This window comes from Protopterus annectens, chromosome 8.part0, assembly GCF_019279795.1.
Source record: "Protopterus annectens isolate FY-2018-M chromosome 8.part0, PAN1.0, whole genome shotgun sequence".
Taxonomy (NCBI): domain Eukaryota; kingdom Metazoa; phylum Chordata; order Ceratodontiformes; family Protopteridae; genus Protopterus; species Protopterus annectens.
In genome coordinates, this window is record NC_056741.1 from 169,024,299 (window position 1) to 169,096,387 (window position 72,089).

Here is a 72,089-nt window from a genome sequence, read left to right on the forward strand (position 1 = left end):
TTATTAGATCATGACATCTCTGACTATGCCATGTAGTAATCACCTCATTTTCATCACCTTATTACAACATGACATCTCTGACTATGGCATGTAGTAATCATCTCATTTTCATCACTGTATTAGATCGTGACATCTCAGACTATACCATGTAGTAATCACCTCATTCTCATAACCTTATTAGATTGTGACATCTCTGACTATGCCATGTAGTAATCACCTCATTCTCATCACCTTATTAGATCATGACATCTCTGACTATGCCATGTAGTAATCACCTCATTCTCATCACCTTATTAGATTGTGACATCTCTGACTATGCCATGTAGTAATCACCTCATTCTCATCACCTTATTAGATCATGACATCTCTGACTATGCCATGTAGTAATCACCTCATTCTCATCACCTTATTAGATCATGACATCTCTGACTATGCCATGTAGTAATCACCTCATTCTCATCACCTTATTAGATTGTGACATCTCTGACTATGCCATGTAGTAATCACCTCATTCTCATCACCTTATTAGATTGTGACATCTCTGACTATGCCATGTAGTAATCACCTCATTCTCATCACCTTATTAGATTGTGACATTTCTGACTATGCCATGTAGTAATCACCTCATTCTCATCACCTTATTAGATCATGACATCTCTGACTATGCCATGTAGTAATCACCTCATTCTCATCACCTTATTAGATCATGACATCTCTGACTATGCCATGTAGTAATCACCTCATTCTCATCACCTTATTAGATCATGACATCTCTGACTATGCCATGTAGTAATCACCTCATTCTCATCACCTTATTAGATTGTGACATCTCTGACTATGCCATGTAGTAATCACCTCATTCTCATCACCTTATTAGATCATGACATCTCTGACTATGCCATGTAGTAATCACCTCATTCTCATCACCTTATTAGATTGTGACATCTCTGACTATGCCATGTAGTAATCACCTCATTCTCATCACCTTATTAGATCATGACATCTCTGACTATGCCATGTAGTAATCACCTCATTCTCATCACCTTATTAGATCATGACATCTCTGACTATGCCATGTAGTAATCACCTCATTCTCATCACCTTATTAGATTGTGACATCTCTGACTATGCCATGTAGTAATCACCTCATTCTCATCACCTTATTAGATCATGACATCTCTGACTATGCCATGTAGTAATCACCTCATTCTCATCACCTTATTAGATTGTGACATCTCTGACTATGCCATGTAGTAATCACCTCATTCTCATCACCTTATTAGATCATGACATCTCTGACTATGCCATGTAGTAATCACCTCATTCTCATCACCTTATTAGATTGTGACATCTCTGACTATGCCATGTAGTAATCACCTCATTCTCATCACCTTATTAGATTGTGACATCTCTGACTATGCCATGTAGTAATCACCTCATTCTCATCACCTTATTAGATCATGACATCTCTGACTATGCCATGTAGTAATCACCTCATTCTCATCACCTTATTAGATCATGACATCTCTGACTATGCCATGTAGTAATCACCTCATTCTCATCACCTTATTAGATCGTGACATCTCTGACTATGCCATGTAGTAATCACCTCATTCTCATCACCTTATTAGATCATGACATCTCTGACTATGCCATGTAGTAATCACCTCATTCTCATCACCTTATTAGATTGTGACATCTCTGACTATGCCATGTAGTAATCACCTCATTCTCATCACCTTATTAGATCATGACATCTCTGACTATGCCATGTAGTAATCACCTCATTCTCATCACCTTATTAGATCATGACATCTCTGACTATGCCATGTAGTAATCACCTCATTCTCATCACCTTATTAGATTGTGACATCTCTGACTATGCCATGTAGTAATCACCTCATTCTCATCACCTTATTAGATCATGACATCTCTGACTATGCCATGTAGTAATCACCTCATTCTCATCACCTTATTAGATCATGACATCTCTGACTATGCCATGTAGTAATCACCTCATTCTCATCACCTTATTAGATTGTGACATCTCTGACTATGCCATGTAGTAATCACCTCATTCTCATCACCTTATTAGATCATGACATCTCTGACTATGCCATGTAGTAATCACCTCATTCTCATCACCTTATTAGATTGTGACATCTCTGACTATGCCATGTAGTAATCACCTCATTCTCATCACCTTATTAGATCATGACATCTCTGACTATGCCATGTAGTAATCACCTCATTCTCATCACCTTATTAGATCATGACATCTCTGACTATGCCATGTAGTAATCACCTCATTCTCATCACCTTATTAGATTGTGACATCTCTGACTATGCCATGTAGTAATCACCTCATTCTCATCACCTTATTAGATCATGACATCTCTGACTATGCCATGTAGTAATCACCTCATTCTCATCACCTTATTAGATTGTGACATCTCTGACTATGCCATGTAGTAATCACCTCATTCTCATCACCTTATTAGATTGTGACATCTCTGACTATGCCATGTAGTAATCACCTCATTCTCATCACCTTATTAGATCATGACATCTCTGACTATGCCATGTAGTAATCACCTCATTCTCATCACCTTATTAGATCATGACATCTCTGACTATGCCATGTAGTAATCACCTCATTCTCATCACCTTATTAGATCATGACATCTCTGACTATGCCATGTAGTAATCACCTCATTCTCATCACCTTATTAGATCATGACATCTCTGACTATGCCATGTAGTAATCACCTCATTCTCATCACCTTATTAGATTGTGACATCTCTGACTATGCCATGTAGTAATCACCTCATTCTCATCACCTTATTAGATTGTGACATCTCTGACTATGCCATGTAGTAATCACCTCATTCTCATCACCTTATTAGATCATGACATCTCTGACTATGCCATGTAGTAATCACCTCATTCTCATCACCTTATTAGATCATGACATCTCTGACTATGCCATGTAGTAATCACCTCATTCTCATCACCTTATTAGATTGTGACATCTCTGACTATGCCATGTAGTAATCACCTCATTCTCATCACCTTATTAGATTGTGACATCTCTGACTATGCCATGTAGTAATCACCTCATTCTCATCACCTTATTAGATCATGACATCTCTGACTATGCCATGTAGTAATCACCTCATTCTCATCACCTTATTAGATTGTGACATCTCTGACTATGCCATGTAGTAATCACCTCATTCTCATCACCTTATTAGATCGTGACATCTCTGACTATGCCATGTAGTAATCACCTCATTCTCATCACCTTATTAGATCATGACATCTCTGACTATGCCATGTAGTAATCACCTCATTCTCATCACCTTATTAGATTGTGACATCTCTGACTATGCCATGTAGTAATCACCTCATTCTCATCACCTTATTAGATCATGACATCTCTGACTATGCCATGTAGTAATCACCTCATTCTCATCACCTTATTAGATCATGACATCTCTGACTATGCCATGTAGTAATCACCTCATTCTCATCACCTTATTAGATCGTGACATCTCTGACTATGCCATGTAGTAATCACCTCATTCTCATCACCTTATTAGATCATGACATCTCTGACTATGCCATGTAGTAATCACCTCATTCTCATCACCTTATTAGATTGTGACATCTCTGACTATGCCATGTAGTAATCACCTCATTCTCATCACCTTATTAGATCATGACATCTCTGACTATGCCATGTAGTAATCACCTCATTCTCATCACCTTATTAGATTGTGACATCTCTGACTATGCCATGTAGTAATCACCTCATTCTCATCACCTTATTAGATCATGACATCTCTGACTATGCCATGTAGTAATCACCTCATTCTCATCACCTTATTAGATTGTGACATCTCTGACTATGCCATGTAGTAATCACCTCATTCTCATCACCTTATTAGATTGTGACATCTCTGACTATGCCATGTAGTAATCACCTCATTCTCATCACCTTATTAGATTGTGACATCTCTGACTATGCCATGTAGTAATCACCTCATTCTCATCACCTTATTAGATTGTGACATCTCTGACTATGCCATGTAGTAATCACCTCATTCTCATCACCTTATTAGATTGTGACATCTCTGACTATGCCATGTAGTAATCACCTCATTCTCATCACCTTATTAGATCATGACATCTCTGACTATGCCATGTAGTAATCACCTCATTCTCATCACCTTATTAGATTGTGACATCTCTGACTATGCCATGTAGTAATCACCTCATTCTCATCACCTTATTAGATCATGACATCTCTGACTATGCCATGTAGTAATCACCTCATTCTCATCACCTTATTAGATTGTGACATCTCTGACTATGCCATGTAGTAATCACCTCATTCTCATCACCTTATTAGATCATGACATCTCTGACTATGCCATGTAGTAATCACCTCATTCTCATCACCTTATTAGATTGTGACATCTCTGACTATGCCATGTAGTAATCACCTCATTCTCATCACCTTATTAGATTGTGACATCTCTGACTATGCCATGTAGTAATCACCTCATTCTCATCACCTTATTAGATTGTGACATCTCTGACTATGCCATGTAGTAATCACCTCATTCTCATCACCTTATTAGATCATGACATCTCTGACTATGCCATGTAGTAATCACCTCATTCTCATCACCTTATTAGATCATGACATCTCTGACTATGCCATGTAGTAATCACCTCATTCTCATCACCTTATTAGATTGTGACATCTCTGACTATGCCATGTAGTAATCACCTCATTCTCATCACCTTATTAGATCATGACATCTCTGACTATGCCATGTAGTAATCACCTCATTCTCATCACCTTATTAGATTGTGACATCTCTGACTATGCCATGTAGTAATCACCTCATTCTCATCACCTTATTAGATTGTGACATCTCTGACTATGCCATGTAGTAATCACCTCATTCTCATCACCTTATTAGATCATGACATCTCTGACTATGCCATGTAGTAATCACCTCATTCTCATCACCTTATTAGATTGTGACATCTCTGACTATGCCATGTAGTAATCACCTCATTCTCATCACCTTATTAGATTGTGACATCTCTGACTATGCCATGTAGTAATCACCTCATTCTCATCACCTTATTAGATTGTGACATCTCTGACTATGCCATGTAGTAATCACCTCATTCTCATCACCTTATTAGATTGTGACATCTCTGACTATGCCATGTAGTAATCACCTCATTCTCATCACCTTATTAGATTGTGACATCTCTGACTATGCCATGTAGTAATCACCTCATTCTCATCACCTTATTAGATCATGACATCTCTGACTATGCCATGTAGTAATCACCTCATTCTCATCACCTTATTAGATCATGACATCTCTGACTATGCCATGTAGTAATCACCTCATTCTCATCACCTTATTAGATCATGACATCTCTGACTATGCCATGTAGTAATCACCTCATTCTCATCACCTTATTAGATCATGACATCTCTGACTATGCCATGTAGTAATCACCTCATTCTCATCACCTTATTAGATCGTGACATCTCTGACTATGCCATGTAGTAATCACCTCATTCTCATCACCTTATTAGATTGTGACATCTCTGACTATGCCATGTAGTAATCACCTCATTCTCATCACCTTATTAGATCATGACATCTCTGACTATGCCATGTAGTAATCACCTCATTCTCATCACCTTATTAGATCGTGACATCTCTGACTATGCCATGTAGTAATCACCTCATTCTCATCACCTTATTAGATCATGACATCTCTGACTATGCCATGTAGTAATCACCTCATTCTCATCACCTTATTAGATCATGACATCTCTGACTATGCCATGTAGTAATCACCTCATTCTCATCACCTTATTAGATTGTGACATCTCTGACTATGCCATGTAGTAATCACCTCATTCTCATCACCTTATTAGATCATGACATCTCTGACTATGCCATGTAGTAATCACCTCATTCTCATCACCTTATTAGATTGTGACATCTCTGACTATGCCATGTAGTAATCACCTCATTCTCATCACCTTATTAGATTGTGACATCTCTGACTATGCCATGTAGTAATCACCTCATTCTCATCACCTTATTAGATTGTGACATCTCTGACTATGCCATGTAGTAATCACCTCATTCTCATCACCTTATTAGATTGTGACATCTCTGACTATGCCATGTAGTAATCACCTCATTCTCATCACCTTATTAGATTGTGACATCTCTGACTATGCCATGTAGTAATCACCTCATTCTCATCACCTTATTAGATCGTGACATCTCTGACTATGCCATGGTAGTAATCATCTCATTCTCATCACCTTATTTGATCGTGACTTCTCTGGCTATGCCATGTAGTAATAACCTCATTCTCATCACCTTAGTAGATTGTGACATCTCTGACTATGCCATACAGTAATCACCTCATTTTCATCACATTATTAGATTCTGACATCTCTGACTATGCCATGTAGTAATCACCTCATTCTCATCACCTTATTAGATTGTGACATCTCTGACTATGCCATGTAGTAATCACCTCATTCTCATCACCTTATTAGATTGTGACATCTCTGACTATGCCATGTAGCAATAATCTCATTCTCATCACCTTATTAGATCATGACATCTCTGACTATGCCATGTAGTAATCACCTCTAGCTAATCACCATATTGAATCGTGACATCTCTGACTATGCCATGTAGTAATCACCTCATTCTCATCATCTTATTACATCATGACATCTATGATAATGCCATGTAATAATCACCTCATTCTCATCACCTTATTAGATTGTGACATCTCTAACTATGACATGTAGTAATCACTTCATTCTCATCACCTTATTAGATCGTGACATCTCTGACTATGCCATGTAGCAATCACCTCATTCTCATCACCTTATTAAATCATGACATCTCTGACTATGTCATGTAGTAATAACCTCATTCTCATCACCTTATTAGATTGTGACATCTCTGACTATGCCATGGTAGTAATCATCTCTTTCTCATCACCTTATTAGATTATGACATCTCTGGGTATGGCATGTAGTAATCACCTCATTCTCATCACCTTATTAGATGGTAACATCTCTGACTATGCCATGTAGTAATCACCTCATTTTCATCACCTTATTAAACTGTGACATTTCTGACTATGCCATGTAGTAATAACCTCATTCTCATCACCTTATTAGATTGTGACATCTCTGACTATGCCATGTAGTAATAACCTCATTCTCATCACCTTATTAGATTGTGGCATCTCTGACTATGCCATGTAGTAATCATCTCATTCTCATCACCTTATTAGATCATGACATCTCTGACTATGCCATGTAGTAATCACCTCATTCTCATCACCTTATTAGATCGGGACATCTCTGACTATACCATGTAGTAATCACCTCATTCTCATATTTTTATTAGATTGTGACATCTCTGACTATGCCATGGTAGTAATCATCTCATCCTCATCACCTTATTCGATCGTGACATCTCTGGCTATGCCATGTAGCAATAATGTCATTCTTATCACCTTAGTAGATTGTGACATCTCTGACTATGCCATACAGTAATCACCTCATTTTCATCACCTTACTAGATCCTGACATCTCTGACTATGCCATGTAGTAATCACCTCATTCTCATCACCTTCTTAAATCATGACATTTCTGACTATGGCATGGAGTAATCAACTCATTCTCTTCTCCTTTTTAGATAAAGACATCTCTGACTATGCATTGTAGTAATCACCTCATTCTCATCCCCTTATTAGATTGTGACATCGCTGACTATTCCATGTAGTAATCACCTCATTCTCATCACCTTATTAGATCATGACATCTCTGACTATGCCATGTAGTAATCACCTCATTCTCATCACCTTATTAGATCATGACATCTCTGACTATGCCATGTAGTAATCACCTCATTCTCATCACCTTATTAGATTGTGACATCTCTGACTATGCCATGTAGTAATCACCTCATTCTCATCACCTTATTACATCATGACATCTCTGATAATGCCATGTAGTAATCACCTCATTCTCATCACCTTATTAGATTGTGACATCTCTGACTATGCCATGTAGTAATCACCTCATTCTCATCACCTTATTAGATCGTGACATCTCTGACTATGCCATGTAGTAATCACCTCATTCTCATCACCTTATTAGATCATGACATCTCTGACTATGCCATGTAGTAATCACCTCATTCTCATCACCTTATTAGATTGTGACATCTCTGACTATGCCATGTAGTAATCACCTCATTCTCATCACCTTATTAGATCGTGACATCTCTCACTATGCCATGTAGTAATAACCTCATTCTCATCACCTTTTTAAATCGTGACATCTCTGACTATGCAATGTAGTAATCATCTCATTCTCATCACCTTATTAGATTGTGACATTTCTGACTATACCATGTAGTAATTACCTCATTCTCATAACCTTATTAGGTCGTGACATCTCTGACTATGCCATGTAGTAATCACCTCATTCTCATCACCTTATTAGATCATGACATCTCTGACTATGCCATGTAGTAATCACCTCATTCTCATCACCTTATTAGATTGTGACATCTCTGACTATGCCATGTAGTAATCACCTCATTCTCATCACCTTATTAGATCATGACATCTCTGACTATGCCATGTAGTAATCACCTCATTCTCATCACCTTATTAGATTGTGACATCTCTGGCTATGCCATGCAGTAATCACCTCATTCTCATCACCTTATTAGATTGTGACATCAATGACTATGCCATGTAGTAATCACCTCATGCTACTCACCTTATTAAATCATGACATCTCTCACTATGCCATGTAGTAATCACCTCATTCTCATCACCTTATTAAATTGAGACATCTCTGACTATGCCATGTAGTAATCACCTCATTCTCATCACCTTATTAGATCATGACATCTCTGACTATGCCATGTAGTAATCACCTCATTCTAATCACCTTATTAGATTGTGACATCTCTGGCTATGCCATGCAGTAATCACCTCATTCTCATCACCTTATTAGATTGTGACATTTCTGACTATGCCACGTAGTATCAACCCCTTTGTCATCACCTTTTTAAATCGTGACATCTGTGGCTATGCCAAGTAGTAATCATCTCATTCTCATCACCTTATTACATTGGGAAATCTCTGGCTATGCCATGTATTAATGACCTCATTCTCATCACCTTATTAGATCGTGACATTTCTGACTATGCCATGTAGTAATCACCTCATTCTCATCACCTTCTTAAATCATGACATTTCTGACTATGGCATGGAGTAATCAACTCATTCTCATCTCCTTTTTAGATAAAGACATCTCTGACTATGCCATGTAGTAATCACCTCATTCTCATCACCTTATTAGATCATGACATCTCTGACTATGCCATGTAGTAATCACCTCATTCTCATCACCTTATTAGATTGTGACATCTCTGACTATGCCATGTAGTAATCACCTCATTCTCATCACCTTATTAGATCATGACATCTCTGACTATGCCATGTAGTAATCACCTCATTCTCATCACCTTATTAGATCGTGACATCTCTGACTATGCCATGTAGTAATCACCTCATTCTCATCACCTTATTAGATCATGACATCTCTGACTATGCCATGTAGTAATCACCTCATTCTCATCACCTTATTAGATTGTGACATCTCTGACTATGCCATGTAGTAATCACCTCATTCTCATCACCTTATTAGATCATGACATCTCTGACTATGCCATGTAGTAATCACCTCATTCTCATCACCTTATTACATTGTGACATCTCTGACTATGCCATGTAGCAATCACCTCATTCTCATCACCTTATTAGATCGTGACATCTCTGACTATGCCATGTAGTAATCACCTCATTCTCATCACCTTATTACATTGTGACATCTCTGACTATGCCATGTAGTAATCACCTCATTCTCATCACCTTATTAGATCGTGACATCTCTGACTATGCCATGTAGTAATCACCTCATTCTCATCACCTTATTAGATCGTGACATCTCTGACTATGCCATGTAGTAATCACCTCATTCTCATCACCTTATTAGATCATGACATCTCTGACTATGCCATGTAGTAATCACCTCATTCTCATCACCTTATTAGATCATGACATCTCTGACTATGCCATGTAGTAATCACCTCATTCTCATCACCTTATTAGATTGTGACATCTCTGACTATGCCATGTAGTAATCACCTCATTCTCATCACCTTATTAGATCGTGACCTCTCTGACTATACCATGTAGTAATCACCTCATTCTTGTCACCTTATTAGATTGTGACATCACTGACTATGCCATGTAGTAATCACCTCATTCTCATCACCTTATTAGATCGTGACATCTCTGACTATACCATGTAGTAATCACCTCATTCTCATCACCTTATTAGATTGTGACATCTCTGACTATGCCATGTAGTAATCACCTCATTCTCATCACCTTATTAGATCGTGACATCTCTGACTATGCCATGTAGTAATCACCTCATTCTCATCACCTTATTAGATCATGACATCTCTGACTATGCCATGTAGTAATCAACTCATTCTCATCACCTTATTAGATCATGACATCTCTGACTATGCCATGTAGTAATCACCTCATTCTCATCACCTTATTAGATCGTGACATCTCTGACTATGCCATGTAGTAATCACCTCATTCTCATCACCTTATTAGATTGTGACATCTCTGACTATGCCATGTAGTAATCACCTCATTTTCATCACCTTATTAAATCGTGACATCTCTGACTATGCCATGTAGTAATCACCTCATTCTCATCACCTTATTAGATTGTGACATCTCTGACTATGCCATGTAGTAATCACCTCATTCTCATCACCTTATTAGATTGTGACATCTCTGACTATGCCATGTAGTAATCACCTCATTCTCATCACCTTATTAGATCATGACATCTCTGACTATGCCATGTAGTAATCACCTCATTCTCATCACCTTATTAGATTGTGACATCTCTGACTATGCCATGTAGTAATCACCTCATTCTCATCACCTTATTAGATCATGACATCTCTGACTATGCCATGTAGTAATCACCTCATTCTCATCACCTTATTAGATCATGACATCTCTGACTATGCCATGTAGTAATCACCTCATTCTCATCACCTTATTAGATCATGACATCTCTGACTATGCCATGTAGTAATCACCTCATTCTCATCACCTTATTAGATCATGACATCTCTGACTATGCCATGTAGTAATCACCTCATTCTCATCACCTTATTAGATCATGACATCTCTGACTATGCCATGTAGTAATCATCTCATTCTCATCACCTTATTAGATCATGACATCTCTGACTATGCCATGTAGTAATCACCTCATTCTCATCACCTTATTAGATCATGACATCTCTGACTATGCCATGTAGTAATCACCTCATTCTCATCACCTTATTAGATCGTGACATCTCTGACTATGCCATGTAGTAATCACCTCATTCTCATCACCTTATTAGATCGTGACATCTCTGACTATGCCATGTAGTAATCACCTCATTCTCATCACCTTATTAGATCGTGACATCTCTGACTATGCCATGTAGTAATCACCTCATTCTCATCACCTTATTAGATCGTGACATCTCTGACTATGCCATGTAGTAATCACCTCATTCTCATCACCTTATTAGATCGTGACATCTCTGACTATGCCATGTAGTAATCACCTCATTCTCATCACCTTATTAGATCGTGACATCTCTGACTATGCCATGTAGTAATCACCTCATTCTCATCACCTTATTAGATCGTGACATCTCTGACTATGCCATGTAGTAATCACCTCATTCTCATCACCTTATTAGATCGTGACATCTCTGACTATGCCATGTAGTAATCACCTCATTCTCATCACCTTATTAGATCGTGACATCTCTGACTATGCCATGTAGTAATCACCTCATTCTCATCACCTTATTAGATCGTGACATCTCTGACTATGCCATGTAGTAATCACCTCATTCTCATCACCTTATTAGATCATGACATCTCTGACTATGCCATGTAGTAATCACCTCATTCTCATCACCTTATTAGATTGTGACATCTCTGACTATGCCATGTAGTAATCACCTCATTCTCATCACCTTATTAGATCGTGACATCTCTGACTATGCCATGTAGTAATCACCTCATTCTCATCACCTTATTAGATCATGACATCTCTGACTATGCCATGTAGTAATCACCTCATTCTCATCACCTTATTAGATCATGACATCTCTGACTATGCCATGTAGTAATCACCTCATTCTCATCACCTTATTAAATTGTGACATTTCTGACTATGCCATGTAGTAATCACCTCATTCTCATCACCTTATTAGATCATGACATCTCTGACTATGCCATGTAGTAATCACCTCATTCTCATCACCTTATTAAATCATGACATCTCTGACTATGCCATGTAGTAATCACCTCATTCTCATCACCTTATTAGATCATGACATTTCTGACTATGCCATGTAGTAATCACCTCATTCTCATCACCTTATTAGATCATGACATCTCTGACTATGCCATGTAGTAATCACCTCATTCTCATCACCTTATTAGATCGTGACATCTCTGACTATGCCATGTAGTAATCACCTCATTCTCATCACCTTATTAGATCATGACATCTCTGACTATGCCATGTAGTAATCACCTCATTCTCATCACCTTATTAGATTGTGACATCTCTGACTATGCCATGTAGTAATCACCTCATTCTCATCACCTTATTAGATCATGACATCTCTGACTATGCCATGTAGTAATCACCTCATTCTCATCACCTTATTAGATCATGACATCTCTGACTATGCCATGTAGTAATCACCTCATTCTCATCACCTTATTAGATTGTGACATCTCTGACTATGCCATGTAGTAATCACCTCATTCTCATCACCTTATTAGATCATGACATCTCTGACTATGCCATGTAGTAATCACCTCATTCTCATCACCTTATTAGATCGTGACATCTCTGACTATGCCATGTAGTAATCACCTCATTCTCATCACCTTATTAGATCATGACATCTCTGACTATGCCATGTAGTAATCACCTCATTCTCATCACCTTATTAGATTGTGACATCTCTGACTATGCCATGTAGTAATCACCTCATTCTCATCACCTTATTAGATCGTGACATCTCTGACTATGCCATGTAGTAATCACCTCATTCTCATCACCTTATTAGATCATGACATCTCTGACTATGCCATGTAGTAATCACCTCATTCTCATCACCTTATTAGATCATGACATCTCTGACTATGCCATGTAGTAATCACCTCATTCTCATCACCTTATTAGATCGTGACATCTCTGACTATGCCATGTAGTAATCACCTCATTCTCATCACCTTATTAGATCATGACATCTCTGACTATGCCATGTAGTAATCACCTCATTCTCATCACCTTATTAGATTGTGACATCTCTGACTATGCCATGTAGTAATCACCTCATTCTCATCACCTTATTAGATCATGACATCTCTGACTATGCCATGTAGTAATCACCTCATTCTCATCACCTTATTAGATTGTGACATCTCTGACTATGCCATGTAGTAATCACCTCATTCTCATCACCTTATTAGATCATGACATCTCTGACTATGCCATGTAGTAATCACCTCATTCTCATCACCTTATTAGATTGTGACATCTCTGACTATGCCATGTAGTAATCACCTCATTCTCATCACCTTATTACATCATGACATCTCTGACTATGCCATGTAGTAATCACCTCATTCTCATCACCTTATTAGATTGTGACATCTCTGACTATGCCATGTAGTAATCACCTCATTCTCATCACCTTATTAGATCATGACATCTCTGACTATGCCATGTAGTAATCACCTCATTCTCATCACCATATTAGATTGTGACATCTCTGACTATGCCATGTAGTAATCACCTCATTCTTGTCACCTTATTAGATCATGACATCACTGACTATGCCATGTAGTAATCACCTCATTCTCATCACCTTATTAGATCTTGATGTCTCTGACTAAGCCATGTAGTAATCACCTCATTCTCATCACCTTATTAGATCGTAACATCTCAGACTAGGCCATGTAGTGAGAACCCCATTCTCATCACCTTATTAGATCATGACATCTCTGACTATTCCATGTAGTAATCACCTCATTCTCATCACCTTATTAGATTGTGACATCTCTGACTATGCCATGTAGTAATCACCTCATTCTCATCACCTTATTAGATTGTGACATCTCTGACTATGCCATGTAGTAATCACCTCATTCTCATCACCATATTAGATCGTGATGTCTCTGATTATACTGTGTAGTAATCACCTTATTCTCATCACCTTATTAGATCGTGACATCTCTGACTCTGCCATGTAGCAATCACATCATTCTCATCACCTTATTAGATCATGACATCTCTGACTATGCCATGTAGTAATCAACACATTTTCATCACCTTAATAAATCATGAGATCTCTGACTATGCCATGTAGTAATCACCTCATTCTCATCACCTTATTAAATTGTGACATCTCAGACTATGCCATGTAGTAATCACCTCATTCTCATCACCTTATTAGATCGTTACATCTCTGACCATGCCATGTTGTAATAACCTCATTCTCATCACCTTATTAAATCTGGACATCTCTGACTATGGCATGGAGTAATCACCTTATTCTCATCTCCTTATTAGATCATGACATCTCTGACTATGCCATGTAGTAATCACCTCATTCTCATCACCTTATTAGATCGTGACATCTCTGACTATGCCATGTAGTAATCACCTCATTCTCATCACCTTATTAGATTGTGACATCTCTGACTATGCCATGTAGTAATCACCTCATTCTCATCACCTTATTAGATTGTGACATCTCTGACTATGCCATGTAGTAATCACCTCATTCTCATCACCTTATTAGATCGTGACATCTCTGACTATGCCATGTAGTAATCACCTCATTCTCATCACCTTATTAGATTGTGACATCTCTGACTATGCCATGTAGTAATCACCTCATTCTCATCACCTTATTAGATCGTGACATCTCTGACTATGCCATGTAGTAATCACCTCATTCTCATCACCTTATTAGATCGTGACATCTCTGACTATGCCATGTAGTAATCACCTCATTCTCATCACCTTATTAGATTGTGACATCTCTGACTATGCCATGTAGTAATCACCTCATTCTCATCACCTTATTAGATCATGACATCTCTGACTATGCCATGTAGTAATCACCTCATTCTCATCACCTTATTAGATTGTGACATCTCTGACTATGCCATGTAGTAATCACCTCATTCTCATCACCTTATTAGATCGTGACATCTCTGACTATGCCATGTAGTAATCACCTCATTCTCATCACCTTATTAGATCGTGACATCTCTGACTATGCCATGTAGTAATCACCTCATTCTCATCACCTTATTAGATTGTGACATCTCTGACTATGCCATGTAGTAATCACCTCATTCTCATCACCTTATTAGATTGTGACATCTCTGACTATGCCATGTAGTAATCACCTCATTCTCATCACCTTATTAGATTGTGACATCTCTGACTATGCCATGTAGTAATCACCTCATTCTCATCACCTTATTAGATTGTGACATCTCTGACTATGCCATGTAGTAATCACCTCATTCTCATCACCTTATTAGATGGTAACATCTCTGACTATGACATGAAGTAATCACCTCATTCTCATCACCTTATTAAATCGAGAATTCTCTGACTATGCCATGTAGTAATCACCTCATTCTAATCATGTTATTAGATCATGACATCTCTGACTATGCCATGTAGTAATCACCTCATTCTCATCACCTTATTAGATCATGACATCACTGACTAGGGCATGTAGTAATCACCCCATTCTCATCACCATATTAGATTGTGACATCTCTGGCTAGGCCATGTAGTAATCACCTAGTTCTCATTTTCTCATCACCCTATTAGATCTTGACATCTCTGACTATGCCATGTAGTAATCACCATAGTCTCATCACCATATTAGATTGTGACATCTCTGACTATGCAATGCAGTAATCACCATAATCTCATCACCTTATTAGATCATGACATCTCTGACTATGCCATGTAGTAATCACCTCATTCTCCTCACAATATTAGATCATGACTTCTCTTACTATGACTTGTAGTAATAACCTCATTCTCATCACCTTATTAAATTGTGACACCTCTGACTATGCCATGCAGTAAGAACCCCATTCTCATCACCTTATTATATCATGACATCTCTGACTATGCCATGTGGTATTCACCTCATTCTCATCACCTTATTAGATTGGGACATCTCTGACAATGCCATGTAGTACTCACCTCCTTCTCATCACCTTATTAGATTGTGACATCACTGACTATGCCATGTAGTAATCACCTCATTCTCATCACCTTATTAGATCATGACATCTCTGACTATGCCATGTAGTAATCACCTCATTCTCATCACCTTATTAGATCGTGACATCTCTCACTATGCCATGTAGTAATCACCTCATTCTCTTCACCTTATTAGATCGTGACATCTCTCACTATGCCATGTAGTAATAACTTCATTCTCATCACCTTATTAGATTGTGACCTCTCTGACTATGCCAATGTAGTAATCACCTCATTCTCATCAAGTTATTAAATCGTGACATCTCTAACTATGCCATGTAGTAAACGCCCATTCTCATCAGCATATTAGATCGTGACATCTCTGACTATGCCATGTAGTAATCACCTCCGTCTCATCACCATATTAGATTGTGAAATATCTGACTATGGCATGTAGTAATCACCTCATTCTCTTCACCTTATTGGATCATGACATCTCTGACTGGCATGTAGTAATCACCTCATTCTCATCATCTTATTAGATCTTGATATCTCTGACTAAGCCATGTAGTAATCACCTCATTGTCATCACTATATTAGATCGTAACATCTCTGACTATGCCATGTAGTAATCACCCCATTTTCCTCACCTTAATAAATTGTGACATCTCTGACTATGCCATGTAGTAATCACCCCATTCTCATCACCTTATTAGATTGTGACATCTCTGACTAAGCCATGTAGTAATCTCTTCATTCTAATCACCTTATTAGATTGTGACATCTCTGGCTATGCCATGTAGTAATTACCTCATTCTCATCACCTTATTATCTCGTGACATCTCTGACTTTGCCATAGCTAATCACCTCATTCTCTTCAAATTAATAGATGGTGACATCTCTTAATATGCCATGAAGTAATCACCTCATTCTCATCACCTTATTAAATCTTGATATCTCTGACTAAGCCATGTAGTAATCACCTCATTGTCATCATGTTATTAGATCGTGACATCTCTGACTATGCCATGTAGTAATCACCTCAGTCTCATCACCTTATTAGATCATGACATCTCTGACTATGGCATGTAGTAATCACCTCATTCTCATCACCTTATTAGATCATGACATCACTGACTAGGGCATGTAGTAATCACCCCATTCTCATCACCATATTAGATTGTGACATCTCTGGCTAGGCCATGTAGTAATCACCTAGTTCTCATTTTCTCATCACCCTATTAGATCTTGACATCTCTGACTATGCCATGTATTAATCACCCCATTCTCATCTCCATATTAGATTGTGACATCTCTGACTATGCCATGTAGTAATCACCATAGTCTCATCACCATATTAGATTGTGACATCTCTGACTATGCAATGCAGTAATCACCATAATCTCATCACCTTATTAGATCATGACATCTCTGACTATGCCATGTAGTAATCACCTCATTCTCCTCACAATATTAGATCATGACGTCTCTTACTATGACATGTAGTAATAACCTCATTCTCATCACCTTATTAAATTGCGACATCTCTGACTAGGCCATGCAGTAAGAACCCCATTCTCATCACCTTATTATATCATGACATCTCTGACTATGCCATGTGGTATTCACCTCATTCTCATCACCTTATTAGATTGGGACATCTCTGACAATGCCATGTAGTACTCACCTCCTTCTCATCACCTTATTAGATTGTGACATCTCTGACTATGCCATGTAGTAATCACCTCACTCTGATAACCCTTTTAGATCATGACATTTCTGACTATGCCATGTAGTAATCAACTCTTTCTCATCACCTTATTATATTGTGACATCTCTGACTATGCCATGTAGTAATAACCTCATTCTTATCACCTTATTAGATCTTGACATCTCTGACTATGCCATGTAGTAATCATCTCATTCTCATCACCATATAAGTTCTTGACATCTCTGATTGTGCATGTAGTAATCACCTCATTCTCATCACCTTATTAGATCATGACATCTCTGACTAGGGCATGTAGTAATCACCCCATTCTCATCACCATATTAGATTGTGACATCTCTGGCTAGGCCATGTAGTAATCACCTCTTTCTGATTTTCTCATCACCCTATTAGATCTTGACATCTCTGACTATGCCATGTATTAATCACCCCATTCTCATCTCCATATTAGATTGTGACATCTCTGACTATGCCATGTAGTAATCACCATAATCTCATCACCATATTAGATTGTGACATCTCTGACTATGCCATGTAGTAATCACCATAATCTCATCAGCTTATTAGATCGTGACATCTCTGACTATGCCATGTAGTAATCACCTCATTCTCATCACCTTATTAGATCATGACGTCTCTTACTATGCCATGTAGTAATAACCTCATTCAAATCACCTTGGTAAATTGTGACATCTCTGACTAGGCCATGTAGTAAGAACCCCATTCTCATCACCTTATTATATCATGACATCTCTGACTCTGCCATGTGGTAATCACCTCATTCTCATCACCTTATTAGATTGTGACATCTCTGACAATGCCATGTAGTACTCACCTCCTTCTCATCACCTTACTAGATTGTGACATCTCTGACTATGACAAGTATTAATCACCTCACTCTCATAACCCTTTTAGATCATGACATCTCTGACTATGCCATGTAGTAATCACCTCATTCTTATCACCTTATTAGATCTTGACATCTCTGACTATGCCATGTAGTAATCACCTCATTCTCATCACCTTATTAGATTGTGACATCTCTGACTATGCCATGTAGTAATAACCTCATTCTCATCACCTTATTAGATTGTGACTTCTCTGGCTATGCCATGTATTAATGACCTCATTCTCATCACCTTATTAGATCATGACATCTCTGACTATGCCACGTAATAATCATTTCATTCTCATCACCTTATTAGATCGTGACTTCTCTGGCTATGCCATGTAGTAATGACCTCATTCTCATCACCTTATTAGATCATGACATCTCTAACTATGCCATGTAGTAATCATCATATTCTCATCACCTTATTAGATTGTGACATCTCTGATTATGCCATGTAGTATCATCATATTCTCATCACCTTATTAGATTGTGACATCTCTGACTATGCCATGTAGTAATAACCTCATTCTCATCACCTTATTAGATCGTGACATCTCTGACTATGCCATGTAGTAATCATCATATTCTCATTACCTTATTAGATCGTGACATCTCTGACTATGCCATGTAGTAATCATCATATTCTCATTACCTTATTAGATTGTGACATCTCTGATAATGCCATGTAGTAATCACTTCATTCTCATCACCTTATTACATCATGAAATCTCTGATAATGCCATGTAGTAATCACCTCATTCTCATCACCTTATTAAATCGTGACATCTCTGACTATGCCATGTAGTAATCATCCCATTCTCATCACCTTATTAAATTGTGACATCTCTTACTATGCCATATAGTAATCACCTCATTCTCATCACCTTATTAAATCGTGACATCTCTGACTATGCCATGTAGAAATCACCTCATTCTCATCACCTTATTATAGGCTTATAGGTAGGTACTAGTCTATTGGACCTAGGCCATAATTAAGCCTAGCCAAAATGTTTCAGCTTATGCCTCCCATGTGATGTAGTTACCTGCGCTTCTGTTGAGCAGGGCCTCAGAAGTGATTCCCTGGGTGAATTTTCTGTTACCCATCCACTCATCAATATTTTTCTTCAAGTGTGCTAATGAGGTGCTCTGCCTCACATATATTATTCCAGAGCAAGGGGGGTCTCTGGGACACAAATCTGTCCCTCCAATAAGTCTTGTTTATTGTTGAGGTCAGGTTATGGTCCCTAGAGTGTGTAGCTTGGGTAGATTGTGTTTTCCTTAGGTGGAGCATTTCCAGCAATTTGGGGTTTGACATAGCCTTGTATGTCAGGCAATGATCACCTCTGAGTAGCCGGTATGCAACCGAGTACAGTTGAAGTTTTTTTAGCCTGTTGGCATAGGGCATCTGTTTTAGGCCCGTTATACTCTTGGTGAGGTGTTTTCGAGGCCTCTCCAGTTGTTGCAGGTGTCTAGTAAGGTACATCCCAAATGGGGCATTGTACTCAATAATGGGTCTATTGAGTGATGAGTAGAGGGGGACAATAACTTCCTTTATTCTAGATGCAAACCCTTTTGTGATAAGGTGTGCCATATAGAAGGATTTTCTAACCACTTTAGTGATGTGGTTATCGAAGGAGAGGTTACTATCCACCTGGTTCCCTAGGTCTCTTATCACACTCTCTGTGTTAAGTGAGCTGCCACCTATGTGGTAATTCATAGGTACTTGTTTTTTCCGAAGGGGATGACAATGCACTTTTTGGCATTTAGCTTGAGGTCATGATTTTGGCACCATGTATCTGTTTCAGTGAGACCCTTTTGAAGGATATCTACATCAGTAGGGGTCTCAGTTATGGCACCCAGTTTGCAGTCGTCTGCAAACTTTGTTAGCCATAGTCCCACTGTGTTTGTTTGTGCCTCAGAGAAGTAAATACCGAACAGGAGAGGTCCCAGGACTGAGTCCTCGGTACTCCACTTGTCACAAGTTTGGAGTTGGACCTAGTGTTTCCTATTTTCACTGTATGGATTCTGTCCATGAGCCAGTTAGCAGCCCACCTTGTAATGTAGCAGTTTATATTTAGGTTAGTGAGTTTGTCTATAATTCCTGAGTAGGGAATGGTATCAAAGACTTTCACAACGTCAAGATATGCTGTGTGGACCACCTTTCCCTCATCAATTGCTTTGATGACCATCTCGAAAAAGTCAACCAGGTTTAGAAGACATAACCTGCCATTTATGAAATCAAACTGGGTAGGGTCTAGGGTTTGTAGGTTCCCAATGTTGTTGTTTATGAGTTCCATGATGATGTGCTGTATGGCCTTGCAGATGAGGCTCATCAGGCTGATAGGGCGATAGTTCCCAGGGTCGGTGTTGACTCCTCCCTTGTGAAGCAGGACAACTGTTGCTGTGCGCCATTCAATGGGCACATAGCCTGAGGTGAGGCTGTGGTTGAACATGGTATTTAGAAGTGGGATTAGTTCATTTTGGAGTTCATGTAACAAGCAGCCTGGGATGCTGTCTGGTCCCATGGATGCTGTGTTTTTTGCTTTAGAAAGTGCCATTTTCACCTGAGTGTCTGTGATTACAGGGGCAGCGCATTCTTCTGGTATAGACATGGTCTCTTTAGGGGGTGAGGGTCGGGTAAAGTTTGCACTGAACCTATCTGCCAGTATATTGGCAATATCAGTTGGTTCCATGAATTATGAACCATTATGCTGTAGCTCAGAGCAGATCTGAGAGTTGCCATTTAGGTTCTTGACGTAGCTAAAATGCTTTGAGGTTGTCTTTGGTGTCCATTGCAATTTTTCTCTCAAAGCTCGCCTTTGAGGATTTTATAAGGGATCTTAGCTTTTTGCTAAGGTTGGTCAGGGAGGTCCTCCATTCCTGGGTTTTTACTCTTTTTTGTAATAATTTCTTCCTTCTATTATAGAGATTGTTTATGGCCAGGGTCCACCAGACTAGTTTCCTTTTTTTGAAGGAATAGGTCTTGGTTTTGTTCGGGATAGCACGGTCCATGCAGTCATGTAAGTACTTGTAGAGTGCGTTTGTGTAGGCTACAGCAGATTTAACCAAATTTTCATTCTGCATGGGAGCAATGAAGTTTGCCACCTCTGTCTTAAGTAGTGTAAAGTTTGCTTTTGAGAAGTTTTTCACTGTGGATTCCTTGGTGGGGGGGGGTATGTGGATATCGAAGGTGATGAGTTTATGGTCTGATCTAACCAATGAGGAATTTACCTCGGGTATGGAGTACTTGTCCCCCATGTTGGTGATGACCAGCTCCAGTATATTGTTGCCCCTTGTGGGGGTGTTGATAAGCTGGTCCAGTGCATTTGAGTTAATATATTCCAGGAAGCGTTGAGCCAAGGTATTAGTGCTTGAGTAGTTTTCCAGGTTGATGTTTGGGTAATTGAAATCACCCAGTATTAGGGTGTTTGGTTGGACCCTCATGTTTTCCAGTACCTCAAGGAATGAGGAGTGGGGGTCTTGGGGCATGGATGGTGATCTGTAGCAAACTACAATCTGGATTGCAGTTTTGCCCATTGTCAGTTGCACTTGGATGATCTCTGAGGCATCATACTTTGCAACTAGCCTGGAGGTGTGGTTATCCTTGATGAATATGGATACGCCTCCTTCCTTGGTGTTTCGGTCCAGGTTTTATGGCTGAAATGTGTGGTATGAGTTGTAGCCTGGAATCATTGGCGTGCTCTTTTGAGCCTTGAACCAAGTCACAGTTACTGCCCAAATATCAATGTTCTCCATTTTGAGAAGAGCCTCGAGTGAGTGCATTTTGAGGTTTAAACTCCTGGTGTTGAGCAGCATTACCCTCAATTTTTTGTCACTGGTACTTATTACGGTGGTCGGTTTTTCTTTTGAGCCTTGCCTAAAAAAGGCACTATGAGGTGGCAAGAGCCTTGGCCAGTATCCTGAATCTAAGGGGTGACAGGTGCAAGCCATCTCTGGTGAAGCATTGTGGCTTGTCAAGCATGTCATCCCAGGCAGACAGATGCTGGATCCCCTTTGAATGACACCAGAAGCTTAGCCAATTGTTGAAATTTATCATTTTTTCTTTGTACTGAGGTATCATTCTTGGTGAAGGTAAGATGCTACTCAGGGCTAGGGTCATACCCACTTTTGTTACTTGATCAGAGAGCTCTTCTATGTCTCTTTTCATGCAGTCCAGGGAGGTACGCCTCAGGTCATTCACACCAGCATGGACAATGATAGAGTCATATTTGTACTTGTTATGGAGTGACCTGAGTGCCTGCGTGATGTGATGGATTCTCGTACCAAACAAGCAGTTGAAAGTAACCTTCTCTTTGTCCAGCCTGGTGAGTGGGACATCAGTGTGCCTGACTATGGAGTCTCCTATTACAAGTGTGTTAGGTATGAGGTTATGCCTTATAGGCTGTGGTTGTGTCACTTGTGTGGCACACTGGTTTTGGAGGTTATGTGTTGGTTGCGGTGTGTTTGTGGGTGGAGGTTGCTTGCATGTCTGCTTTGGAGGTCTCTGTTGTTTCCGCAGATTTTTATTTAGAACCTCCGCGTATGTCTTTGTGTATCTATGTGTGGGATTTGCAGTTGCAGGTGTGGTGGGTCTATGTGTAGTAAGTCGGGTGTTGCAGGTTGTTACCTTCTCCTCTTGACTGTCTATTCCAGTCATGGCTGGAGAGAGCTTTGCCTCAAGTTTGGCTGTGTAAGTGCACCTCTCGCAGATTTTGGTGTCGTGTGGTAGGAGGAGAGGGTTGTCTGTGTACATGAAACAGTTGTGACATTGCCTCAAAATGCCCAGATTCATCAGGTGAACAAGAGAAAACATTGGGAACTGGCCTTTGGACATGTCTGAATGGGTTGAGGAACTTTTTCTTGTTAAGATGGTGGGGGAGAGTAATCTGACTGTTCCCTACAAACAAATGTTGGGGATCGAGTACTATAGTTTATTTGTGCTTCTGTCACTTTTTTGAGCAAGTGCTAGTCTGAAAGCACTGATCTGAGTGCTAGAACTGGAAGAACTGGCTAGTACTAAGGGAAAAATTGAAGAGCAGACTCTGTGGAGCCGGGAATAGTTTAACCCTAGCTAACTGCCGCTGCGCTAAGAGCAAAACCACTCAAATGTGTTTTTTATATCAGAAAGATGAAAGAGATAGAAATTAGCCTAAAATGGCCAATAAAACTACAATTTCTGGGCTGAAACCCCTCCTCCAAGGACAGGTAAGCTGTTCAAAGCTCCCCACTCTCACTGATGAACAGAGTAACTTCCTTCTATCCAAGTAAGGTATGGCAACACAGAAACTTAAACACAGTCCAGGTATCAGCAAATATCTGACTAGACTTCTGTAGCTTAGAAAGGTGGGAAATAGGAATTATTATTTTTTTTTAATTAACACAGATATAGCAGAAAAAACACTTTTAAAGTACAGAAATGGCTATCGCACTTGAATGTGAAGCCAATAACAGTTAAATAATGCAATTTAAGATAAAAATGACTTTTTTAAAGTGCAGGCAGTAAATAAGTACAAATGCAGTTAAGACGAGCTTTGTGAGTATTAGTAAATGCCAGAAACCAAGCATTTAGGCAGAATTAACAATAAACAGCAAGAAAAAACAGAAAAATGGCACTTAAACACTCCAAAGTCTTTCTATTCTCTCTCTCTGGTGCTGTAGGACTCTGCAGGACACATGGGCAGGATCCTGCTGAGCTGTTACAAGTGCAAAAAAAAATGCACAGATGTGGTTTTTATATCAGAAAAATGAAAGAGATAGAAATTAGCCCAAACTGGCCAATAAAACTACAATTTCTGGGCTGAAACTACTCCTCCAAGGACAGGTAGGCTGTTCAAAGCTCCCCACTCTCACTGGTGAACAGAGTAACTTCCTTCTATCCAAGTAAGGTATAGGCAATACAGAAGCTTAAATACAGTCTGGGCATCAGCAAATATCTGAAAAACAGACTTTTCTAGCTTAGAAAGGCAGGAAATAGGAAGTTTTTGTTTTCAAAATTAACACAGATACAGCAGAAAAAACACTTTTACAGTACATAAACAGCTATTACACTTAGATTGTGACATCTCTGACTATGCCATGTAGTAATCACCTCATTCTCATAACCTTATTAGATTGTGACATCTGACTACGCCATGTAGTAATCACCTCATTCTCATCACCTTATTAGATTATGACATCTCTGACTATGCCATGTAGTAATCACCTAATTCTCATCACCTTATTAGATTGTGACATCTGACTATGCCATGTAGTAATCACCTCATTCTCATCACCTTATTAGATTGTGACATCTCTGACTATGCCATGTAGTAATCACCTCATTCTCATCACCTTATTAGATTATGACATCTCTGACTATGCCATGTAGTAATCACCTAATTCTCATCACCTTATTAGATTGTGACATCTGACTATGCCATGTAGTAATCACCTCATTCTCATCATAGGTTCATAGGTTCATAGGTTCATACTAAGCTAACTGCCCTTGCGAGCCATTTTAAGCCTAGCCAAGTATCCCTTGTGAGACTCAAACCCTGCACCTTGTGTTTGTAAGGCAAACACCTTAACCATTAGGCCACCCTCCCAACCCCCTTATTAGATTGTGACATCTCTGACTATGCCATGTAGTATCAACCTCATTCTCATCACCTTATTAGATCGTGACATCTCTGACTATGCCATGTAGTAATAACCTCATTCTCATCACCTTATTAGATCATGACATCTCTGACTATGCCATGTAGTAATCACCTCATTCTCATCAAGGATGATAGAAAACAACCCTCTAAGTGTAGAAGAACTAATGGAGGTTGACACTTCACAAATAGCCCACAGTCTGTGTTCTTTGAATAATATGAGCTTTTCATGGGTAGCTAAGCATGTGTTGAGTGATGAGGCCTCAGTAAAGGAAAAATGTATACACCAGTAGATGAGGCTTTGCCATGCCAGGATACTTTCCCCAGATTCCCAGAACACCACTTGAGATTCATGCTTGTAGGATACTGGGTGCCCAAAGACAGTCTAAATTTAGGGTACTCTACATTGCCTGAGGGATTAGCATTTGGTAAGTCTAGAACAGATGTGCACCACCAGGTCTCAGGTGAACTCTCTTCTCAGGAGATAAGAAAAGCCTCCCAGAGTCTGTTGTCATCACAGGGAATACACGGAGGCATTAACCCTCAGTTACTTCTGAGGGAACCAGAAGATGCCCATCTTCCATTTTCCCTTAAGATAAATTTAATGCAGATCTGTATGTTGCATTTAGCAGTGCAGAGAACACATTGTGCACTACTGCATGGAAAACACATCACTAACTACATCACTATCTGATATGTCCTACATTCATATAGAATGGAAAATGTGCATGAAGTTCATAGTGATGGCCCTGAAAGCTGCATGGACAATCTCTATACAGCACATGGGCATAGACCAAGTGTTATTTTTATATGACAAAAGCCAAAATGTTGGATAAGCCATGAACACACAGTGAATTCACTTTAGGTAAGAGAAAGTGAAAAAGTAAGCAGAAGAAACAAAAGAATGAGAGAGAGAGAGAGAGAGAGAGAGAGTAGCAATAACATGACACAAACAGGGCATAAACAAGGTAATAGAATGGGGAAACAGTCATAAAAGGTCTATATTATCAGGATCTTTTAGTTTGTAATACCATTTTTATATCTGAGTGAGGTTGTAATATTGGTATGAAAGGAAGAAGTCATACAGGACATTAGGATGGGTTTGTGTTGTAGAAGCTAGACTAGGGATGCAAATCATCGCAGTCAGAGTACACAGACAAAATGAGCAGGCAAGAAACAGGTAGACTGCTGTTTTTCATCATACTGTCACAGTGCATGTGTATATTCTGAATGAAGAAACAGATGATATGAGGCACAAGTCCTTACTTGGCATTTCTCACCTTTCAGAGCCTGGTACACAGTGACCTGACATAATGTGACTGGCAGCATCACCATACTGAGGCCCACAAATCTCCATCATGTGTCGAAGCATCAGGCTGTGGTAAATGGGTTGAGCAGCTGTAAGATATAGTCAGGATAGAAGAAACTCGGTAAAATACAAATATAGTACTAAAAATTTTAAGTCAAAATGAAATGAAATGAGACTGAAACAGTGTGGTATGATGCAATAAAGAGAAAGAGAATGAGGGATACAGCAGATTTATATGACACTATCAGTGCCAAAGATAATGTGCAGAGAAGTGAAACCTATAAGGAAAGCAGATATTCAAGGAACAAGTGTAACATAATACTTGAAAGAGGAACAGTAAGGTCTTACTTGTAGCAGAAGTTTGTTTAGTATGAAGTAAATATAGGAACCTTAAATTCAGTAGGGATAGTGAGGAAATGATGAGAACAGGGGGAAGCATTTATAATAGAGCACCAAAGGAAGGTGCAGTAACAGGAAGGAGGATGCACACCCTGACATAACGTCCGAGTGGTTGGATTTTGCTTTCATAGATCAGTACTAGGCTAACTGCCTTTGTGGGTGATTTTAAGCCTAGCCAGTTACCCCAAGTGAAAATCAAACCTTGCACCTTCTGTCTGTAAGGTAAACACCTTGCCCATTATGTCAACCTCCTACCTTTCTAAACCTGTCTGACAGATTAATTCAAATCAACAGTCCATAGCATATGTTTTCTGTGCTTTGTTGCTGCTATACTGTACTGCATTTCTGGGTTTCTTTCATTACTATTTATAACCTATAAAGATATTTTTAACCAACATTATGCATTATTGCCTTTGTGACTACATTGTTTACCTTTCAGCAAAACATTTCATTAGTCACCTGCTTCTTTATTACTATAAAAATCCTGTAGCTTTCCTGACCTTTTCATCACTTAGCCTTACTTAACACTCATTTTAACTGCCTTATCTGTATTTTACTATAGTTCCTAAGACTTGCTTAGCAGATTCTGGGCTGTAAGATGCTGATGAGGTCATTATAAAGGCTGAAACACACAAGTCCACAGCTAGTGGGGTTTGGCTTTATTGGCCTGAATGTAACTATAACAACTTTAAAAAGTAAAAAAAAAGTCATGGACATTCAAAGGCCATGTTGTTGAAACACTTCATGCCCATAAGGGGTCATTTGTATACATCCCATGGGCCTCCATTAAAGGAGGTTTAAGCTATCACACAGTGAAAACTCTAGCTTGGTTGGCTTTTTCTTGCATTTTTCTTCTCTGTCCAATTCTAGTAGTATAGACATTTTATTACTTACTGCTCATCTGATCATATATTACTGTGCAGATACATGTTGTGCATTTCATATTCTGCAGTGTGTTACTTATCCATCACTACTTATTTGTTTATTTAGAAATGGCACAATAGAGTGCTACTTGATGCAGACCAATTTCAGACTCAACCTAGGTATTAAACACAGTATAATGATGTAAGAAAATGTAATGTATTTGACATGATGAAGATTTACAATGTGTTTGCACAGTACACTAAAATTACAAGAAAAAGCACATGGTGACAAGGAGTTCTATGTACTGCACAGCTGCATATATATCTAACAAGAATACATTTATGTATGAGACTATATATACAGATCATGGGAGAGGGAATGAAGCAGTGGAGGAGGTTAAGAGGGAGAAAAAAAAGTAAGTATGGTTAGGAGAAGACAGGAAAAGGTGGTGGAGATAGTTTAAGACTCTCAAATGATTACTGAGAATTGCAGTGTAAATGATGATGCACTGGAAGCTGGGATGTAAGGTGGGAAGAAGGAAAAGTGGAAGTGGGGGCAGTATGGAAGGAACTGGGGCAGTTTATGAGCAGGCAATAATTGTCACAATTGTTGAGGATTACATATTCTTGCAATTGTGGGAATATTAAATTTCATGAAGGACTACGATCATTTTCTACCTGTTTCTGCTAAAATATTGCAATTAGTTGCTTATTTCTAATTTTGTTAGCTTGGAGACATTCAGTCATTTGACCTTGTCTGTACGTATAATGCACAAAAAGAATAGTAAAAAGTAAAAGTAAGAACTGCCTTTCCTGCTTCTGTTGGCGTCATCAGAGGAAACGTTTACTCTCTCTTTTCTGAGAAAAAAGAAAATAGGGTGGCTAAAATAACACACAATTTCTTCAAAGAATAAAATGGCTTGCGGGCAATAACAAACTAACACTTTTGCAAATTTCTGATATATGAAAATGTTATTATCAAATACAATAATATATGATAATAATATGATTACCACACATCTGTTTAATCAGATGTTATACAATGAGTAATATTAACAGTTGCAGAATGAGGACATTGAGATTATTAAGTAATAAAACCTGATAGCTGAAGTGGTACTGTGTAATGCTTTACTACACAGTGGTGCTATATGGCCTATACTTTAGGCATAGGGGCCCAGACCCCATTACATCTGGAATGTTCATTACCACCCAATTATGACCACTTTGGGGGTTACTGTTACCCTTAGAAAGAGGGTTACTGGTTTGTACGGTTTCTAAATGATATTTACACATATATGTTGTGACATTTTGATTTTAAACAGCTTCCCCACCACAAGTATTGAACATCACCAAAGCTGCAAATAAGTGTGTGTGCATGTGTGCGTGTGCGTGCATGTGCATGCGTGTGTGTGTGTGTGTGTGTGTGTGTGTGTGTGTGTGTGTGTGTGTGTGTTTGTGTTGTGAACTAACATAACGCTTTACAGATTTACTGTAACCTCAATGTACACTAAGAGAGAAGCAAACATATATGCTTGTTTTATTAAATGCAGAACTACACAAAAATTAATATGATTTCCAAAGAAAGCCTTAAAGCACAGTAACAGCCTTACAGGTAAAAACATTTGTTAATATTTTCTCTCTTTTCAGTTTACACTGACATAACAGAGTTGTTAAGACATAGACTGTGATGTTATTTGTGGATTTGCAGTGAAAGACGTACCTCTGTCTCAGGTCAGTAAGGACCAGCAGGAGGTGCAAAGGTCTTAAGCAAGTCTTGAGCTTTACAACTACATATTGAAATGCACTTATGTGCTGTAGCAGGTAATTTTGAAAATCAGGATCTGCCTTGAAGGGTAGCTTCTGCTAATCCTTGTTGAAGAGCGCAGGGTGCATTGTTAGGATCTGAGGAGAATTACTTGTCAGGAAAAAGTATGGTGATTTAAAAAAAAAAGTGGTTGTAGAAGGCAACAGGCTGTAATAGTATCAGTAGGCTGTCTTGTTTATTTCAGCGGGTTGCTTCTGTAAATTAATGTATCCCAATGTAACTCACACTGGCAAATGTTTTTCTCACATATTTGTTCATATTCTAAATTGTTTCACTAGTATGTCCAAGTTCTCACTTTTAAGAAAAGCTGAAAAACCTAAATATACATGCAGTTCAATATTGTTGTGCTCCTGTTGCAAACTAAGCAATGCAACATTTATAAGACAATATGTTCATGCATGACTTGTGTCATGCTAAACCATGATATATGAAGAGTAAGACTCAAAATCCCTCTGTCACTATGCCCTTGTGGTGTCTCACAAGAACGTTTGCTCCCTTTACTGAGTCTGTGTGCTTTAATGATATGTTTTTGCATTTGAAGTTTGTTTTCTGGAATGATTATGAGGGGACATATGCAGTGTTGTTGCAATGTTTTCAGAGATGAGCAGAGTAAAAAGAGGTACAGAGATTTTTCTTTGATATTGAACCTCCAATCAGTGAGAATAGTAATCTGTGGGAAGTTATGCAGTTGTATAAGTTAAGAGATTGAAGGGGCCAGGAAGACAGTGAAGCAAAAAGTTATAATTGCATTAGGGTTCCTGTATTACTATATCTAGCAACCTGAGTCTGTAGGAGGTGATGCCAGTGAATTTGTGAAGGAATATTATGAAGTCATTTTACAACTGGAGCGCCATGGGGAAGTTCACAATTAGTCACTGGAACTGAATGGCCAAATTATTTATATTTAATGGAAACATTACTTTGGAAGGCAAGTTTTGAGATGTGATTTGCGGCTAAGTGGATTTTTGGAAAGAGAGGATGGCTTAGACTGTTTGGGGAGTCTGAAAATTAAAATAGTCCAAAGGGCATTTTGTTTTTCAAAAAGATCATTGGGAATAGAAAAAGGCCTAAAGACTGCCATCAGCAGAGGCTGATAGGGTGAATTGAAAATGAATGACTGCAGCAGTTTGTGGCTTGACACAAAAAGGCTAAGGATTTTTCACAGTTGTGGTAGTCATTCAAAAAAAGATTACAGCTGAAATAAGATTAGTAACGTCAGATCACAATTCTTCAGAAACTACTCTGCAACAAAGGTACAGTTTTCAGAGGCTGTAAAAAATGTTGACAGTCCAGATTGTGGCATTGGTTGTTATTTGCAATGGTTCTTAAAGAGCTTTTGCCTTTGGAAGTACCTTTTCATCTCAGTCAACAATGAATGTTTCAAAAAATGAATAAATTGCAGGAATATGTGCATGAAGGATAATTCATAGGTTTATAGGTAGATACTAGTCTATCTGCCCTAGGGCATTTATAAGCCTAGCCAGAGTGTATTTGGCTTCTGCCTCCCTATTAGATTAGCCTAATGTGCCTCTGTAAAGTAGGTCACAGAAGGTACCCTTTTAAGATTAGTTTACTGTGCCTCTGTCTAGCAGGGACACACTAGAGATCCCAGGGATGAATTTGCGATTTCCCATCCACGCATCCAAATTTCGCTTGAAAAGGGTCAGCGAGGGGCTATGTCTAACATGAATTGGGATACTATTCCAGAGTGAGGGGAACCTCTGGGAAATGAATCTGTACCTCCACCTTGTTCTATTTATTTTTGTGCTGAGGTTTAGGTCCCTGGAGTGTGTAGCTCTAAGGGACTTGGATTTTTTGAGGTGGAGCATGTCCATTAAATCTGGGTTTGACATGGCTTTGTACGTCAGGCATAGATCGCCTCTGAGTAGGTGGTAAGCAACTGAGTAGAGCTGGAGTTTCTTTAGTCGAGCTGCATAGGACAACTGTTTGTAGCCCATGATCCTCTTGGTGAGGTACTTTTGGGGTCTCTCCAGTTGCTGCAGGTGTCGGGTAAGGTACATCCCAAAAGGGGCATTGTATTCAATTATGGGCCTGATGAGTGATGAGTAGAGGGGCACAATGACCTCACTTGATCTAGATGCGAACCCTTTCGTGATAAGGTGGGCTATATAGAAGGTTTTTTTAACCACTTAGGCAACGTGATTATCAAAGGAGAGATTACTATCTACGTTGGTCCCCAAATCTCTAATTACTTCTTCCATACTTAATGGATTACCACCTATGTGGTAATTTGTGGGCACCTTGTTTTTCCCAAAGGGGATGACTATGCACTTTTTATCATTTAGCTTGAGGCCGTGGCTCTGGCACCAAGCATCCATCTCTGTGAGACCCTTTTGGAGGATGCTTGTGTCAGCTGGAGATTCGATTATGGCCCCCAGTTTGCAGTCATCTGCGAACTTTGTCAGCCATAATCCCCCCGTGTTAGCCTGAACCTCAGAGAAGTATATACCGAACAAGAGAGGTCCCAGAACTGAGCCCTGTGGGACACCACTTGTAACTGGTTTGGATTCGGACATGGCACCTGTGATTCTGACCATGTGGGTTCTATCTCTGAGCCAGTTTGCAACCCATCTTGTGATATAGGGGTTGATATTTAAGCTGGTAAGCTTATTTATGATGCCCGAGTGGGGTATTGTGTCAAAGGCTTTTGCGAGATCCAGGTAGGCTGTGTGGACTACCTTGCCCTCATCTATGGCTTTGGTAACTGTTTCAAAGAAATCAACTAGGTTTAAGAGGCAAGATCTGCCCTTAACAAAGCCAAATTGGGTAGGGTCCAGTGTCTGGAGGCTCCCAATGTCTTTGTTTATGAGTTCCATGATAATATGCTCCATAGCTTTACAGACCAGACTAGTCAGGCTTATGGGGCAATAGTTTCCGGGGTCCGTTGTGGCACCACCTTTGTGGAGTGGGACCACTGTAGCTGTATGCCATTCTTTGGGTACATATCCTGTAGTAAGGCTAAGTTTGAACAGTGACTTAATGTGAGGGTTCAGTTCTTCTTGGAGCTCGTGTAAGACACAGCCTGGGACACCGTTTTAGCTGATAAATCACTGGAACCACCACGATATAAAATCAAGCAAGTATAATTTAATTATATAGAAGAACAAGCGCTTTCACGCACTTTAATAGTGCGCTTCATCAGGTTACAATATAGAGGGCTAGTCCCTATCCTTATATACATTAAGAACCCAATTAACACGACAATTAAGCAATAAAATAAACAATTAAGTAAGTTAATAAGCTTAGCAGGAAGCATCCCCATATAAGGCAAAGCAAAGGTAAAACGTTGGCACCATTTACATCCATAATAAATCCAACATAGTATAACTTATATAAATGGTGCATAGGATTTCAGCATTTTAAAACTTCATCTCAAAACAAAACAAAACAAAAATTAATCCTATAAAAACTTTGGCTCTAAACATTTTTCACAATCAAATGTGATAAAACATTAACCTAAACCAAATTAAACAGAACCTAACAATCCATAAAATACAATAAATGGATAAGTGAATACATTCACAAACCCTTATGGTATACCAAAAGACAAAAGAAGGAAGAGAAAAAAGAGAAAAAAGCAAAGGGATGGGAAAACGAGGAAATGGGGGGGGGAGGAAGGGGCAGGATGAAAGGAAAGAGAAAGTGGGGGAATAAAAGTAAAAAGTGAGAGGACAGGAAAGGGTAGGAAAGGGGAGAGGGTAAAGGAGGGAAAGGAGGGGGAGGGGGAGAGGGAAGGAAAGGGAAGAAATGGAAGGAAGGGGAGGGGAAAGGGTAGGGAAGGGGGGGAGAAGGGGGGGAGGGGAGGAAGGGCAAGGGAGGACAGTCAAAGAAGGAAGGAAAGGGAAAAAAGGAAAAAGGCAGGGAAAGGGAAAAAGGAATAGGAAAGGAACAAAGGGGAAAAAGTAGGGAGGGAAAAGGAAAGGACAAACAGATACAAAGGTATCAAGCAGGGGAAAGGAACAGAAAATAGACCAAAGAGAGAAAAGGCATACCAAACCATTAAGCCAACTCACTTGATTCGAAAGGCTTAGGAAACATGTTCTATAACCACCAAACTAATTTATGTATAAAACAGACAGGTGGGTAATCAGGATGAATTCCTGAAAACATAGACCCAAAATTAACCAAACATTACAAAGTTATAAAAGCGCAGGCCTAATACTAAGGGCTGAGTTCAACCCAGGCTCTATATGAGCCCTAAGATTTAAAATCCACTTCAATTCATTCAGTTCAAGAGCCCCTATTGAATCACCTTCCCTTCTATTCGGATATAGGATCTGCAGGACCCTAAATTTAAAAACATGGGCCGGATGTATTTGACAGTGTTTAGCCAAGGCATTGCTGATATTTGCTTTTCTTATGTCATAGATATGATTGTAGACTCGGTCTTTGAGCCTACGTGTGGTCATTCCCACATAGTAGGCCTCACAATTTTCACAAGTGGCCAAATAAATGACATTCGCTGTGTCACAGGTTGCATAAACATTCGGTTCAAATGTCATCCCCAAATCTACACGTTCAAATCTCTGTACAGTTGAAATAAACTTACAAGTACAGCATTTCCTACAAGGGAAAGTTCCCTGCCTAAACCTAGTCCTAATATCCAGAGGCTCAATCTTTACCTTTTCCCTGCACAATAATCTTTTTAAATTATAACAGTTATTATACCTAAAACTTGGCCTCTCTCCTACTAATTTCAATAGGTCACTATCCATGATAAGTAGTTGCCAATTTCTAAAAATAATATCTTTAATATATCTTATATCATTGGTATATTTAATATCATAGTGGACCCTAGTTCTGGTGTTGGTTAAATGTCTACTGACGAACCCCCTCTTAAAGGAGGCTTCATAATTCGAGGTAGTATTATTGCCATATTCCAAAACTAATTGAGGCGGATATCCCTTATCTAAAAAACATTTGGCCTGAAAATCCAAAAGCCAACTCTCATTTTCATCATTATTACAGAGTCTCGCTATTCTCGACATTTGATTTTTTACCACGTTAGGAAAGACATATCTTGGGTGCATACTTCCATAATGGAGTATGCCATTCCTCCAACAAGGTTTCCTGTATAAAGAGGTTGTAATCTCATTCTGAGCATTCTTATTGATAGTAACATCAAGATAGTTCACCTCAACAGAAGAATGCTCACATGTGAATTCCAAGAATGTGGTAGTCGAACTCATGTAATCCACAAACTCATTTAGAGACTCGACACTTCCATTCCAAAAAAGGAGGATATCATCAACAAAACGCCTATATAAGATGACATTAGCTCTATATCTAACATCATTAAAAACGTGCATTTTCTCCCATATATATATAGCTAAATTAGCATAGGCATTAGCACAGGGGGTGCCCATAGCCACCCCCCATGTTTGCCTAAAGATCTTATCCTGAAATAAGAAAACATTATTACTCAAGATTAGGTCCAAAAGAGTACAGATCATCAGCTGATCTGTATTATCTAAGTCACTCAATTCAACTAGGCAATCCCTAACTGCATCCACACCAAACTCGTTTGGAATACTAGTAAATAAACTTTTTATGTCTAGTGTGACCATCAAGGTATCAGGTCTTAAGCTTTCGAGTAAGGTGGCATTTTTCAGATCCTCCAATAAATCAAAGGAGTTCTTTAAAATAGTGGGTATGGTGCCTATCAAAGGACCTAATTTCGACTGTACAAAATGTGAGGCATGTTCAGTAACCCAAAGTTTCCCAGATACTATGGGTCGTAGGGGTGGTGGAAATACCCCTTTATGTATCTTGGGAAGACCTTTAATGAGAGGAATTAAAGGTGCCTCTATCATTAAATAATCATACATACATTTATCAATACATCTAGTCATCAGGAGGTCATACAGTGTATCATGCACATTTCTTATTATGGAGCTCACCTCAGCTTTACTTATTAGCGAATAGGCTACATCATCTCTTAACATCTCACCCATCAAGTCATTATAAAAAGCAACATCCATTGCCACTACCCCCCCCCCCTTTATCAGCAGGTCTAAAGACCAGATTAACATCATTACATAAAGACTCAAGGGCCTGTTTCTGTGCAGTATTCAAATTGACAAAAAGACGCTTATGTTTCCCTTCCTTATAGAAAAGGTAAAAGTCATGTTCACAGGCTCTTTGAAAACAATCAATTTGACTAGGTAAATGTGGCACAAAGGTGCTTTTTCTCTTCAACACTGTTGTATTATAGACTACAGTGTCCCCATCAGACTCTTTGAATAAAAGTTTAAGAGCTACTTTCCTAGTAAACTTACGTAGCATAATTAAAGTATCAGACAAATTACTCCCTCGTGAGGGTATAAATGAAAGGCCTCTATTCAGTACAGAACATTCAACGTCAGTGAATTCTTTAGATGACAAATTAAAAAACAAGGTGCTTAGTTCTTCTTTCTCCTGGACTCTCGGTTCTCGCCCGATAGTTTGCGTTTTCCCCTTCCTCTGCTCGTTGAGCGTTCTTGTGCCCGACTCTTGTAGGGTAGTGGAAAATTTAGAGCAGTTACTACCCCAGGGGTCAAATTCACAGTCTGTCCATTATATTTTGGTCTCGCACCTGTTGTTACCATCCCTTTGAGACCTTGCTGATTGCAAGGAATAGAAGAGGCAGATATAGTAACCTCCCCTTCCGTATTGGTGGAAATGGAATCATTAATATTCGGAGCATCATTCAGCTTCTCAGCAAAATGGTCGTACTAAGTGTACTATGTTGAGCGTCATTAATCCGCTCACTATTTTCTTCGGTAACAACTACTTCATTGAACCTCGGCCACATAAAAATGCGGCCGAGCTGAAAGTCATTACAATCCCGCTTAAGCTTTCTAAGCTTTATTTGTTCTAGTTTATTACTATAAAGCATGAGTTGTCTCAACATGTTATTCAGTCTCGACACACAGAAGTCACTTTTAAACATTAAAGTGATGTTCTTATGCTCACCTTCAACTTTGCTGATGAGTTCATCTTCCAAGGGTTTGAAATAGTCGATTAATAACCGAATATAATTGTTGCCAAGCTCTATGTTCAACAGTTGCCACCTCCGCAACAGTTCTGGGTGAGCATCTCCATAGCTCGGCATGCAGAGGACGCGCATGCCTCGTGGGATGACTTTGAAGTGGAGGCATGCCTCAAGGTGCTTCCTCTGCCAAATCAGCCTGTACAGCTTATAGAGATTGTTCTCTAATGTTCTCAACTGTCCGTAGAATTCTTGCAGATTATCCGTATCGGAAACGGTGGTAGGTGGAAGAATACCTTGAACATCAAAATTCAAAAGTGAATTCCCCTGTTGATAAAAGAGACCATTCCAGTTCTCGGCACCTCCTGTGCCTCCAGGGTTGTAATCTAGCTCTATATTCGGCATCTCCATCGTGTGTTGGCCGACCAGGAATAAAACGAAAAGGAATACAACTATAAGCACAAAACCTAGTACGACCATCCAAAAGTTCCCAGTAAAAGAAAGGCAACAATATTAGCTGATAAATCACTGGAACCACCACGATATAAAATCAAGCAAGTATAATTTAATTATATAGAAGAACAAGCACTTTCACGCACTTTAATAGTGCGCTTCATCAGGTTACAATATAGAGGGCTAGTCCCTATCCTTATATACATTAAAAACCCAATTAACAAGACAATTAAGCAATAAAATAAACAATTAAGTAAGTTAATAAACTTAACAGGAAGCATCCCCATATAAGGCAAAGCAAAAGTAAAACGTTGGCACCATTTACATCCATAATAAATCCAACATAGTATAATTTATATAAGTGGTGCATAGGATTTCAGCATTTAAAACTTCATCTCAAAACAAAACAAAAATTAATCCTATAAAAACTTTGGCTCTAGACATTTTTCACAATCAAATGTGATAAAACATTAACCTTAACCAAGTTAAACTGAACCTAACAATCCATAAAATACAATAAATGGATAAGTGAATACATTCACAAACCCTTATGGTATACCAAAAGACAAAAGAAGGAAGAGAAAAAAGAGAAAAAAGCAAAGGGATGGGAAAACGAGGAAATGGGGAGGGGGCAGGATGAAAGGAAGGAGAAAGTGGGGGGGGGGACAATAATTTGCTTAACAAAGCCAAATTGGGTAGGGTCCAGTGTCTGGAGGCTCCCAATGTCTTTGTTTATGAGTTTCATGATAATATGCTCCATAGCTTTACAGACCAGACTAGTCAGGCTTATGGGGCAATAGTTTCCGGGGTCCGTTGTGGCACCACCTTTGTGGAGTGGGACCACTGTAGCTGTATGCCATTCTTTGGGTACATATCCTGTAGTAAGGCTAAGTTTGAACAGTGACTTAATGTGAGGGTTCAGTTCTTCTTGGAGCTCGTGTAAGACACAGCCTGGGACACCGTCTGGTCCCATAGATGTTGTGTGTTTTGCTTTGGAGAGGGCAGCTTTCACCTGTGCATCTGTGATGTCAGGGAGGTTACATTCAGTTGGGATAGGCGTTTGCTCCTTTGGGGGGGGGGAGAAGTTTGTGCTGAATCTGTCTGCCAGGATGTTGGCTATGTCTGTAGGTTCGGTATATTTTGTACCATTATGCAACAATTCAGAGCATATCTGGGAGTTTCCGCCCATGTTCCTGACATAACTAAAGAAGGCCTTGTGATTATCTTTAGTGTCTAGGGCAATTTTTCTTTCAAAACTGGCCTTTGATGATTTTATGAGGGATCGAAGTTTCTTGCTAATACTGATCAGAGATGCCTTCCCTTTTTGGGATTTTGCTCTGTCATGTAGTAGCTTCCTCCTTCTGTTGTATAGCTTATTTATGGCTGGGGTCCACCAGACTGGTCCCCTGTTTTTGGAGGAGTGAGTCCTGGTTTTATTTGTGATAGCACAATCCATACATTCCTGCAGGTGCTCATAGAATGCATTTGTAAAGGATTCTGTGGATTGGGCTGTATTATCCTCTGGCCCAGGGGCTTTGAAGTATTCCACCTCAGTCTTGAGAAGTGCAAAGTTGGCTTTTGAGAAATTCTTTACAGTGATTTCCTTGGCTGGGGGTGGGGACAGGATATGGATGTCCTGGGAAATTTGTTTGTGGAATACAGAATGGATAAGTCAAAAATGCATAGGTTGGTTGAGTATTGTTTCAGCGAGTGCAATTAATGTGAAGGGCTTGCTGAAACCACTTGGTGCAAAACTGGAGTATTCACTTTTCTTGACTGTTGTACAAACATGGAGTAGATATATTTAAGTCTGGCTCCCCTGCAAAAAAAAAATAAATAGGTTTAATAGGTTTGTTCTGAAGATCACTGAAAATGGTTTCAGCAATTTGTTTTAAATTGCCAACATTCACTGAAAGAGTAGATGATTGATTGCTGTGAACCTAACAGATTTTCCTAGATATTGTTAAATATGTAGAGGACTAACAATAAGGGGAATAAACTAGATGAAGATGGGACAGTAGTTATATATTTCTCTGACAGCACATCTTGGGAAGAAATAGCTTGATGGGATACCTGAGGGAACAAACGAGTTAAATATTTATCATATTTTGCAAAGCCCAGTAAGTTAGTATGGAGTTAATTAGACTCTTGTGTATGTTATATTTTGAGAAATCATTAGAATAAAATTTCAGAGTTCATGGCTGCGTGTTTACATTGATTAAAATGGTTTGCCAGTCATAGCACAAGTGAAATTCTTGTCACTATTGACAATACACAATGTACTCATTCGAGGATCCTCGCAAAGTTCCTGACCTTACACTGATTTTTATTTTTGGCCTGTAAGTTAAGAGAGTTCAACCAGTACCTTCTCTGTTCATACTTAGATAAATATATTATTTAGCAACTTTGACACTAGAGGAACCAGGTGATGGGAGAAGGAAGAGGTAGCTTTGCTGTCACACCCATTCTATGAGGGAGGTGCTTCTGCCTGTCATGTGACATGCTACAAGTGATTGGAATGGTGGCATAGTAGACTGTAAACCAAAAGGTGGTAAAAAGTGCTCCAAAGTGAACAAATAAGCAAAAAATAGGCACCAGAAGCCAAACCATTTTCAACACAAACTTCTTTAATGGCAAAATTCACAAAGACACATAAACGTTGTATAAACACCCCTATAACATTTTCGTCATAAAAACTTCATCAGATGAGTGTATTAATCTACATAGCTTGCTTATAAACCTGTTATTTCTTTTAAATTAACAAATGAAACACTATAATGTATTAAATATGTTAATCAGTCATGAATTATACATTATTAAGATGTTCTATAACAAATAACTCTAAAATACTATACACACATGCATAAAACTTTTAATAACTTTTATGTAAAACTTCATACTTGTAAATTTTTCTAAAACTATAGATTAATGAATAAAATGATGGTATATAAAAATAAATAAAATTCGAATATGAGCGTACAGTTTCTAGCATTGATGAACATATGCTAAAATTACAATCCCATAAAATTAAGAAACTTTTCAGAGACTGTAACGCTTACAAGCAAGGGCTGGCTTACCTCAACCCCCCACCAGATCAAGTATGGAAAAAGGGTATATTTCCTTCTAACCAAAGTGTCCTAGTAAGTGGTGGACAGCATTGTTTTTCTACTCATGCATGCACACCTACTGGTATGGATCAGATACCTCACAGTCCAGACAATAATGACACTAAGTGTTTTTTAAATAAGAATCCAAATGTGTGCCAAACAAGTGGGACTTCTTGGAGCGAGAGGTTAAGGAGTGGTCAACGCAACTACAATTCTACTGACCAACATTCAAATTTTCAGCAGTGCCCCTATATGGGGGCAAGACCGAAAATAAGAAACTTTAAACAGCCACAAACAAAGGCAAAGTGGAGGAACAACAAATAATAGATCAAGAACCATTATTAAATGACTCTTTGGTTGTCCCTACTTCTAATAAGAACATTGAAAATAATATTGGTTTGTGTGACAACGACATTTTAAATCTAACTTTCATAGAAGGTCAGAATGTATGTGATACTGACCACAACTTAACACAACGACAAGTGGAAATTGTTGTAAATAAATCTGGTGATTTTAAACTGTACAATTTCAGTACCACCAAGTTTGGCACTGAAATGGTAGAGTTTCTTTCTAAAGGTCTAACATTTGTCCCCTCTAAACCCTTAAACATTGTTGACACTATTCTAGACATCAAACTTTTTACTAGAAAGTTGAACTTTGCTTTAACAATGAGTCCAACCATGACAGGACAGAACAATTGCGCACTCCGAGTACTTATAATCCCCCATTACATCCAGCCTTGGACTTGTTCGAAAAATGTTGTGAGTTGGACCTTAGACATGCTGGCGCAATTGGTGCCTTACGTAATACAGGCTTTAATATAAACAAGGCAGAACATGAGTATTTACAGTTTTTCAAATCCCAAAGTTTGAGGTTTTGTAAACCAGATAAGGGAGGGGGGTTAGTTGTATTTAGTACAGCTGACTATCAAACTCGTATGGACGAACTACTTCATTCTGACACATATACACCTTGTTCAAGATCAGAAGTCAATAGGGCATACAAAGTAATTAGGGACTGTATCGAAGAGTTATACATTGAAAGTAGAATTGACCACAAGATGTATGGTTATTTGACTACGTCATTTCCAAGATACCCATGTATTTTCAGTATTCCGAAAATACATAAATGTATAGAAAACCCTCTCTTGAGACCATTGGTTGACAGTAGAGGGTCACCTACTTACTCTTGCGCCAAGGTAGTGGACAGCATTTTGCAGAAATACATAATCAAGGAAGCCCAAATATGTAAAGACTCTTGGACATTCCTTGAGAGTATTAAATCTGTTAAATACAACTCTCACTTTAATTTTCTAACTATGGATGTGAAGGATCTGTATACCTGTATACCACACAATATCGCACTAGAATGGATGACCCTCACTTTAAAGAAACATAACACTCCCGACAGAGAAATCCATCTTGTATCTGAACTTAGTGACTTAGTTCTAACAACTTTTTTATGTCCCACAATGACTTCTTCCTACAGAAAGTAGGGGTGGCAATGGGGTCACCCTGTGGTGGGAGTATAGCCAATTTAGTAATGGCATACTGGGAATCTGAGTTTGTTTTTTCTAATACCAATGAATATCTTGATAAATTTATCTATTACACCAGATTTCTGGGCGACATTTTTATTTTGATCAGTGGAAATGTGGACACGAGTAAACTGATCCTACAATACTTTAACAACACCACTAACTTTTTACAGTTTACACACTCGTTTGGGTCGGACAATATTGCCTACCTCGATGTGCTCCTTAATAAGAACTGTGAGCTTAATTGCTATACTGCTAAAAACACTTTCTTACACTTTACTAGTTGCCATCCATTTTCCCAGAAGAAGTCGGTCATTAAGGGCCAACTAGTAAGAGCTGCTAGGATGGTCAGTCTTGACAACGACTTTTTCGAGGAATGTGCAGTGCTTAAAAGTATGTTTTTACTACGGGGTTACCCTGAGGTATTGCTGGACAACCTTATATATGAAATTACAGATAAAAGAAGTCAGAATACTTACAAACCACTTCTTCCAGCTAGAAACATCACTAACTCAGAGTTACCAGAAGGTGTGCCAGAATTTAATTGTGCTAGCTTACATGAACCCGAGTTGACTCCGACTACTAGCACTGTAAACACCACTTACTTTATTACAACATTTAGTAAGGGTAGTAACATCTGTACTGATATTATTGACAAGAATTGGGATTTGTTCAAAATGAACCCTGCAATACTTGAAAAATTAGGTGATAGACCAAAAGTGGTTTTCAAGAAAGGCAGGAATATTAAGTCAGTGTTAGAAGGTAGTACCACCCTTTCAACCCGTAACCCAGGTATGTTCAAGTGCCAGAATTGTAACTATTGTAGGTATGTTGAAGAAGTAAGCTGCTTTAGCCTAAATGGCACATCCTACAAATTAAAACTTAAATTTACTTGTAATTCTAGCTTTGTCATCTATCTAGCAAGATGCACATTCTGTCCAGCCTTCTATGTAGGTAAGACCGAAAGGAGACTGAGAGACAGAATATATGAACATCTATATGCTATTAAAAAGTGCAAACACGAAAATGCTCTAGCAAAACACACTTCAGCTAACAACGACCATACATTTAAATTTATAGTCATCGATCAGGTCAGCTGTAACTCTCGAGGTGGACCGAGACCTTTTAAGTTGGAGGAATCTGAGTTAATCTGGCAAGTAAAACTAAACGCATATAGTCACCCAGGTCTTAACAACACTTGCTCAATTTTGAGCTTGCTTAAATTGCATAGTCTTAAGAGATGACTAAACTAGGTCAGATTTAGTCTAGGCTATTTACATACTTATATCTTGTTCACATTATGTTTGTCTTTTAAAATTTTTTTTGTATTCACACAAAAAACACTAAAATATAAAAACGATTCAATTTTACTTATGAATGGTTGATTCAAGCACAAGTTACATATTCTTTCTTACATATTCTTTATTATTATTGTTTTTTAAAAAATGTCACCTTTAAAATGTCATTTTTTGATGTTTGTCCTGTGTACATAAGTTATTTATTAGACACACTTTTTTGACTTAAATTGAGAATGTTTCTTTAAAATGATTGGAAAGTGATGTTTAGTTAGTTACGTATTTAATTGATTGTTCAATCAACATGGTTTTAAATATGTGGAGTTTGATTTTTTACTGTTTGCCATTTCTGAAGAAGTCAGCTATTAACGGCTGACGAAAAGTGCTTAAAGAATTGTTTAAATTTGGTTATCCGACTGCTACGCTGTACAGTACTCGTTTTTTATTTTTTTAAACATACACACAACACAAGCATACCAAAATACATAATCCACACACATACACGTCACAAAACCCTACACTAAACCATACATACACTACTAGCTATCAACTTACCTTAACCCAACCCTAACCCTAAGGTCCGTAACTACTGCACACTCACCTTACCCACTCCCTAACCCTAAAGTCCCTATCGCACACTCACCTTACCCGCTCCCTAACCCTAAAGTCCCTATCGCACACTCACCTTACCCGCTCCCTAACCCTAAGATCCCTATCGCACACTCACCTTCGTTCGCACACTTACCTTAACTTGGTGCGTAACCTTTGCTCCACAGTCGAGGAAATAGCGAAGCTGTAGAAACGACCCACTGAATACTTTTCCTAGGAAAGTATTCGATATTCTGCAGCTTCGCTATTTTCAGCGTTCGATGCAAAGGGTTCGATATCAGAATATTCGAAGTAGTAATACTTTGATCTTGTAATATAGACCCTTTTTAATCATGTTACTGGCCCTAAGTCTGATAGCCTTGTTCTCATGGCCATGGCTACTCACAGCAATCACATCATTGACCACCTGCTACCAGATACTGTTACAGAAGGGCCTGTCTGCTATACTTTAAGATGTGTGAGCTATGTAGATGGAGGGCCAGGACTATTACCTCATTCTCGGCATCTGAAAATACAGGTATACATGGCATGGCTAGTTTAGGTGCCATATCCCTGTAGTGAAGTAAAAACAATATTATCAGACAAATTAATAGGGGCTATGTGCTTACAAGATGATCTATACTAAGCAGGGAATAAATAATTATGCAGGCATCACAGTTAAAAAATGTTAAAAATGATTATATATGAATACAGATATCTAACAAATCCATGTAAAATCTCCCACACCCCAATGCCAATAACACAACTTCATAAGGTAAAAAAACTGAATGCTAAAAAAGTTAACTATACTCTGTGTGATGTGTGGCAAATATTAACCTAATCATAGTTAATTTAATGTACTCTTTCATATGTATGATTTTACCAGTATTTATTGGGACAAAGTATAACTCATTAGATGTTTAGTGCAATATGGTGTGTAGCGCAATAAGTTCCCTTCCTTAAAATGCGTTATTGAGATTACTCAAAGCAATTCAAAGAAAACTGTTTACAGGACTAAATAAGGCCAATAATATAACAACTTAAAGTCCATCACATAAAGGCTTATCAGAATTAGGTCTATCTCTAGTCATGTTCTAATTGTTATACCTCAGCTTACAACCTGAAAATGTCATTTCACCTGTGGCATTCACAGTTCATGCACAGAATACAGCAGGTCAGTTTCCTTTGTTGTCACATGTTTGATTCCCAGGTGTTATTAGTCATGGTTTGTAAAATGCATTCTCCAACAAGGCAATATGTTCCAATTTACATAAACGTATCTAATAAGAACACTGAATGAAACAATTAAAATAGAAAATGTCATATCATGTCTGTTTGTAACAAAAGTCTATTTATGATTACGATCAACCATACCAGAGAGCTTGGCCAGAGGTGCTAATATATAACTTCAAATGTAACTCAGATCTCATCATTTAAAAGCACCTGGTGAAGTCATTGTGGAATGCGTAAATACAATGAGCATCACGCATGGCCAAGTCTCACTCTATAGGGTACCTTGAAGAAATCTTACCTAAATTTTCCCACAGGTAATTTGTGTGCTTTCTATCATGCAAATGCAGTTATCCAAGTTGTCTGTCATTGCATGTAGGCTGGTAAATTTGAGATCTGATCACCAGTTCCCTGTCATTTTTTCTGATTTCCATCAGAAGATATGGCAGGCATCGATGAGGGTGGTGCTCCATTTAGAGCCCAAAAGATGGTGTCAGGAGAGTCCTTGAACTTCTTATAAAAGACAACAGCCAACAGTTTTGCAGAAGGACTATACTGGCTCTCAGGACAAAGCTGAGCTTGACTAAGGCTAACACCAGTGCAACTAGCATTCCATGCACTGGTGAAAAATGTCACCACCACTACAGTGACATGAAAAGGCACAAGCAAGGCCACCTTCAGCATGTACGGCTCAGGTATGTATGCCAGAAATATCATCATACATCGGAATTGTAATTCACATTATCAATTTAGGAGGCATCACACAACTGAGTAGATATACCTTACATATACATCAAGCATACATGCTTACTTGAATAACTCTTGAGCATTGCATTATGCAGTGTATAAGTCAATGGAGAGTAGAGTGGGTTCAAATTTAAGCAGCAGCAATTAGCTTTTATTAGATAATGTAAAATCAATGTTTGGCAATAGGTAGTTGACAATAACACTGCAATATTTGTAAGTGAACATTTCTTTAATTGGAAGGCATGTGTAATATATTCAATAGTCACAAAACTGCCTAATGTATATAATAACAATGAGACTGATGTGCCTATTAAGATACATGTATGATTTCACACTCACAACTAGATGTGTCAAAGGTTAACATACTATATGTCAATTTAGCTTGAGGGTGAAATATTAAAATTATATGGCACTGATGACATTTTCTGTTTTCTCTCCCCCACCTTATTTCAGCTTGTTTTTTTTTTTTTTTGCACCATAACTCCTGCTGCAACACAAATGATAATATGGCCACTGGGGACTGGACTGCCATACCTTCTCAGGTGGCTGTGGAAGTCCCACCACAGGCAGCACAGATACCCATCACATCTGACTCCTAAACTTTCAGCATTGTCTCTGCATCTTCTGCATTACTTACTTTAACCATGTCGGGTAGCTCTGCCCCAGGGGGCTAGTGCATTGATACCCATTGAGAATTGTGTTAGTGAAGGTGGTGATTACATCACCCATTAGGAGCTGACAGGCCTTGTGATAAAAATTATGGACATGGGCCTCAGTGCCACATCAGCAGAATTGAGAAATTCCTGCCTCAACTACCCAAGTCAGTACCCCATTTGGCACTGCCCCAGGTGTCTGCTATAAGAGACAGTGGTGACATTTCTGAAGGTGATGACTAGACCATCATTGTACTTATGCTGGATGAGGCTATGACTCCAGTGTCCCTTACCTCATTCCATCATGGTGCCAACAACCTTTTGGGCTCATCACCATCCCTGTCTATCTTGTATGTCCTGTATGTGTGCCCCAGCTTCCTAACCAACCCTACTTACATAGCCTCTTAGTCCAAAATACCTTCCTTAACATTCCTCTTTCTTCAATAAAATGGGCTTTTGTCCTACAAAAAAGACATATAGCTCTCTACTTCACCTATATGTGTCTGACATACTTGATTTGATCCAATTGGCCACACAACATTATTAAGTTGTTGTCACACACACTTGATGTGTTGGCTATGCAAATTCCACAGATTATTAGTAGAAATACACTGTTATTTTGTGAAAATGCGGATGCTGTCCCACCACCATCTTGTACATTCCTTCATCTTTCCCTGTTTCCTATCTTCTACTTTCCCCCATTTTCACCACTGTCCTGTCAATCCCTTCTCACATGTTTAAGCTGGTCAAAAATAGAATCACACACAACACACATGGCCAGAAATGGTCCTTAAACAAACCCTAAATTTTTGTCCTCAGAATTTGCACAACACTTGGCACCACACGGAGGGGTAAATGACAGTATATGGTATTACACGTCCTATGACAAAAACTGTAGATATTACCTTCAGCCTCACTGGTACTGTCATTATCACACAACTTGCATAACCCTGCTGCATTATAAAAATAACGACTGATAGCACTATGAGGAGATAGTTACTTTTATATGTTTGTTATGCTGCATAATGTAATGTACACCTTATGGGATGTGGCAGCTCTCATTACTGTGATGAAGACTGCTACCTACATTCTCCCTTGCTTCAGTCTATTGTCATTGTCCCTTCAAATTATAAAACTGTAACTGTATGAAGCATGATTTCCTGTGTGGTCTATTCAGATAAGGCTCAGGTCTGAGAATGCTTTTGCATAGTTCAGATGTTCAAGTCCAGAAGTATCTCAAACATTACTTAAGTTTTTCATACTAATATTAAGTGTAGAAGTGTTAGCTGCACATTATTAACCCACCAGTATACTCATTATGTTTTAATCGTGCTTATACTATCCTACTCCTGCTTGACCCCCATTTCTCTCTGAAATATTTTATTGTACAGAGCATGCCGGAATTATTATGATAACAAACAAAAGATTAACAGACCACAAAGATGGACAAATCCCTCTTTCACTCACACTCTGTTTCAACATATCTCCCCTTCTTTCTCTCTATCTCCCCCTTCTGTATCATCATTCTTTGTCTACAGCATTTGCATGATGCTTGGTATTGAGCAGCAATGGTAACTCATGGTAAGTGACTGTTCACATGTTATGGCAAAAACTGTTCAGCCACATAGTATGCTGCCCCTCACACTACTGTGCTTAGCCTCGCTTGTTGCACTATGGAAAAACAAACCGATAGCAGTATGAAGAAACAGTTACTATCATATGTTGAACAGGAAGTAGGGTTGAATGCTGACCAAAAGTTTTGATTGACACAACTGTTATGTAGTATGCTACCCACATGCTCACATGTTTCATATTGGTTTTCAGTGTCCCTTCAAATGTGTCTGTTTTAACGCCTGACATTTGCCTTGCTTTGTGGTGTGATAGGCTAATGTTCATACCTATAGACTGTTGATTCAGATTGGCAGGTGTTTGAGTCCACTATCAAGTCTAAAATTATGAGCATTTTAATTTCTCATCCATTTTTCCTTGTGAAAATATGGATACATGTGTTATTCAACCAGCAGTACCCTGCCTGGTCCTTTATATAGTTGACAGTTATCCCAATCCTATTCAGACCTTCCCAATCTATAAGTACAGGTTATCTGGTCAAAGCAAGAATTAATGGAGGGACATATTATAAAACACTAGGCACAGGTTAAAAAGTGTTCCAGTTAGGAGGTCATAGAATATTTAACATTAGCATGCATTTGAAGAATATAAAGTCAGACACATAGATGTAGGATAGCATGTAGTGACTTCAGTATTCAGTCGTGTGATAGAAACAAAAACATCTCATAAGGAACACTACAACATGCACACAGTCAGAAACTATGAGGACAGTGTAAGTATGTCCCTATACTATACATAAAATGAATATTTTACTGCAATGACAATAACACATGTAAATGATGACATAAGCAATATTAACGTGATACACATCTGTTGTGAAATGGCTCAAAATCAGAACTGTTTATATATCTGAACTCCTTATTTGTGTGAAACTTAGCATGGAGCACCAGGGATCATTGCCAATACCTGTCTGAACATCAAAAAACTGAAAAAAAATGATTACTAGTGTACTATTACTTTGCCATAATTTGTGCAAATGAGCTTGTCAGTGGTATGCTTTGGTTAATTTTGATTAAATGAAAGTGATGTCAGTGGCTTGTTTTACTTGTGCAAAATTTACTGGCTTGATGTAGTCAGCATATGATGAATTCACTGAGATGCTGTCTAACCACTACATTCTGTAAATTATGTTTGCACTCCAACACAATAGACTTGCAAATGATGTACAGTGGTGAAGGACCTCTGGATAAATACTTGTGTGTGGCATTAAGTAGTATACATTCATATGTTTGACATGTATGTTTTGTATTTACATTGCTCATTGTACAACTGTTAGTTAATATTAATAATGACACATCAGCTAATGAAGATTTGCATACAATCATCCAGATTAGAACAGTTAGAAATGCTTGTGTGTCACTCCACCATTTGAAAACTGTCATTATCATCTATCATATATATGGCTAATACACCATAGTGTGGAGCAGCTAGATATCATTCACACTACAACAATGCCCATAAATGAAATGGTATATCAGCCATTTGTACAGTGTATATTCAGTTGTGATCAACACATTCCTGTTTTATCTTTCTGTCAAGACACATTCCTTTTCACTCAAACATGTGATGTACAATACATGTATATATTTATATGCCATCTCACACACATAGACTTCTGCTGTGATTCTGGTAGTTGGTGCTTGTGTGCTTAGATATGTAAGTGTTTGAATCTAGCAGTGACTGACTACTATGAATGCATGTGGGTGACTCTAGTGCTAGGTAGGACTGGTTTCACCCACAGATATTTTGGGTGCACTTCCACTCAGGAGAAGCATTTCCACCAGGTGATGACTCCCCTATCAATTGCATTCAGTTTTAGACCAAACATCAGGTTTTCATCACACTGATGCAGTCATCCTTTCAAATGTGCTTCATCTCATACTTGTAGTTACAGACATCTTCTGTGACATTAACAATTGATACAGTGTACTCTAAAGTGTATACTTAGATAAGTAGTTGTTCAAATCCAGCAATAATTCACCTGTATCTGTGTCTGTGATTCTAGAGATAGGTGGGAACAGCTTCATCTGCACATCTGATGTTTAGATATACACTGGGAGAGGGCTTTCCCATTAGTTTGATTTCCTTTTAGCACAGACAACTGCTTTGCAAAACACTGATCAAGCTATCCATTCAAATATGCTATATCTCACTCTAGTAGTAAGACTTTTCGTGTGGCATCAGAGATTGATACAATCCTCTTGAGCCTGTGGACTTAGGTAGGCAGGTGCTCCAATGTAGCCATCTATAAATATTGTGAGAGTGTGTTACTACAGTGACAGGGATGACAGGATTATCTAACACATGCAGTGTATACACCTCCACTCAGGTAAGACACTAACACAGGAATACTCCTTACACTTCTCATTCACTTACTTTTAAGCTACACTTGTCTTTTCATACAATGATGATGTCAAGCTTTCAAATCTGATCTCTTTCACACTTCTAGAATGACTGTTCCTGTGGCAAATGTGGTAGATACACACTTCTCAAGACTGTGGATTTAGATAGGCATCTGTTGAAATCCAGCAAGATCAATATAACGTGTTCATAGGCTCATAGCTTAGTACTAGGCTAACTGACTTTGTGGGCCATGTTAAGTCTAGCCAATTACCCCATGTGAGAATAAAACCCTGCTCCTTGTGTCTGTAAAGTAAACACCTTAACCATTATACCAACTTCCCACTTGTGAGTATAGCAACATGAAATATTACCTTATGCAACATTCCTACAAAATCTTTCTATGACTTTAAATATAGGACTTTCAGCAAATTTAATGTACAGGAATTGAAAAAAAACACATTTCAAGACCTAAAGTAAGCAATGTTTTGAATGGCCATGTATTCCCAAAAATGTAGTTTAAGGAATCAAAAGACTACAGCCTTTTTACTGTTCACACAACTGTCAGTAAGCCATATTACCATCTGCTGGGGAAGCCACTCATGTTTCTATATTGTTTTACATATAGACATTACAAGATTTGAACAACTGCCTATCTAAGTCTGCATGCTATAGAAATCAGTATTAATTTCATGTGCTTCAAATGAAGTCTTACTGCAAGTGGTCACAGAACCATTATTTGAATGGGAGGACTTCATCAACATGGCCTCTCGTAGGTGTTGAGGCAGCAAACAGGTGATGCATGATGTGTGAACTTGCTTAGCATCTTGCATATCTGATTAGTAATGTTGTTCATCCCACAATGACAGCCGATCATATAGGCCTTTTGGTGCAAAGTATAAGGTGATCCTTTGATTTATGTATTTCATAATTTATTTTCATGATATTTTACTATGATTGTATGCTTATTGTTGGAAAAAGACTTGCATTTACAGTTTCCAAGATAAAATAAAACACAATGAAAATTGCAATAAATAAATAAATAAATTCTCCACTGCTTGTAAAAACAATACATTAAATCAGCACTCTGATAAAATAAAAACAAAGAAACTCTTGAGGTGACACCATGGTGTGGACTGAAAACAATTTAATTCAACACTTTAGTGCAACAAAAAATAAAAACAGTATACTAAGTGAGCGCTTTCACTTTCAGCTCTGAACCCTTCATCAGACATATGCAGAACTGCTGTGGTTCTTACAGCAGCAATTTCACTTTTAACAGATGTGAGACACCTGCAAGGAGAACTTCAAAGACTGGGCATGTAATATCTTATTGTATACTGTCTCAGTATGATTATATTCATAAGTAGGTGTATTAAAGCTAGTCTTGGAAACATGTAGGTATGCTCAGATGAGATTTCTAAACAACAATCCCTGGTCTTGGGGAAACTTTAATTTCACTTCTGATTAAATGTGCTCTATATTAAGTATGTGTATGAATCTCATTACAGAAATGATAAAGACTTAATAATTCATGTTATAACGCACTCTGGAGTAGATATAATTGGGACAGTTTTCATTAAATTTATCTCATTATTGTATGTGTGGTCTATATGGCACATAAGGGGCAGTCTAAGATGACCACCATGTGCACAATAAAGAAGAAAGAATTGCATTCCCTTCAGTCATTTAACTCTCTAACAACTCTTCATCAGGAGCTACATCAGAATGTCAACAGAAGCTTTTAATGATCTGTGGCTTGTAAAACAGCAGGCAGTATTAAATGAACAAAACCTGTAACCATGGCACATCTGCCACAAACTGAAAAGCTGAAATTATGGAATCAATTTATCAGTTTAAAGAACTGAAAACTGATATCTAAAAATAGATCAAGATGCAACTTGATCAGCCTCTGATAAGTCAAGAAAGGCATGGATCTTGTACATTTCTTCAACAGGCAGATCCCAAAACATAGGTAGACCTACCAGATTCAAAATAAACTTTCCCATTACTACTTAAACTGCTTTCCCAGCTTTGCTGTCTGAGACAAAGTACTGAGATTATTTAAAGAAAGATATTTTTTGCAATATTGCTGACATTGCTGTGAGGTTTTCTCCTGCATACAGTTCTGCATCACATTTTTAATACATACAGAGTTTTGAACCCAAAGCCACTGTAACAAATCCAATTATCAAGTGTGACTCAGATTTCCAGGGGTACTGGTGACACAGAGATGTGTGCAAAGATTCTGGCCAAAATTCATACTCATAGCATGAATACGTTAGGGCTATTTGCACTGTCCATGAGTGAGAGTAGCTAGGCAGTGATTCATAGTGGTTATTTATGGTACTGCATGATGTCCATGAGTTAATGTAAGCAAACTAACTGTAATGAGATGTAAATGGTAAATTATGTGAAGTGGCGTATGCTAATAAAGCTTACCTGTGATTCATAGCCATATTTTTGCTCTGTATGCATATTCTTAAGCCCACGTGTTCTATCCACTTTGCTATGAGTAAAGGGCTTGATGATGCTGTAAAACGTAATTGAAATTGTCCTTCCTCTACCCAAGTCCCACAGACAAACACAAAACACAAAAACAGAATCATCAAACACCACTAGCTATCCTCGGGGAATAAAAAGTTATGTGACACAACCCATATAATGACATTAACATGCAGAGTCCAGCCAAGTAAACTTGTGCTTAAGTGAAGTTTGCACTAACATTAATATATCAATGTAAGTAAATAAAGCAGTTTGTTAACACATCCATTCTTTCACTAGCTCCTAACACATAATACTGTCAGTAACACACAAGAATCTCCCAGTAAAGACACATGAATTTTATAATTCTACCATGTATGCCCAATCATTAAAACATACTGAAATACATTTTCCCAGTGATAACTGTTTCCTGCTACTGCTGTAATGATTTACCATTTACAAATGACAGTGTACAGTATTCCTCAAAGCGACTATAATACACTCATCATGTGAATAAAACAAACATTTCTTGAAGTGAACACAATAATCTTCCCTCACTTTAAATTGTTTAATATTAATTTGCCATACATTCATAATTTCCCCTTCCTTTAAAAAGTCTGTGGTTTCCTAACTAACTCCAGTAATCCCTAGGTAATATGATGATACTGTCACATATGCTCAGGGTCCTTTACATGTTTTGTATGCAAATAAGGTCCTTTTACATTTATCACTATGAATCATACAAATACACCATTATCTAAGGCACCTTATCCATGCGGTATCTTCTCCCTAAATGCTCATCCCTTAAGCACTTTTCTTTTGCCATAAGACAACATGTATACCAAAAGACATCCGTATTTCCGTAGTTTGCATGAAAGATCTCTGCTGACCTTATTTGCATAATGACATAACACCACTCTTCACAGATTAATGCTAAGCAGAAACAGAGACCAGGACTGTGAATATCACCCTTTAACTTTCAGATATCCTTCAGAGGCATAAGCATACCTGGTTGCTCTCATAAGTAAATAAATTCCATAAATGATGATTGGTTGATTGGCGCTAACCCTCCTCTAAGTCTTGTTTTCCAGCCAAAAAACTAAAAGCTGAAAAGGTAGTTCTCATTGCTGTGTACTCTTATTAAAATCCTGAGGGAAACAAAGTTCAAAGTTAACTTGTTCCAGGATCAAGCTCACCTGTTTCATCCCACTCACACTCTATCAAAAAAAAAAATCATCTCTCTCACTCTATCTCTGTCTTCACCCAGAAGTGATTCCTACCATTAGCTGAGCTACTGGAGTTACACAAGGAGTCTGATGAAAAGACATTGAAGATGCTTTTTTTTTAATTCTCTGGAACCATGAGTTACTGAAACAGAGTCACCTGAAAAAGAAGATGAAAAAGAAGGTATGTTAAAGCCTTGCTGATCCAGTAATAAATGGTCCCAGTATTTTTTTTCTCAGACAAATTTCAGAAGAAAACTTTAAATAGTATATTACTAAAATGATTTTATTATGTGTTTCACAGTCAAGCAGTTAACAGATATTTATAGTTTATTACTCTTTACATATTGAATAATGTGATTTATTTTTCTACCTTCTCTACCTTAGATCAGTTTACTTCTGTATAATTATGAATGGTTTTTGTGTACTAGGGACACCTAGTGTATATACTTTTATGAAAGAAAGAATGAATCTTCTCTCTTGGGTATGGAGTATCCTATCAGTGCAGACCTTCCACAAGAAGCAGAGTTGTTCATAACCTTTGACTGAAATGTGTGTAGAATGTGTATATGTGCAGGAATTCATTAAAATTCGGCTCATGCTAAAAGGCTTTCTCCCATGATGTGCTCATTTGTGATTCAGAGACATGTTAGCCACAATGAGGTAAAATTTCATTATTGGCTAATATGCATGTATCTGAATCACATTTAGTATGACAATGTGCCAATTCTTGCTGATCTGGCATGCCATGGTAGTAAACTGCTGCTTGTGTAGGAAGTGCTATTACTCCCCAACTCACTCTCTCACACACACATAAGTACACACATTATGAGTACACATACACATACACACACACACACACACACACACACACACACACACACACACACACACAAACACACAAGAACACATCACAGTCCCCATACCTGTCCCTAACCTGTCTGCCCTCTCATTCCCCCACCCCCATGATAGTTAAAGTGTCATTATGGCATGTATCTATTTTGCCCCGGTGGCTAGGATATTCCCCATGATTGATCCCTATATTGCTATCAGTGCCTTTATCACTTTGGTTCAAGAGTATTCCATGGTGTCTAATGGTTCCTCCACCATCAGTCTCCCTTGGTGTTGTTATGACTCTTTAAGCTAAAAACACAGCATCAATGGGACCGGATGGTGTCCCCGGCTGTGTGCTACATGAGCTAAATGAGGAATTAAACCCGCACATAAGGCAGCTGTTTAATCTCAGCCTTACCACAGGATACGTGCCCAAGGAGTGGCGTACGGCAACTGTGGTCCCACTCCACAAAGGCGGTGCCTCTACGGACCCTGGTAATTACCGCCCCATAAGCTTAACAAGTCTAGTCTGCAAAGCTATGGAGAGGATCATAATGGAGCTCATAAACAAAGATATAGGGGACTTGCAGACATTGGACCCGACCCAGTTTGGCTTCGTCAAGGGAAGATCATGCCTTTTGAACCTGGTCGACTTCTTCGAAACAGTCACCAAGGCCATTGATGAGGGAAAGGCAGTCCATACAGCCTACCTTGACCTTGCAAAGGCTTTGACACAATACCCCACTCGGTATTGTAGAAAAACTTACCAGCTTAAATGTAAACCCATATGTCACAAGATGGGTTGCAAACTGGCTTAAGGACAGAACCCACAGGGTTAGAGTTGCTGGCGCTATGTCAGACTCCAAGCCGGTCACAAGTGGTGTCCCACAGGGCTCGGTCCTTGGCCCCTATTGTTCGGCATCTACTTCTCAGAAGTACAGGCCAACATGGGAGGACTTTGGCTGACAAAGTTTGCAGACGACTGCAAACTGGGCCATAGTGGAAAGGGCATCGGACATGGATATCCTTCAGAAGGGACTCACAGAAACAGATAGCTGGTGCCAGAGCCATGGCCTGAAGTTAAACGCCAAAAATGTATAGTCATACCCTTCGGGAAAAACAAGGTAACCCCAAGCTACCATATAGGTGGCAATCCACTAAGCACAGAAGAGGTTATCAGGGACCTGGGGACCCAGGTTGACAGTGGCCTTTCTTTGACACTCACATTGCTAAAGTGGTTAGAAAGACCTTCTACATTGCCCACCTGATCATGAAGGGATTCACATCCAGATCTAGTGAGGTCATTGTTCCCCTGTACTCTTCACTTATCAGACCAATGATCGAGTACAATGCCCCATTCGGGATGTATCTCACCGACATCTGCAGCAATTGGAGAGACCCCAAAAGTTTCTCACCAAAAGGATAAAGCGACTCCAAAATCTGTCATATGCTGCCAGATTGAAGAAACTCCAGCTCTATTCAGTTGCATACCGTCTGCTCAGAGGTGACATGTGCCTGACATACAAGGCCATGTCCAACCCGGAATTAATGGACATGCTCCACCTCAAAAAATCCAAATCCACCAAAACCACTAGAGCAAGCGACTTAAACCTTAGCACGGATATAAATAGGACGTGCTGGAGGGATAGATTTATCACTCAGAGACTCCCTATGCTGTGGAATAGAGTCCCGGTCCATGTGAGGCAGAGCACCTCTCTGGCTCTGTTCAAGAGAAATCTTGACCTGTGGATGGGAGATCATAGGTTTACCCCGGGAATCATCTCTGTGTCACTGCTGGACAGAGGCACAACAAACTAATGGGTACAGTATTTTTTCATATAAGGGGTGGCATAAGCCACAAAAATTCAGGCTAGGCTTATAAATGCCTTGGGGCAGATAGCCTAGTATAAACCTATGAACCTAAGAGTAATCCATGGTCGTTGACTGGTTCCTAAAATCCTTGTACCATGTTCATGTCAGATAGTTGAACTTGTCCTTTGCGCCATGCTCAGTACAACACTGTAGTGGAGATGGCCATGCTGATGTACCCAACAGAGTGATTTCTTGAATGGGAAGGCCAAGTGGATGTCTTGCTGAAGGCATATTTGGGGAGAAAGCATGTGGCTAATTAGCATATGTCTCTCCCAGAATGCCTCATAAGCATTCAGCATAGCTATGGAGCTATGTCTATGTAGTGCTGCATGTCTTCTCAGTAGATTACTGTATACCATGTTAGGGTGGTTACTGAATTGTGAAAAGGTTCAGGTTTGTGGTTTCATTGACGCAAACAGTGAAATCAAAAACTCAAATAATAGATGTACATCTATCATAAAATCTCAGAATAAAGGCACTCAGAGAATGAAACTGAAGAGTTAAGTGAGTAAGGAAAAACTCTAAGACTGTCAAAGTTATAAGAACAATGAGCAGAGCAGTCAGTGGTGTGAAGGGGGCAGCCACCCCGGGTGAAAAATGTTAGGGGTGCAATCAGCAGATAACAATTGGTCTTAAGTGCAATACCTGCACTATTTGTTGGTATTGCACTTGGTGTCAGAATGGAAGCACTTTATCCCTCTTTCTATAGCATAAACTGTAGCAAGCCTTTGTTATAAATGTAGCAAGTAGTTTACTTCAGTTTAGAAGGTACAGTTTTTTTTAATTGTATTTATTTATTTATTTATTGTTGTTCTTTAAGTTTGAGCGTAGTTGAGGGAAAACAGACCTGGCTTGCTCTTCAGATTAGGAGTACTGGATTCAGAACAGATTTTTTTTTTCTAGAATTTATGGAGCTTATGTATTTGTTTATCAGAGGACAAAATTTAGACTTGGTTATATAACTGTCAAACCTTGATTACTGCTGCTCAGTTATCTGGTATAAATAAATATTTTAAATTAAAGTCTGTTGAAAAGTAGAGCACTGAAATTCTAACACATTTTTATTTGCTCCTAATTATTTTTAACTTCATTTTAAGCGCATAGATGCTGGATCTTTTAGGTATCATCTTCATCCTTGTTTGTTCCTCAGGTTTGAGGAGGGTAAATGGGAAAAATGGACTTGCCTGGCTTGGTGCTTAGATTAAGAGCAGCAGATTGAGAATGGACCTTTGTTTTGTTCCCCAACTTAAAGATGAGGAGGAGCTAGATGAAGGAACAGGGCCAAGTGTCAGAATATCAAGCTATAGGTCTGAGAGCAGTAACAAAAGCATGATGTACATGCACTAGCAAGAATCAATGAACAATGTAATAAACCAGTAAAGAAGACATAACAACAGAAGACATAAAGTCATCATTATGTAAAAAACTCTAGAATTCCAAATTAGAATAATTCTTTCAAATATTCCTTCAGAAGGAAAACAACACCTCTGATGCAGAAACAAATAGTGAAGTGGGTAAGACAGGGACTGGCAGGCAGAGCAGGTTTGATTCAAAAACACACCTAGAGTAGTCCCACAAGACTACAAAATACTGCAGCTGGCAATAATGAGGGTAGTGATGAATGCAAATGATGATAAGCAACATGGCAGGATGATTCATAAATGTAGAAAAAGCATGCCATGACCATCAAGAACCAGTATAAAATACTGCTGAATAGAGACAGAGACTTCATTAAGATGGGGTAACTGTTGGATTAGCAGAAATGTGCATGTTTGTGGCTGCCCATAAAACCAGTAGCTAAGAATGTGCATGTTGTCACCAAGTATGTCAAGAAAAGATCTGACTGCACGAATATTTCATATCGTCCATGACAAATAAATAGTGGACCACAACCCTGAGGAATGATACTTTGTGCAAGATCTGGTACAGATATTCAGATTCATAGTACACATTAAATCCCCATTCCTGTGGGCAACAAGGTATGCTTAGCACTGACATTCCTGACTCAGGAACCTTCCAGTGATCAGCTGGGTACATGGCGGATGTATCCCAGGCATCCTTTTCACAGATAATACACTATTGCCTAAGTGCCATCCTGCATTGCATGGAGGAGCTTATGTGGACCCCACATACTACAGAGGAGAAGAAGAACACTATGTAGACAGTTTATGAAATAGCACACTTCCCTGAGTTATATGATGCTTCTGATCACATTGTCATCAAGGCCCTACCATGGACACTGGGACAATGATATATCGACAAAAAGGGATTCTACTCCATGTGTTGACAGGTGGCATGCAATGCACTGGATATAATGTACCATTTGTCAATACAACACGCTGGAAGTGTCCATGATTCCCACATCTGGTAAATATGTGACTTATATCACCATTTGTGCAAGATTATTTTCTCTAGAGACATACTGGTGATGACAGGTATGCCGCAATGGGGTATATATATTAGAACATCGAATGTTTAATCGTTCAAATCACTAAAGGTCAACCTTTATTGATTGAACTATTAAAATTTCGAATGTTCATAAAAATAAATAAAACAAATAGAAAATCTAAAGGGTGTAGGCAGGGGGCAAGCCCCCGAGGGCCCCCCACACCCCCCACTACATAAATATACCAACTCCAAGACCGCATTACATTGAAATAATCGGAAATGTCCCCTTATGGAGATTTGCGTTTAAATGTTCAATGTTCTGCGATTTTGCTATTCTTGTGTTGACAATATCAGATTCAATATTGTCAGTCTTTGAGAATATAATATAGACCCACCCCAATGCCATGGCTTTTGACACTTATATGAAACCCACAGAATGTGGCATAGGTTGCATAAAACATTGCACTATCATAGATCTGAATCATCACATATATGTTCAACATGTGTTCAGACTGTAGAATGTCCACTTCTGCTATTTGGATGCCTCCAGTTGTGCCCTGCAGTGTGGTCCAGAAACATACAGCAAGATATTTACTGTGTGTGCACTGTTACACAACATGTTGGCATGTCATAGATTCAGCAGGGTATTGACATAAGGGAAGAATATGTGTCTGAGACAGGAGTGGAAACAAATTCCTGGTGAGGAGGTTGTGGAGTGACCAGATATAGGGGATGACTATACAAGGCAGGGAGAGGTGCTGGATGCCATAATACTGGCTAATTGTCTATGACTGGCTCACAACTCTGGGCAAGAGTAAACATACCAGAGAAAAATCAATTATGCAAGAAGTACTATAGCCAGTGCATGGACTCACCATGCTGCGCATCAGGCAGAGGCTACTCTGTAATAGATCAGTGAGGATGGGACACTTTTACTATGTGCATAGGTGGGCAGAGCCACAGTGCCAGATTTTAATAATGGTCACTGTGTGGATTGGGAGCTATGAATGCATGCGTGTGTGTGTGTGTGTGTGTGTGTGTGTGTGTGTGTGTGTGTGTGTGTGTGTGTGTGTGTGTGTTTGTGGTGGCTTGCTGAGTATGGTGCAGTGAGAAGGCTTGCAAGGAGGAAAGGGTGTCTACAGTGCTGTGTACATTGGTGGAGGTGGGTGGCGGTGTTTGATTTGAATATGTGTGTAGACATAGCTGCTGCAGAATATGCTGAACTTTGCATATTTCTCTGTAACCAGTCCAAGGCATCCTTGGAAGGCATGTTTAATGCCAGTGCATGTCCCCATTTATGAGGTCCCCCTCTGCATAATGTCATTGGTATGATCTTCAGCTAGCACTGAGAATTGTGAGCTCCATGAGCATGAACAGCAGGACAAGTCCTTGACACATTCAGCATGTGCAAACCGTTTGCATGGGTGTGTCCATGGTGGGCTGCAGTGCAGTGGGCATGAAGGATGTAGTAATATGGGACCTAGACTCCTCATCATCCCACTGTGGGTTTTCCCATCAGAGGTGGAAGAAGATTGGCCACAGTGACACACGTAGATGCACGTGAGTACACTGAGGATATAGACACCCTACTGTGCCTTTTCAAAATGCTACAGACATGATGAAAGCCCTCTCTACAGTCACCATGATCACATAAATCAGCTGTACAATGGGCAAGGTGACATCAGTCTGTGACTGTATGACTGCCTTGCATATCTATTGTGCAATGGCCATGGAGACATTCAGCTCATATATGGGGTGGGAAACAAGGCATTGATGACCACTGATACTCTGGCCCCTACTTTCCTCCTCATGATTATGGGAGCTAACAGCATCCACTGTTGTATGAAGTGCAGAGGATGAGAGTACACCCTGGACTGCTGTGTCAGCCAACTCCTGTTATACTATGATATCTTTTCACTTAGGACTGGGTTTCCCAGTCGATGGATCAGTGTCTTTGGAAGTGGAGGAGTAATATGCCTGCCTTGTTACCCATGCCTGACAGTGATACTATGTCCACAGACTGTGTGAGGCTGTGTATTTCATCACTGTCAGGCTCAGATATTTCTCCAAAATCAGTCAGACCCAGACACTGAGGCACCTGTGAAAAAAAAGCAGACACACACCTAAATATGTCATTGCTACGTTGTGACAATCCCATATTTCATTGATGTTACAGATGCAAACTAGAATGACATGCAACCTTTTGCAGACCCAGAAATGCCTGAAAGAATGCAATGACCATATTTGATATGCTTCTAGTTCTGACTCTGTCCTGTATGTAAGGGAATACTCACCTGTGGCATCACTGACCAACACCTATGGTGGTGCGTGAAATTCTGTGCCAAAGAGAAGTCCTCCACTTGGCATGAGAGAATGATTGTGCACTCAAGACAGAGATGCTGGGAACTTTGCTGTGTTTCTTAGGGATAACTGTGGAGATGAGCTCCCACAGGTGGACAGACACTACTGTACAAGACAGGCCTTGCTGTGGATGGGCTAGATCATGTCAGTGGCCTTGCAGTTTACTTTGTCTTGTGATCTGTTAGGTCCATCAGCTGCATTTACCTGTCCTACAAGGTCCTGCTAGACACATTTCTGTAAAACTTGATTGATGTTTTCTGCAAGGATGATCTGCCAGCTGTGTTCATGGAGGCTCTGCATCTGTTTGGGAGAATATCCCCATATTATACCTTTTGTTTGGAGCCATCCTGCTTTTTATATGTCAGGACAGACATATAATAAGCTGTTGGCCTGTGATATGCACCACATCCTCATTACAATACCCTACCATACAGTCCACAGGTATGGTGCAACACCTAACCCATATAGAACAAAGGTTATCTATAAAGGTGTCTGCCATGCATCAGCAGAATGTAGCCAGTCGTAGATGTGCCTCTACCACATCACACTATGTAGTATATACCTGTGAAATCTGCCATTGCAGTCTGAATTAATCACTAGTTCCTGACATGTGTTCTGTATATCATAGCACTACAATGTCACAAGTATGGCATATGTCACACATGGATGGCTACTACAGTGTTCTCCTGCACCCTAAATGTCCTATGTGTAGGTGGTTTGCAGCATCTGTTACCTATGGACATCTGTTACCTATGGACCTGTATGTCTTTTGATGTCTCCCACCACCCTTCATGGCAAACAGTATCAAGCAAACAACAGGTATGGTAGCGATATGGCTACTGTCCACTGATGTGTATTCCCTGGTCTTTGTGACTGTGCACTACAACATGAGGTTGACGCTCAGTGCAAGGCATCCATCAATATATCACTGCTACCCAATTATAGTGGTACATATACATGTCAGTACAATACCCATCTTAAGCCAGAACAATATGTTGCATCTTTATTATACCACAGCCCCTATATGTGCCACAGAATTCCTCCAATAACAACAAAGGGACACATTTTGAAAAGGACTTACCCTCAATATGCAGCATCAGTTGGAGATTTAATTTCCTCCTGCCAAATAGCAATGGACAGAAACATTTTCAACAGCAATTCCCCAACCCTCCACACCTACACACATGCAATCAACACCAACACAGACTGGGACATTCAGAAAAGCACTGCTACTCTGCCACACAACAACACACTGGAACACACACTAACTCTGAAAAGCACTCTACCCCACTACCACAACTGCAGAGACATATTTTCAAAAAACGTTTTACCCATGTACCCAACAGCAGGGAGAAACATTTTCACTTTTAGTACCTGCACTTTACACATCACAAGAAAACACTTTGAAAAGTACTTACACCCAGATAATAAATTGGAAGAAAATTGTTAGACAGCAATGTCAACCTTACACTATCCCCAGCCTCTGCAGAAGGCCTCTATACCATAACTTCATCAAACATACCTTATTTTGTCATGAATAAAGAACTCTAGCAGCACACTTCATGCCATACTAACAATTCCCCACTCAGTTGTTGATAACCCTTTTCAATTCCAACAGATGACTAGGAAAGCAGGTTTCCACCAACATGTTCAGTCAGTACCCCCTGGTCACTTACCTCAGCTGTTGTAAAATTGGTTATACAAAAAATTTCTTTCTTCACTCCATTTCCTTAGATCTAAGTCATCAAATTCCAGAATGTGATGAGCACTGCAATGTCTCCAGCTGTATTTATCATGCAGTTTAGTGTCTGAGACAGTGGCAGTTGTGTTAATGAGCCAACTGCTGGCAAATATCTCTGAATCTCACTTTTGATAAAATGTGGTCTGAACCAAGCAAGTGCTATGAGGCTTATATATGATAGTGCACCCACATGAATGGTTGCAAAGTGCATTACTCATGTGTGGGCAAGTCAGTGAACCCAGTGAGCATGTGGCTATATTAAATGGTTATTGTAGCACTAGAAAAGAACAAGGGAAGATATGTAGGCTGCGTGGGATACACACAAGCATATCCTTGTGATGTGCAATCCCAAACACCATAGCTGCACTCCATACATTTATGTACCACCATATGTTGGCATCCTGCACTGTATGCCTCCTTGGTGCATAGTGTTTTGTGTCATGTGGTGATTACAATGTGCTTTGTTGTGAATATGCAATATTCCTCTAGACTGTGACATGTGAAGAGGCTACAGCTTGCAAGGGCACTGCCCACTGTGGGGTTCCAAGGGGATGCTCCAAGGAGTCTAGATTATTTCTGTATTTAATGTACATAGACTACTGGGAACACACATTTGGGAACTTTTATGAGGATTGTCAATATAAAGTGGATACCAGGCACTGCCTTATATGGGCACTGGTAGCTACAACAGGCAACACTCAATCAAGAGAGCAGTGCAGACACCCCTACAGTAACCTAAAGAGGTGCTACTTTGACCAGCTTCACCAATGGGAACAAGAGGTTAGGGAAAGTGCTCCTGAGTTCTATAGTAAGTATGCATGTGCATTAAATTAAAATGTAACAATAAATTCAGGCCAATCGCACAACATATAGTTCATGTACATTTACATTTTCTTTTATGTTTGTCAGCTCATGAACAGATAGAGAAAGATTGGCACACCTTTCAAAAACATAAAGAGTATCTCTCCAGATACAGTGGAATTATGTACCTGTAGTAGTATACCAGCATATAGATATATCAACCAATTTGAGTAATAGTACTCAGCAGGACTCCAACATCTTTTAACTGCAGCATGCAGGCAGGTCACCACACTGTTCCACCCACCCATCCTATGTGAGGTGCCAGCACTATCAGCCTAGGGATCCTCCACCTGCCACATCTTGTCTTTCCAGCATGACCTATGCCATTGTCTCTCACACACTTCCAGATATGACCCCTAAATTTCTATTTCCGCTGCCATAGCCTTGGCATTACTACAGGGTGCAACAGTCAGATTACCCAGCATACTGCTCACACTACCCTATCCAATCCACATGGTAGTACCACTTTTACATGGCACATCCAATTCCCATGGCAGTACCACTTTTACATGGCACACCTAATCCCCATGGCAGTGCCACTTTTACATGACACACCCAATCTCCATGGCAGTACTACTTTTACATAGTACACCCAGTCCCCATGGCAGTACCACTTTCACATGGCACACCCAGCCACCATGCAATACCACTTTTACATGGCACACCCAAACCCCATTGCAGTACTTTTACATGGCACACCCAGTCCCCATAGCAGTACCACTTTTATGTGGCACACCCAATTCACCTGGCAGTACCACTTTTACATGGCACACCCAGTCCCCATGGCAGTACCACTTTTACATAGCACACCCAGTTCCCATGGCAGCACCATTTTTACATGGCACACCCAGTCCCCATGGCAGTAACATGTTTACATGGCACACCCAATCGCATGGCAGTACCACTTTTACATGGCACACCCTGAGTTTAATTCTTTTAAGCATACTTTGTCCTTACTACATATATGACATATATAATACTACTGGACTTCCCACCAGTTATAGGTGCATAAGCTTAGGCCACTGATTTTGCAGATGTTGCTGTTCCTGCTAGCATGGTCCACATGTGGTCCTGCAATATCTTTCTTGGCCAAACAAGATTTTAGCAGGGGAATCCCACAAAATATTCTATGGCCCCTGCACCACATGTGCTGTTCTCCATCATACATACAGGGTGACTGGCTAAAACCCATGTCCTCCAGCTTCTTATGACCTTCTGCCTGCAGTTCTACACTTTTATTTAATGTGAAAGATATAACATATCCTCCACATTGTCATTGCCTACTATAGAATAATAACATTTTAGTTTTCTGGATAATTTTATGAATTATAGTCTTATGCAGGCCTGCTATTTTTCTCCATTGTCTCCCTCTCTCTCTCTTTTTTACAGTATACTTTCTTTATATTTATTTTATTTGTTTTCTTTATTTCTCTCCATTTATGTTAGTATTAAATGCAGTGTTGTGATTATTTTCCATGCATATTCCCTCTCTTCTGGAGCATATTCCCTCACTACTGACCTGCTCTGCCATCCCTTGCTGAGTTTCCTTCCTGCTGCCGCCAGGTCTGCCTTTCCATAGAGTGACAAAGGCCACCCACGGGTTATCTGGCAAGTTCCATTGTGGCCTCCTCTGTGGTCTGTTATGGGGCTTGTTGTCAATCAATCTAGAGATGTCCTGGCAGTTCACAATTTGTTGCCTAACAGGAGTTTGAGGAAGTGATAATGGTGGTTATGGACCAGTGTCTGAAATTTACTCAGGCCACTGGAAGACCATTCTTGTTTGACTGGTGGAGTCACACTGCTACCTTTCTCTGTCCAGTGGATCAACAGTGGCTTAGCTCAGTCAGGAGGGCAGTTGGTGACTGACAACTAGCTGGGTACAGCCCTGGGCAGAGTGAAGGGCAGTCGTCCTCCTACTCTGTCCCCTGTAATGGTACTACCCTTTCTGCTGTTTCACCTCCCTCCTCAGTTTTTTAGTCCAGTCCAGCACATCACCTGTTGAGCTTCCCTCTTCTATTTGTATATCTCACTTGTGTCCCTGTCTTTTGTTTCAGCACCTCCCTGTTGATCTTTGTCTGTGTTCCATGTTTGTATGTCTGTCTCAACTATCATACTTACACCCAATTTTCTGCCCACACCTTCCCCTTACTTCCTCACCCCTCTACCCTTCCTACAAAAAAATAAGCACCTGTCCCAATAAAATTCTGCACTCACTTCAGCACTCCCATTCCAGTCTTTCCTTTTGTATATCTTTCTCTTTGTTATTCAGCTTGACCTTCCCTCTTTCTGACTGTGCTATATACCCATTTACCCATTTCCTCCCCATTAAGATAAATAAATTAGTAAGGAGTTATCTAGAAATCCCTTATTAGGGCTCTTAGTAATTCTTGTATTGGCACATTTACTTCATGAAAATCATTTGAGAAGTTACATCACCAACCATTGTTACTAGGACCAATTGACACTCCCTTGCAGGTAATGATTTGTACATTTTCTAAAGCCAAATGTTTGAACATGCATAGTTACTGGTACTACCCACATACTTTTGGTATTCCACAGGTCATGTGACTGTCATTGTGCTATGCTCCTCTTTACATGATCTGCACAATTCCCATCAGCAGATTCCTTAATAAGTTAATCTTGGTTGCACTAAGTGCCTCCTATTACCTAAGCAATTATCTTAAGGCCATATTGTATGGCATTTTCCTCACTAATTGCCCATTGCCTGGCTGAGTAAGTATTGTTTCTGAATTCAAGGGAACAACTTTCTTGTAACAAATAAAACCTTTTACCATGTATTACATTAGCACTGCGGTGGTGGTGCTGCGGTAGCGTTGTCACCTCACAGTAAGACGTTGTCCTGTTCGATTCTCAGTTAAAAGCGTCTTCTGTGCGGAGACATGCATGAATGGGCGTACCTTCATTGAAGGTTGTGCGTCAGAGCTGGCAACTCGGTACATAAAAATCTACTGCCAATCATTAGCGGACCAGAGTTCCACTGTGGTGACCCCTAACCGGGAAAAGCCGAAAGATACAACAACAACCATGTATTAAACCAAAAAACCAAAAAATTGTAGATAGGATCGTATGATTGATGCGTGTTCATTTTAATATACATATTTTTTTGCATGCTATTTGAACTTTATACTTGATCTGTTGTTACACGCATCCAGATTGTAGGTTTCTTATATATACAAAATAGAAATATGAACACCGAATAACCTATATGGAGCATGTGAGAACAAATGAAGAACAAACTAACCGAAAACCATGCATAATATATTAAAACTATTTTTAAATTGAATGTGGTTTCTGTCAGGACCCCTTACCATGGATTTTTTACTACGGATTTTTTATTATGGATTTTATAATGGATTTTTAAATAACTTAGAAATATTAGTCAGTGTAGGAATTGTAACCAATATATATTTTGTTAGGATATTTTGGTTAGGATTTTGAAATGATTGGTGTTGTACTTGTATTTGTATTTGTATCTGCACAGAAGAAATGAGCTACATCTTTAAAGTCCTATTTGACTAATTACTAAACAAGCTGCTAATTGATATGATTAAGAATTATTCAAATGGTATAAAATGGTCCCAGTGACTTATGTTAGTAGATCTGATGAAGCGTCTCCAGCACGTGAAAGCGCTTATCTTCTGCAGTTTTATGGAATAAAAGATTTTGTGGATTATCTTGGACTTCTCGTGGTGTATCCTGATCACTGTTTTACTTTTCTGAATTCTTTTACACGTTTTGCAGCAGGATACTTTGGGAGCATCAGCGGTAATTTTTTTGGTTTGTTACTTGAGCTTGTCAAGAGTTTGTACCGCTGTCTCCACGCTATGGAGAATGTCGAAATAGAATTAGACTATAATCCTGGAACGATTATGACTTTACCCACTATAGAAGCATTTCTACCATCTTCGAACAATCCATTGCTTACACTAGACTTTGCTGATATTAGCAGTGCAAGGGTACCTAGGAGTGTACCAGGAATCAATATGACTGAATTTTTTGAATTAACTAAAGAACTTGAAAATAATTTATACAGGTTGCAGAGACTCTCCTGGCAAAGAAAACACCTACAGGCTTGCATTCATTTTAAAATAATACCGAGAGGAATGAGAGTTCTCTGTATGCCTACGTATGGCCAGACATATCCCAATCTGCTAAGAAAATGGCAAAATTTAAACATTGAACTTGGCTATAAGTATATAGATTTGTTACTTGAACACTTTGAACCCATAGAGTCAGAACTCCGCACGAAGACTGACTCACTATACCAGACATTAACTGAGCGGTTCAAAACTGACATTTGCATACAAAAGTTAAATGATATCTCGGCTCAAATACGTTTATATGGAGAGAAACTTAAAAACATAAAACAACGTAAATTGGCCCGTGATGTACAAGATTTCAAATCAGGGAATATCTTTGTATGGCCGAGAACAGTAAATACTACCAGTCATAGCACCACACCTGATACTGTTTCAAATCAGGTTATTGAACCGGAAGCTGAAGGAGAGAGTAGTTTGAATTTGGCGCCTAAATCTGATACTGCCGGCATAATCAACACTCCGAGTCTCTCCTGTTTGGAGCACAATACCAGCAATGTGGACACATCGACCCCGCCACCCAACCAACTGGCCCTTCATCCTAATGATGATCCGATAAGAACTGGAGCAGTTAGACAAACCAACTCCACCGTCAACACGCAATTGAATGCCCCTTTTCCAATTCGTACTTACCACTTGAACAGAGGGAGATCCTTAAGCAGAGGACCGAGGAAACGGAAGGTATCCAGAGACAGATACGAGCAGCCGAAAATGAAAAGGAACTGGAATTGACTTTGGTACATAATCTATCTATGTATGCTCTATCGACTTCTGAATTGTCTCTTTTGAACAAAGGACTTAACTTTGTGCCCTCGCAAAATAGTAAGTTATCTGAGACTGTAACAGATTTACGGCTTTTTGCCAGAAAAATAGCTATTAAGTTATTTTTTAATAGTACTAACAATGAACAAGTTAATATGAAGATGAATATGTTTAAGCGTAACAGTAGTTTCAGTCCTGCTCTACCACCGACTGTAGAAAGTTTTGTTAAAATATGTGAGAAAGAAATATATGCACTGTATGCAAATAGAAACATTAAGAACAGGTATTTTAATCTCAACAAAGATGAATGTATCTCATTGAGTAAATTGAGGAAGAACACTGATATAACAATACTACCCGCTGATAAAGGGGGTGGGGTAGTATTGTTAGATAGAGTGAATTATATAGAAATTGTGGAAAACATGCTTAAAGTTGATGACACATATAAGGTTCTTACTAGGAATGAAGTAGTAAAAACAACGAATGAGGTCAAAGAGAATATATATGATCTCTTGATGTGTCGTCAAATTAGTAAGGAAATATACGATTATTTTTATGTTGAAGAACCATTGGTTCCAATTTTGAAATGTCTTCCTAAAATACACAAAGAAATGGTCCCTATACCCATGAGGCCGATTGTAGCAGGAAGACATTGGGTAACTTATTATATGTCTGTGTTTATAGAAAAGGTCCTGAGACCGCTGGTAGATAAAGTCAGCACTATATTGAAAGATACATTACAACTTTTGAAAGATTTGGAAACAATAGATCTTAGATATACATGCAACCATGAATTAATACTAGTCACGTTGGATGTATGTAATTTGTTTACTTGTATTCCTAATGAGTACGGTCTTCAAGCCATTAGGGAAGTAATGACAAAAAACAGTAACTTCTCCACTGATAGACAGACCCTTATAGCGCAACTACTGGACATGATTCTACACAATAATATATTCATGTTTAATCAGTCATATTATTTACAGACATGGGGAGTCGCCATGGGGACACCATGTGCTTAACTCCTACGAATCTTGTCTTATATCACTGGGAACAAGAACATCTGTTCCACAGTGAGTGGATGGCTAAAATAGTAATTTACAGGAGATTTGTGGATGATATCCTACTCCTTTGGAATGGGACATGTGAGGAATTACATGAGTTTGTTGGATATCTACAGAACACCACTGAGTTTCTTAAATTTACATATGAATTCTCCAAAGAGAATGTGAACTATTTAGATCTGGCTATATCTCTTGATGCAGAGAAACAGATCCACACTGGTTTGTTTAGGAAAAAATGCTGGAAGAACACAATGCTAGAATTTAGCAGCATGCATCCCAGGTACATCTTTACAGGGATAATAAAAGGACAGTATTCTAGAATTTTGAGATTATGTAAAGATTTAAATGTTTTATATGAAGAAGCCATTATACTAGAGAGAATTTTTGTAGAAAGAGGATATAATGCAACTCTAGTTAGAAACATTGCGAAAGAATTACTGTCCCTCACAGGACATGAGTTATTACCTCAGAATAAGCCTATAGAAAAAGGAGTAAGCAGGAAATATAAATCCAAGAAGTATAGTTCAACAGTTGCCAGAAGGAAAGTCCCACAAAGAATAGTTAGTTATACTATGAAATATACAAATGATAACTTTGAAATAAGAAAAATTATAACAAAACATTGGAATATATTAGGTTTAACAGAAGATGTTTATAAATTAGTGGGGAATAGACCAACATTTGTCTTCCAGACCTGTGACAATTTAAAAGAGATATTTTCGAAAAATATCCATAGAGACCACAAAAATGTGAGCCATAATATCAAGAAAGTAGGAACGTTTCCATGTTTGAGTTGCAGGATGTGTCAATACATCACCGATGACCAGAATTATGTGCATCCGAATGGCTATTTCAAGTTTACACCAAGAATATACACAGACTGTAACACCAAGAACCTAATTTATATGGCAAACTGTACACAATGCACAGCATTTTATGTAGGTCTTACGAAAAGAAAATTAAAAGAACGAGTGTACAATCATGTGTACGATATAAGAAAACAAAATGAACTAAATGCACTTGCTAAGCATGTTAGAGAGTTTCCGAATCATGGATTTAAGTTTAGGGTCCTGCAAACACTAAAAGAGAATATAAGGATGGGAGACATGAACAACTACCTACATAAATTAGAACTAGAGTGGATTCTCAGAACAGGAGCACACAGGGAACCAGGCATTAATAACTACTTATCATTAAAACCAATTTTGAAATAATGAAGTAATTCTATCAGCAGAGGAACATATTTGTATTATGACACAATTTAATATATATTAATATTTTGCAGTGAAGATGGTATGCAGCATTATACAAACAATAATCGTTGTTTGGTTTTTATCAGAATTTTTAAACATTTTTTATGTATAATTAAGCAGACCTAGATATTAATTAATTAAGTTTTACTTGATTTAAGAGAATAGTAGGGGTTTTGCTATATATAAATTGACCATAATCCAGTTAGAGTATAAGAAATACCATCCATGATACTTAGGAATATAACTAGTAAACAATAACACAATATAGTGTAGTTTTAGAATTTGTAGAAACAATTAATATTTTTATGATGGTTTTCAAATGTTAAGCACATTCAGACAGGTAAAACATGAGACTTCTATTTTAGGAGCAATGATTCATT